The sequence below is a fragment of the Bos grunniens genome, chromosome 13, assembly GCF_055505025.1.
Source record: "Bos grunniens cultivar Pamir isolate PY7600 chromosome 13, Bosgru_T2T1.0, whole genome shotgun sequence".
NCBI classification, from domain to species: Eukaryota; Metazoa; Chordata; class Mammalia; order Artiodactyla; family Bovidae; genus Bos; species Bos grunniens.
The window spans coordinates 66,465,609-66,537,358 of record NC_141177.1 but is presented as its reverse complement, the minus strand read 5'-3'; the positions used below and the strand labels follow the sequence as shown (position 1 = coordinate 66,537,358).

The 71,750-nt window shown below is 46.6% G+C and overlaps 1 protein-coding gene and 1 long non-coding RNA gene across 2 annotated transcripts; one reads left to right on the top strand and one right to left on the bottom strand.

The window, feature by feature from the left end:
- Positions 1 to 13,311: 13,311 nt before the first annotated feature.
- LOC147361159 (uncharacterized) lies at positions 13,312 to 20,157 on the bottom strand. The gene is made up of 3 exons (XR_015139839.1): positions 19,998 to 20,157; positions 17,049 to 17,725; positions 13,312 to 14,102 (listed from the first exon to the last, which is right to left on the bottom strand). It is a non-coding gene; the product is annotated as an uncharacterized LOC147361159 (long non-coding RNA).
- Positions 20,158 to 22,235: 2,078 nt separating this feature from the next.
- On the top strand, positions 22,236 to 66,342 carry IL2RA (interleukin 2 receptor subunit alpha). The gene is made up of 8 exons (XM_086334794.1): positions 22,236 to 22,542; positions 51,447 to 51,629; positions 55,663 to 55,776; positions 57,907 to 58,128; positions 59,481 to 59,561; positions 59,909 to 59,980; positions 61,137 to 61,203; positions 64,769 to 66,342. Exons 1-8 carry the CDS (start codon positions 22,479 to 22,481, stop codon positions 64,791 to 64,793), a joined length of 828 nt encoding a protein of 275 aa, XP_086190920.1. The 5' UTR covers positions 22,236 to 22,478; the 3' UTR covers positions 64,794 to 66,342.
- Positions 66,343 to 71,750: the final 5,408 nt, after the last annotated feature.

Here is a 71,750-nt window from a genome sequence, read left to right as displayed (position 1 = left end):
ATCGGGAAATGAGTTTATCTGTGATCAGAGGGTTTCGAGGGATTAGTAACCCTTTCAAGTTACACTCTGTGCCTCTCTGGAGCAAAAGCATTGCAGAGAGGAGCAACGACAGTTCACCTCCAAGGTAAGATGTTCCTAGAACAGCAGAGGAGAATTAGTGCCCACTGTGTGCTGGGAATTTTAATGTAAATCAATCTCATTTCTCCCTAAACTCCCAATGAGACAGGCGTTATTATGAACAGGAACTGAGACTCAGAGAGATCAAATAATTTGCTAAACACAGTAAGTGGCTGAACCACGATGAGAACCCAGATCTGTCTGAGGTTAATGTGTTACTATAACAAAATACCAGAGACTGGGTGGGTCGTAAACAACAGAACCATACTTCTCACTGTTCTAGAAGTTAGTAAGTCCAAGATCCAGCTGTTGGCTGATTTAGGATCAGTGAGGACCCTCCTCGTGGTTCATGGACAGCCATGGTCTCGCTGTGTCCTCACGTTGAGGAAGGGGCAAGGATGCTCTCCAGGGTGTCTTGTAAGGGCACTAATCCCATTCATGGGGGCTCCACCTTCATGACCTCATCATCTTCCCAAAGCCCCACCTTCTGATGCCATCAGCTTTGGGGTTTTCACATACAAATTGAGGTGGGGGGCACAAACATTTAAACCATAGCAAATGGCTGTCTCTGGGTTCCATTACTGTTTTACACAAAGGAAATAAAAAGCTGTGGGCATTTAAAGAGCAACTGAAAGCCAGAGGAATTCCAGAAGCTTATACAGGGTCTCTTATCTCCTGAGCAGGCGGGAGGGTGGAAGACACTGTGAAAATCCCCAGCCAGCATCCCCTTTATTTCAAGAAGATGCAAAGACCTCTTCTGCACAAGAGAGAACCCCTCCCTACTGCCTCCTCCAGCCACTAGATTCTAGCTAGTGTTGAGGATCCACAGAACCCAGACAGGGCTTTTGCTCCTGAGGGACTCATATAAAAATGTCCTTTGTAATAAAAATTTCAAGAAAATCTCTCATTATTACTTTCTTTCTTTTTTTTTTTTTGCCATGAAGCTGTTGAGGTTTTTATTTAGGTTTATTACAGATGTAATTCACAGGCTAGACACAATCTTCTTTGGACTAAATGTAACAATTATTCAAGTTTACCTTTGGCTTTATGAAGTGAAAACTCACCAGTGTCTCTTATTTCTTGATTCAATGACAAATTCAGTGACAGATTGTTGATTTATTCAGTGGTCTATTTATGATCCTACTTGATTGCAGGTTGCATTTCAAACTCTTTTTTTTTCCCCTAGTTATGTAATTCCAAATAATGATTCTCCACAGCCCGCTCTCATATTCCAAAACACACATTCTTAAACCAGAGGGTTGTTTCTTAACAGGGAGTATGGGAATCAAAATGCAAGTGTTCAGTAGACATATAGGGCTAGAAAATGATGAAATGACCTTGGGGAAAATGAAAAAATTTTTTTTCTGTTTCCCTCCTCCTATCTTCTACCATATTTCAGGGTAAGATGACAGCTGTGACTAAACAGTACCAACTGTATCTCTTCCATCAAGTGGAAAAGACCACAAGCATTGAAGAGGATGTCTTTATCAAAATATCTGTAATTGTGACCTTCAAAGAAACAAAACGAGAAGTGCTAGTGAACTGTTTTTTCACAAGTAGCCTTCCTTCATTTCCTTTAAAGCTGAGACCTCCTCCTTTAGCAAAAACATAGTTTCTCTCTGCTGCAAGAAAGCTGAAAAACATAATTATTTTCATCTGTTCGTTTTCCTCTTCTTTGGTAGTTGGTTTTCCCTGCTCTAGGAAGAGACATTTTGTTTGTCTGGACCTGAACATCATCGCAGAAAAGAAGGCAATTTAAAAACACCTTCCTGAAATCTGATATGGGTCACCGTCTCATCCAAGGCCATAACGTGACTTGCCTGCACGCCTCTATCCTTTCTTGAGTAAGAGAAGGGGATGGAACTGAACAATCATCATGGGATCATATCACTATAGGGCTGACAGAGGCTTAACCTTATTCGATGTGTAAATCTTCTCTATTATACCCACAGTGCTGGATTTCAATGTGCTAATTAATTTCATCTCTCTCCCCTCTGAGTTCTGAACCTGTTGAGAAAGAAACCAGGGAGTGTGATATTGTGATTTTTGATGAGAAATACATATATTTGGTATTTGTCCCCATTTCTGGCAAGGAGTTCCTAAAACCCTTGGAATTTCCCGAGTTTTAAGGATGATAAAAGTGTCTTCTGTTATATTAATGAGAGCAATTTTAGGAAGCATCTAAGGATGGAGATTGGTGACCAGAGGAACCAACTATGTGACTTGAGGGCTGGAACTTCCAGTCCCGCTCTCACTGACCTCCAGGGAGGGGAGAGGGCTGAAGATGGAGTCCAATCTCCACTGGCCAATGATGTAATCAACTGTACCTAGGTAGTAAAGCCTCCCAGGAGAACAGACTGTCTGTATCTACAAAGATGCTATTAGAAGCTTTGTTCATTGGCAGTATTCAAGTGATTGGCAGTTGTGTAGTCAACATTCCAACATATACCAACAGACTTGAGTATGTCAACCAAAAAAGTTGTACAAGAATGTTCCCAGGGAAAAGACAGCCTTCAGAATGGGAGAAAATAATAGCAAACAAAGCAACTGACAGAGAATTAATCTCCAAAATATACAAGCAGCTCATGCAGCTCAATACCAAAAAATAAACAACCCAATAAAAAAAATGGGCTAAAGAACTAAACAGACATTTCTCCAAAGAAGACATATAGATGGCTAACAAACACACGAAAAGATGCTCAACATCACTCATTATCAGAGAAATGCAAATCAAAACCGCATAACGTACCATCTCATGACCTCTCATGTCAGAATGGCTGCTATCACAAAACCTACAAACAATAAATGTTGGAGAGGGTGCAGAGAAAAAGGAATCCTTACACTGTTGGTGGGAATGCAAACTAGTACAGCCACTATGGAGAACAGTGTGGAGATTCCTTAAAAAACTGGAAATAGAACTGCTGGGCATACACACCAAGGAAACTAGAATTGAAAGAGACACATGTATCCCAATATTCATCGCATCTCTGTTTATAATAGCCAGGACATGGAAGCAATCTAGATGTCCATTGGCAGATGAATGGATAAGAAAGCTATGGTACATATACACCATGGAATATTACTCAGCTATTAAAAAAACCACATTTGAATCAGTTCTAATGAGGTGGATGAAACTGGAGCCTATTATACAGAGTGAAGTAAGTCAGAAAGAAAAACACCAACACAGTATATTAACGCATATATATGGAATTTAGAAAGATGGTAATGATGACCCTGTATGTGAGACAGCAAAAGAGACACAGAGATAAAGAATAGACTTTTGGACTCTGTGGGAGAGGGAGAGGGTGGGATGATTCGAGAGAATAGCATTGAAACATGTATATTACCATATGTGAAATAGATGACCAGTCCAAGTTCAATACATGAGACAGGGCACTCAAAGCTGGTGCTCTGGGACGACCCTGAGGACGGAATGGGGAGGGAGGTGGAGGGGGGTTTGGCACGGGGTAGGGGGGACACATGTACACCCATGGCTGATTCATGTCAATGTACAGCAAAAACCACCACAATATTGTAAAGAAATTAGCCTCCAATTAAAATAAATAAATTAATTTTTTAAAAAAGAATGTTCACAGGGGAACCCTCCTACTTTTGGCGGTAGGACTGTAAGTTGGTGCAGTCACTATGGGAATCAGTGCGGAGGTCCCTCAGAAAACTGAAACTAGGGTCACCATCTGACCTGGCAATCCCACTGCTGGGCACATGTCCCGAGCACACTATATCCAGAAAGATACATGCACCCCTATGCTCACTGAAGCTCTGTGCTCAGTAGCCAAAACACGGAGACAACGCAAATGCCCAACAACAGACGGATGGGTGAAGAAGATGTGGTGTGTGTGTTCAGTGGAACACTACAGCCATAAAAAAGAATGAAATAACGCCATTTGCAGCAAACATGGATGGACCTAGAGATTTTCATACTAAATGAAATACGTCAGAAAGAAAGACAAATACCATATGATATCATTTACACGTGGAACCTAAAATACGGCACAAACGAAACCTATTTACAAAACAGAAGCAGACTCAAAGACATAGAGAACAGACTAGACTTGTGGTTGGGGGTGGGGGGGACGGTCTGGGAATCTGGGATTAGCAGATGTAAGCTGATATATATAGGATGGATAAACAATGAGGTCCTGACATATACCATAGGGACTCATACTCAATATCCTCTGATAAACCAAAATGGAAAAGAATATTAAAACAAAGAATATGTAAAAGTCAGTCTGTAGAGCACAGGTTGGCACAACATTGTAAATCAACTATACTTCAATTTAAAAAATTAAATTAAAAAAGAGAACACCCACAGGAGATTTATTTATAATAATCAAAAACTGCAAATATTCAAAATGCCCACTGGTAGAAGAATAAACAATTTTGGTCTGTTTATACAGTGGAATACTATACAGTAATAGAAAAAAAGAGAAAAACTTACTGATATGTGGAATGACATAAATAAATCTTAAAATGATTATGCTGAGTGAAAGAAGCAAGGCCTCTGGAAAAAAATACACACGTGATTACAGTTATATGAACTAAAAGAAAAAGAAAAACAAGTGCCTTGTGATAGAAATCAGAAAAGTGGTTATCTCTGGCAGGAAGGGAATACTGATTGGAAGAAGGATGGGGGAACTTCCTGGGGCGGGGAACGTTCTGTAACTTGGTTGGGATTGTGGTTACAAGGGTGGGTTCATCAGCCTGTACATTTAAGATGTGTGCATTTTAGTGTTACAGACACTAAGATCATACTTCAGCAAAAACCTTTTTAATGAATATTTTCAGAGCCTCTGTTATGTGCCATGATCTGTGCTAAGCATTTTTGGATTTAAATATGAATAAAATCTCAAGGAAATTTCCATCTAGGAGGGAGTTGTTGAAGTTTTAAACAATCTATAGAGAATTACCTTATAATAAACCTCCTCCTTGGTTTACAGTTAATACTAATAACTTAGAAAAATAAAAAGCAAAGGGACATACAAGGAATCAGAATGCCAGTATTATTACTGACATAAGGGTTGGAAAACATGGCTTTAGATTTATCACCCAAATCTAAACAGAACTTGGGCTCCGGAGAGTCCACCCACGGAGACCGGTCTGCAGAGCAGATCTACTTTCTAAGACTTCTGGCTTCTCTTCCTGATGCTGGTGACAACATGGATGAAACTTGAGGGCATTATGGTAAATGAAATAAGTCAGACAGAGAAAGACAAATACAGTGTGATCTCAGGGACATCTAAAAAAACTGAACTGCGAGAAACGGCAGAGTGGTGGTTCCCAGGGGCAGGGGGGTGGTGGGGAAAAATGGGAAGAAATTGGTCAGAGGGTACAAACTTCCAGTCAGAAGCTGAATAGGTTCTGGGAATCTGATGAGCAGGATGGTAATTATGGTTAAAAGCGCTTCATCATATTCTTGAAAGTTGCTAAGTGAGTAAATTTTAAAATGTTCTTCCCACAAAGAAAGAAATGACAACTATGAGACGTGATCGCAACTGTTGTGATGGTTTTGCGATATATTCGTGTTTCAAATAAGCACACCTTAAACCTACACAATGTATGTGCCAATTATATCTTTTTAAAAAATTATTTGTTTTTAATTTTTTGACTGCACTGGGGCTTCGTTGTGGCCCTCGGGCTTCTCTAGTGGTGGCCCACAGGCTTAGTTGCCTCACGGCAGGTGGGATCTTAAACTTGTCCAACTAGGAATCAAAACCGCGCTCCCTACGTCGGAAGCTTAGAGTTTTAACCAGCGTACCACCAGGGAATTCCCACCAATCCTATCCTGATGGAGGGTTTTCCTTTAATATAAGGAAAAGGATTTCTAGCTTAAGATTGTGGCAGATTAGACCCACTTCCTAAAATTTCTGGCTTGGGGAATGTTAACGGAAGAAAACAAGAGCGAATCTTGAGTGCTCTCGAAGTTTCAGTAGATAAGCTCTACCCAACTGAGGAACAGAGGTCAGGTGGATGTCAGTTCTCCATGGAGAGGAGGAAGTTGGGGTGGGAGGAGAAGCCAACTGCTCGCTCCAATTGGAGACCCTCCCCCCATGAAAACTTGAGGCAGGACCAGCCAACTACAAAAACGGGGAGACAGACAGACAGACAAGCAAGTCCAAAATGCTTTGTCAATGATCATATTCACACCTGGTGCAAAATAGAATGGTGTACTTGGGGATGAAGGTCATAAAAACTCACTTAAAAAAAAAAAAGGAGAAAGATGGGCTGATTTTGACAGATGAGGAGTGGAGGGACTTTTCTGGGCAGAGGAGCTTGAGAAAAGCTGAGGAGGTATGAAGTGTGGCCTGACACAGTTTGGGGAGTAGCTAGTTGGCATAGCTAGTTGTTCAGAGGAGTGTGGAAAGAAGAGGCTATTTACAAATGCAGTGCAGGCTCTGGCCAGGATTCTGGAATTGACTTCCACAAAATAGAGAACTTGATACAATCAGATGTGTATATCAGGTGATGGGGCAGGTGCTGGAGGGCAAGACAGAGTCAAGGAGAGGGATGCTGAGGACCTGAGATAAATCCTCTGAGTAGGGGAGATGAGTAATGTAGAAGAGTTAAAATCCAAAGGACTTGACCATCAACTGGAGGTGGAAGAAGCAGGGAGGACAGGGAAGAGTACAAGAGCCCCAGTTTCTAGGCTGGATGGCTGAATGGATGGAGCGACCCTGAAGGAGCCAGGGAGTCTGGGAGAACAACTGAGGGGAAAGATGGTAAGTTCAGTTTGGGAAGTGTTACCTTTGAGAGGTGACAGGCACCTGAGTATAAGTCTCTCCAAGGCAGTCTGATGAATGTATCACTCTGTAACCAACAGGGAAAATTTGGGCTGAATGTAGATTTACAAGATCAAAGTAACTAAAGCTATGGCTAGACATACTGAGAACAGAAACACGCCCCCCTTCTCAGAGCTTCTGCATCCCTGCTGGTGGTTTCTCTTGTGAGTTACAATGCCTCCCCACCCACTGGCATCTTTCTGAGCCATGCAACTTACTTTGGCCAGTGGTGAGATGTGTGGGCTCCCCAGGTGGCTCAGTGGTAAAGAATCTGCCTGCCAATGCAAGAGCCCCAGGAGACATGGGTTCTACCCCCGGGTTGGGAAGATGCCCTGGAGGAGGAAATGGAAACCCACTCCAGTATTCTTGCCTGGGAAATCCCATAGATGGAGGGGCCTGGTGGGCTACAGCCCATGGGGTCACACAGAGTCGGACACTATTGAAGTGAGTTAGCACACATGCAGCCTGGAGCAGAGCCACAGCCATGGCGGGGCTCAGACAGTCTTCAGTGGACATGCAGCCTTCCCTTGGCTTCTGGTCAAATCAGAATAAAATCGTTAACTCCTGACTTGTGTCTACAGACACTCAAACAAGCCATGCCTCTGAACGTTTCCAGATGCGTCTCGCCTGGGTCTTCTGGCTCAGCCGCCGCACAGTCCTGGAGATGTTCTCTGTTTTCTGTTCCTAGATGGTGAGCTCATCCCCGATTTCCCCCCAGATCGTTATGTCGACTAAAAAGATGTGCAATGTTAGAGTCGCAAGTTCAATTTTATTGGCGGCAAGATGAGGACTGCAGCTCGGGAGAGAGCACCTCAGATATATCTCTGAGAGACTGCTCCAAAGAAGCCGTTGGGGAAGGTCACTATAAAAGATTTTGGTGAAGGGGGAGTTTAGTGCCACGCAGTGCTTACTTTACCAGAGGTTTGCTGCTAGTCACGAGGAGCGTCTGTCACCATGAAAGGACTTCAGTGCTTTTCTAGAGATGAAGAGATGCGAGGATTGGGATCATGAAATCAGTTCCTGAAAACGTCTAACTCTAAAGACCTGTTCTATCGGATTCCCTAGAGCACAGAGTGCCTCAGCCCACCCTGAGCTCCCTCGCTGGGCGCTGGAGGTCCGCAGCACAGGACCCTGCAGAAGCACAGGGTTCCGTCTCCACAGAGGCAGATGGCAAGCACTGTGGTGGTTGTTCAGTGCTGGCAAATGCTCTTGGCAAGTGCCAATTTGTAGTTGACAGTTACGTGCTTTGTTCTCTTACTTCACCTAGGTCTCTGGCCAAGTGTCTACAACTTTGAGGAGCTTTATAAAAAGTTTTTTGAAGGTCTTTTGCCCATGCTTCAGGTATGGGGGATCTTAGTTCCCTGACCAGGGATCGACCAACCATCTGCAGTGGAAGCAGAGCCTTAACCCCTGGACCTCCAGGGAAGTCCCGCGGGGCTTTTGTGGACCCTGACCTTTAGAAGCATCCTCTGCCTCCCCTCCCCTGGCCCGCTTTACTCACCTGAATTGTTTTTCTTTGTAAAACAACGGAACGTTAACACTGTAAGTTTTCCTTTCTTTATTCGCTTATTGTCTGTCTGCCTCACTAGGACTTAAGCACCACAACAATGGCAAGGATTTTGTCTGTTTTGTTCTCGCTAAATATAATAGCTGGCTCAGTGTGCCTGGCAAACAGTATAAGTAAATAGTGTATAAAGTAAAATTGTGCAAATGTTAGCTGCTCAGTCATGCCCAACTCTTTGTGATCCCATGGACTACAGCCCACCAGCCTCCTCGGTCCATGGCATTTTCCAGGCAAGAATACTGGAGTGATTTGCTGTTTCCTTCTCCAGGGTATCTTCCCAACCAAGGGATTGAACCCAGGTCTCCTACACTGCAGGCAGATTCTTACTGACTGAGTCACCAGGGAAGCCCAAAGTCACTCAGTCATGTCTGACTATTTGCGACCCCATGGGCTATAGCCCGCCAGGCGCCTCCATCCACAGGAATTCTCCAGGCAAGAATACTGGAGTGTGTTGCTACGCTCTCCAGGGGATCTTCCCAACCCAGGGATCGAACCCAGGTCTCCCATATTGCAGGTGGATTCTTTACCATCTGAGCCACCGTAGAATTCTCCAGTCAAGAATACTGGAGTGGGCAAACAGTAGATACTCAATAAATAGCAGTGGTAACAGCAAACGAGGTCATAAATGAGCTCAGCAGAAAATGAAGAATTTCCTTCTTTGCATAAAACAGGCACGTCACCAAGGTGGGAAATATGCCATCAATATAAAGTTTTTTGTTTTTGTTTTTCAGAAAAAAAAAAAAAACCCAGATAGATGAGTAAACTAGAAATTAGTTCTGTCTCTACCCTGGATGAAATCAATCTAGTCTCAACAGATCTCAATCCCGTAATTTCTCAAACAAGAAACAGAATACATCACAGTAGTTTCAGGAGTATAAATATGAGGTTACTCAAAAAGTTTTGAAGTTCTAAGAAAGAAATAATTTCATCAATTCGAGGTATTGTTGATACTCCATCTGGCCATGACTGATGAAACAGATATTTGGATTCCATGAATCTAACCACTTGCTAATGTCACTTCTAGAGTCTTCAAATGAATCCTTTGTTCTATTTTCATCCTCCAGGTGTCATTAAAAATTTTTGCCTACTATGAAATACTATTCTGGCCTCATGACCCCCAAAAGTCCCTGCTTTGTTTTTGTTTTTTATTTTTGCTTTGTTTTACTTTGTTTTCTCAAGCTCTGAAACTAGAGGTTTCCAGAAAGAATGGTGGGGCAAAGTGGGAGCTTTTAACACAGGATCACAGCTGCCCAGAACCCAAAGCGAGGGGAATGTTATTTTCTTTCCTCACCCCCACCTCCCCGCCTCCTGGCCCCTTACTCAGAAGACAAGGCTCCTCGGCTCAGTTCCTGGAGGCTCACCTGCTCTTTTAAAAAGAGGCGAGTCCAGAGCCTGAGAGGACACTCTCAGCTCCTCACCCCAGCAGGCCGACTGCACCCAAGTCTCTGGATTCTTGGCTGAAAATCCTGACCATCCTGCCTCTTGACACTGCAGGTGTGAGTATAAACCAGACTCTTGGTGTATGTGTGGACTCAGACATGCCATCATCAAATGACTTCTCCTGAAACCCAATTCCATAAAGAAAGAGCCTGCTGAAAACCGGTGAAGACGGACAGCATATGACTCGCCTCTCAAAAGCAGAGCTCAGAATGGGTTCCCCATGTGATCACTCTTTCAGCAGACTCTTACTGAGTGTCTGTTCTGTGCCAGGTACCGCACGGGGAATAAAAGGGGATGTAGAAGCACTTCCTGCCTCTAAGACTCGTGGAGTCAAGTAGTAATGATCAGATGTGTCTCCAGAGACCCAGGACACAGTTAGAAGTTGGGAAGGGTCCTGAGAGTGAGGGGATGTGGCAGGTAGACCTGGGGACCCAGACAGGTCTCCACCCCCAGGTAACGGGGAGTGTGGGCGTTGCACAACCTCAAGGAGATTCAGTATCTTCATTTGTAAAATGGAAATTGTGATGGTTACACTGACCTCACCCACTTTTACAAGAGGTTGGGGAGATGATACATGTGGCACGCTTAGCACAGGACGTGCCCTGTTGCACACACTTCATCACTGTTAGTGGTTGTCATCGGTTTTACTGAGGCACAGGAAGGAGAGATTAGGTGAGATCCCTTTAGGAAGGAGCATCCGAACTGGATCTTAAAGAGTGACTTAGATTTGGCCTTGAAGATCTGGCAGAGAGAACCTAAGGGGATTAGTGAGAAGTTGATGACTTTTGTTTTCTCTTGTTTTTTTTTTTCTGTAGCAGAGCTGTCATGAAAGAGAGAGGTGGAGAATTCATGTTGGAAAGAGAGGCTAGGGCAGATTATAAAGGACCCTGAGTACCAGGCCAAGGAACCTGGGCTTAATTTCAGGAACATTAAGGACATTCCTAAGATTCTAAGTTTTGGATAAAAGAAGAGAAAAAATTACAAGGTTCTTTAGAAAGATTAAGCTGAATCTAATGAGTGAGAATTGTTGAGGAGTGAGAGACACATCTGAGTCAGGGAAGCCCATGTGGGAAGCTGGGTAAACGTCTAGACAAAAAAATGATACAGGTCTACGCACCCTCCGAATACCCCCAGCCCCTGAGCCCAGACGCCACCCAGAACCTGCTCCAGGCAACTATTGGTAATTGATCATCACTGGCTTGAGAGAGAAAACGCATTATTATCCATCCCCAAACTAGAGCCACAGTGGAAGAGGTGAGGGGGCTTTTACTGAACTCCATATAGCAAACACATCCTGCTCTCAAACAGAAAGGGAGAAAAGGAACCTCACTTTTGGACAACCTTGGTGGAATCCTGCTGGAAAAGTCCTCATAAGCTTCAAAATGACAACAAAATCCCTTTTTAACCATTCGAGATGGAGGACTTGGTTTTTGGTTCATGCCAACCAGCTGTTTACTCCCTGTATTTTATGGGTGGGGCAAGCCACAGCTTCTTGGATACCAGATGTGTGAATCGGGGAGAGGAATTTGATGCATAGTGGGTTTTGTTTTTTCCATGGTACCCTTTGACTAGTGTGATCTGGTGGAAATTACGAACTGCAGAAATTCAACTCAGCGTCTCAATAACAGGATGCACCTGTAGATTTCGTAGAATTTGCAGCAGAATTCTCTCGACACGAGTTTGAGAGAAATAAGACTGTTTTCATAGTAACAACTGGGGCGAAATCTGAGGTACTGTTATGTCCCTCTCAGTGACAGCAGGTATCAGCCATGGCAGATACCATCTACCGTCTAACAGGCGTGGTTTGAAGACCTCCACACTGCAGCCTCTCTTGCATTGATTGATCACTTTGGGGGATTATCAAGCTGACAGATGTGTCTGCAGTTAGCTGGGGCTTTTCTAATCTGCAACCCCCATGATTAGACTCTTTGAGAGCAGGAGCCCTTGTAAATTTCCTTTTGCCTCTCCCAGTCCTCACTGAATTGAATTATACTGAAGAATGCTCGCCAGAGTGCACAAACTACAGGAAAGAGTAAATTGTGGGACTTCTACTGGAGATTTCAAGTCCATAACTAAGAGGTCAAAGGCAGAAAGACCTGGGACACCACACCACAGACCTGGGAAAACCACCTGTTTCTTCAACTGGATAAGGCATGTGTGTGCTCAGTTGCTCAGTCCTGTCCGACTATGAGACTCCAGAGTCTGTAGAACTCCAGGCTTCTCTGTCCATGGGATTTCCCAGGGAAGAATACTGGAGTAGGTTGCCATTTCCTCCTCCAGGGGATCTTCCCGACCCAGGAATCGAACCCAAGTCTTTCGTGTCTCATTGTCATTGGCAGGCGGGTTCTTTACCACTAGCGCCACCTGGGGAACCTTTATGCGCTATGTAAACAACAGGGTCCCTGCACTACCTCTGGTCATCACACTGCCTCTGTCCGGGAGAGCCAAGTTTCTTTTCTCTTGGATTCTGACTCTGAGACCACAGCTCAGCACATTGCTCTGCTAGAGAAAGGAGGTACAAGATGAGAGAGCAAGGCTGCTTTTATGTGGTATGGCTGGGTGAGGCAGGGCAGCCCTGGTGGCTAAGACACCCTGCAACTCATGTCATTCCCCTTGTGGAGGGCGCATCTGTTTCACCTTTGAGGAGACCCTGAGCATCCCCTGAGCAGGGCTGTGCCCTCATTTCTCAGATCCCCCCAGGTCCTAGCACAGTGCATGTTTAACTGTAGGTGTTATCAACTTCTGTTGACGCAGGACTTGACAAAGGTGAAATCCTTTTTATCCAAGTCTCACCTCTTCTTCTTGAACTTCCCTTGAAGATGCTAGAAGAAAATAAAATGGTAAAAAAAAAAAAAAAAAAAAAAAAAGCAGAGGCAGGAAAGATCAGAGAGAAATCATGAAGTTCTGAGCTAAACAGCTGTCTCTCTTGTCCCAATCTGTTGAAGAAAGCTGTGCTCAGCATTTGCACCCATTCTCTAAGCGAAATTAACCCCAAAAGGCATAAGCAAGAAATGAGCACCAGAACCAAGATTTTCATTGAATTTTCATTGGGGGAAAGGGTTAACATTGCAAAGCAAATGGCAAAATCTTCCAATGATTTTAGATCCCCCTTAATTTTTCGCTCTATCCCAATCCCTTCTCTGCCACTTTCTCTCAACCCTACTTCCTCTTGGTCCAGCATTTCTTTTTTTTAATGGAGCACTTTTTCTGGGCCTTGACTGCTCTAACGCACATACTCATGCCCATTTTGCAAGCACACCTTAGAGAAGTGGCATTTTAATACCTGAAAACAGTAATCGGTGGACTCAATAAAGAGCTCACCTTAGCACCCTTTCATCTGCGGGAGGACAACAACTCCAGTGATCAGGGGTCAGCATCCCCAGGTGGGACTCAGGGTCTCGCTGCAGTCATTTCTTCCTTATCTCTCTCTTCCTTGTCCTACCCTTTCTCTTACCTCATCCTTTTATTTCTGCATTCAATCTTTCACGATCCACTTCTTTTATCGGCCTTTCATAGGAGAATCTGTGCAACTCGGGACTAGGGGCACTGTTGAAATGACCTTTGACAAAGCCATAACGGCAAGTGAAGGAAAAGTGAAAGAGGAGGATTGATTTCTCACCATCTCTTCTTCTTTTGCCTGCTGCTCCTTTACCCTCCCTCCCCAATCTAGATTCTGATAAATAGAAACAGTTTGTTGCAATTTGTTCATTATAAGGGGTGCAGGGAAAGATTGGAGAGCCAAGGCTTAGGATAGTCTGGATGATAAATGACAAAGTCCGTGTCTTCAAGGACGGAACAAGACAGCAAGAATGACAGACAACCACGAATGAGCGACTAACTCCTCCCTATTGATCCAGCAGTCCTCAACCTTTTTGGCACCGGGGCTGGTTTCAAGGAACGCAATTTTTCCACGGACTGGCCGGCAGGGAGATGGTTTGGGGATGATTCAAGTGCATTACATTTATCGTGCACTTTATTTCCTTGTTATTACATCAGCTCCACCTCTGACCATCAGGTACTAGATCCTGGAGGTTGGGGACCCCTGCATTAACCCACCTTTCTTCCACTCACCTAACCTCAGCCTCATGCACCCGGGTTTAAACATCCACAGTCTTCTTCCACGTCCTCCCTTGCTGCGCCACTTCCCACTGGTCTCTTCATCTCACACTTATTAGCATCTTTGCCTGGGAATGTTCAAGGGAAGGAAAAGGTGAAACTCCAATCAATGAATTTCACTTCTGCCAAAGTTCACAGTGTCCATCCCCGACCTCTTGCCTCCAAATACCAGGTATTACAAGCTGCATTTTTCTTTTGTCGTATATTCTGACAGTAACCCTTCTGCATCATCCCCTCATTCAGGTCCTGTTATTTCCTGCCTGAAGAGCATCTCGGGATCTCTGTCCCTGTGCCTTTACTTTCCGCTGCACCAGCTCAGGCTGACTATGATGTCATTGAATATGTCCCACTCTGTTTAGACTCCGTCAGCAGCTGAAGTCCACACATCTCATTCTGTCCTTTGAGGTCCACCTCCATCTAAATCCAACTGCCATTTCTGCTCTTGGCTCCCACCCCCTGGTCTGTGTTGTTGTATGTTAGTTGCTCAGTCGTGTCTGACTCTTTGCAACCCCACGGACTGTAGCCCGCCAGACTCCCCTGTCCATGGAATTCCTCAGGCAAGAATACTGGAGTGGGTACCATTCTGTTCTCTAGGGGATCTTTTCAACCCAGGGATCGAACCCAGGTCTCACACACTGCAGGCAGATTCTTTACCATCTGAGCCACCAGGGAAGCCCATCCTCTCTCTACCTACCTCTATCTATTCGACAATAGACCACGCCTTCTTACCCCCAGTATCCACCTCCCCACTCATCCTTCAAGGACAGTTCTGAGGCTGATCATATCAGTCTTCCTGAATTTTTCTCTTCCTGAACTTCTATGTCTCTTATCATTATCACTAGTATTTATCACCTTCTACTGCTACAAAATTGTGACAAACCTCAGAAAAGGCAGTCTGGGTCAGAAATGTGTTGTCTGATGCAATGAATGGTCTCTTCTGGGAAGTACCAAGTGTTTCTGATAACAGAATTGAGCAACTTCCTGAAAAATTGAGATTCAACTTGAACAGTTGACCGCCTCTCCTGGGAGGAACTTAGTTACCTTTAACCAAACTTTCCTTTCTTGAACATAATCTGTCTGTGTCATCTAGTCACCTTTTCTTCCAAAAAGAATCTCTACCAGGAAGATCTTTGACCTGGACTGATTGGAAATGATCTGGCAGTAGTAGGCTTGAAACAAACCTTCAATGTATGCTCATGAAGAATGTATCTGAAGTTGCTTTAATAGACGCCAGTTGTATTCTTATAGGCATGTATTTTAACAAATAGCCATTGGATACCCACGTGTCACACTCTGGGTTGGGTCGTGTGATTAAGCTGCCCAGAGGCTCGTAAATTGGCATGAAAATCTTTTCATCTAAGTCCTCAAAGTGAAGGAGACTCTTCTGAAATGGACTCCTAACTTCCTGGGGATGTGTTGATGTACATTTTTTTCCAAGGGAAGAAATTAGAGATTCTATCAAATTCTCAAAAGCGTAACCACATCCCCCCAAAACAAAGATTAACCACCAGACTAGAGGAAGAAAAGGCATATGAAGGTGGGGATGACACCATCTCCCAGAGTAATGGAAATAAAAACAAAAATGAATAAACAGGACCTACTTAAACTCAAAAGCTTTTTCACAGCAAACGAAACAACAAACAGAATGACAACAACTCACAGGTTGGGAGGAAATATCTGTAAATGATGTGACTAATAATAGACTAGTCTCCAAAATTTACAAATAGCTCATGACACTTAACAGTATCAAAACAAACAACCCACTCAAAAAATGGGCACAAGACCTAAAAAGACATTTCTCCAAAGAAGACATGCAGATGGCCAAGAGGCACACGAAAAGATGCTCAACATCACTCATTATTAGAGAAATGCACATCAAAACTACAATAAGATATCACCTCACAACAGCCAGAATGGCTGTCATCAAAAAAAAATTCACAAACAATAAATGCTAGAGAGGGTGTGGAGAGAAGGGAACCCTCCTACACTGTTGGCAGGAATGTAAGTTGGTACAGCCACTGTGGAGAACAGTGTGGAGGGTCCTTAAAAGCTAATAATAGAGGCACCATATGACCCTGCAATCCCACTCCTGGGCAGATGGAGAAAAACATGATTCAAAAGGATATATGCACCCCAATGTTCATTGCAACACTATTTACAATAGCTAAGACATGCAAGAAACCTAAATGTCCATCAACAGAGGAATGGATAAAGATGTGGTTCATATATACCACAGAATATCACTCAGCCATTGAAAGAATGAATTAATGGCATTTGCAGCACATGGATGGACCTAGAGAGTGTCTTCCTGAGTGAAGTAAGTCAGACAGAGAAGGAGAAATATCATATGACATCCTTTATATATGGAATCTAAAATGACATGATCCAAATGAACTTACAAAACAGAAACTCACAGACTTAGAGAAGAACTTATGGTGGCCGGGGGAAGGATGAGGGGAAAGGGATAGTTAGGGAGTTTGGGATGGACACTTATATTTAAAATGGGTAACCAACAAGGACCTGTTGTACAGCACATGTAACTCTGCTAAATGTGGCAGGCTGGATGGGAGGGGGGCTTGGAGGAGAATGGATACATGGATATGTATGGCTCAGTCCCTTTGCTGTTCACCTGAAACTCACAACATTGTTAAGCAGCTCCACCTCAATGCAAAATAGAACGATCGAAAGTTAAAAAAAAAAAGAGTGGATGATAATACAGCAAAGCAAGTGCTGTGATAGTGTTAGTCTGTTACTGAACCAGGTTCATCTTACTCGACATAGCAAGACAAAATGCTAGGACACTGCGGTTTGAAGCAGAGAGGGGTTATTCACAAGGCAGCCAGGTGAGGAGACGGAAAAGCAAATCTCAAGTTAGACTCCCCGATGGCAAGGGGCTGGAGTATTTCTGGGATGAAGACTGAAGAAGCAGGATGGTCTGAGGCATGGGAGAGTGGGGAAAGACGATTGGGAAAAGGTGCCATGATTATCTTTCTGTGCAGGAGTGACTAAATTACCTTCAAAAGGTCACCATGCAGACATTCACACCTGCCCAGTTGAAGGGTCTTTGGTTCCATCCAGTCTTAACCACATCAGCTTGAACTGGACACAGCAAACTCCAAATTCCTAGCCGACAACTTGGGCAAACATCTTATTGTTCAGGCTACGTGCTGCTTAGACAGCATGCAAGTCTTAAAATGACCTTGATGAATGAAGGCAGGTAAAATGAAATTCAACCCAGGGTTTGAGTCTGAGGATTAAAAAGTGATAGTCAAGTGTCTTTCCTTCTCAAACGTACACACGGTGGGGAGTAGCTTTGCTCTATGCAGCCTTGGTACAATATACACATAATTCACGGCAAAATGGGTCTGCTCTCTTCTCTCTCTGCCTCCACCCGGTGCTGTCAAGGTCAGGAGACGAAGACTGAAAGTTCAGCTCAGTGCAAACTGTAAAACTTGACCAAGTTATTTGTCTTATATGAGTCCATCTTAGCGCCAGGAGCTGGTCCCCTTATTTTGTCAGAAAAATTCTGTAGACTTTGTGACTGTTACTCGTATGCACGTAGATAACTTTATCATCACAATCCATTAAGTACTTCAAGATGATTTTTTTTCTGCTGCTTTACTAGTGGACTAGGTGCTGCTTAGCTACTTGAACTTCACCAACCTCTTGGTTCGAAGGTCAAGGTGTGTTTCTATGAAACAATATTAGGAAGAAACCTCAATTAAATAACATGCCAAATAATTGAACCATTTACCTAGATTTAATGTTTAGAGTCCCACATTTTGAAAAGGTAAGGGAAAACATTTTTGGTTAGAAGTTCACAAAATGCTGGGGTTTTTTTTCCATTTATGATGAGTCAGATTGAGACTATTATGACAATTCTTATGGGATTTGAGAATGGTTGAGTCCTCCCTAAGCAAACCTGCCACCCCAAGGGAAGTCACTGATCCAGGAGCACACGATGTTTGATCCGTCTGTGGGAACCAATGATATCAGTCAGGGTAAGCTAAGTTGCTGTAACAAAAACCCAACAAGAATGCAACCTAATATACCAGAAAATCTACTGGTTTCCTAAATGACAATTCATGGATAGGTGTGCTCCAGGCATTCAGGAACCCAGGGGGAGCACTCAACTTCCAGGATGACTCTGGTCACTGCATTCCAGCCATGGAATGAAGGGAAAGAAGGGAAACAGGCAGGGGTGTAAACACCACTTCTGCTAATGTTTCTTGGCAAGAACATCACCACAGAACCACACTTAGCTCCAGGGGGGCTAGGGAATGTGCTCTGATCATTCACCTGAGAAGAAGGGAAGGTCGCCTGGGGGCCCTGCTGGCTGTCTCCACCCTACCATGGCATGTTGTCTCCATGACAACAGTCATGATGCGGTTGTCAGCCAACTGGTCTCTGGTCCCTGTCCATAACTTCATCATGTATTTATGATATTATTCAGTTTAATGAACCCCCACATGTATATCATATTGACTAAGCTCTGTGACTTAAAAGAGTTTTACATGGTTGTCCCAAGAAGACTGACTTAAAAAGAATTTTTCATGGTTTTCCAACTTGGATTGACTTAAACAAACAACACATCCTAACATTTCAAAGTGAAAATGAAAAATTCCAACCTGAAACTTCTTACAAATGGAAAAATGAGCGTCCCAAGGTAAACCACCTGATGTTTTTGGGAGCAGTGTGCAATTTCTATGCCCTACCTTTTCCCTAACATTCCAGTGTGGAATAAAATGTCAAATGTGGCTTTCTTTCAAGGCTCTAATTCAGCAACACTACTCATAAAAAATACAGTTATTTGATTAAAAAGAACCCCCAACCAGGCAACTGTAGGAAGAAAACGTCTAGTTGAACTGAAAAAAAAAAACCCACCTGCTAATTGTGGGGTGAAATAAAGCTTTTACATTATTAAAAAAAAGCCCCATTTCACTATTTTTGTTTCCACAGTTTATACATTATTTTAAGTAATAAACAAGATAAAATTAAAGATGTTTAACTATTTTGCTATTATTTTCTTATTTTGTTGCTAGTAAGATAAAATGGATTTAACTTTTCTAATAATTATGAGAAGGGGTTGTGGGAAGTTCTGTTGTAAAGCAAAAAAAAAAAATTACAACTTGCTAAAATATGATACAAATGAACCTATCTATGAAACAGAAATAGATTCACAGACATAGAGAACAGACTTGCGGTTCTTACGGGGGAGGGCAGGGCTGGGAGCTTGGAATTAGCAGATGTAAACCAATATGTACAGGGTGGATAAACAGTAAGGTTCTACTGTACAGCACAGGGAACTATATTTCATATCCTGTGATGAACCACAATGGAAAAGAATATGAAAAAGAATAGATACATACATAACTGACTGACTTTGCCGCACAGTTGAAACTAAATACAACATTATAAATTAACTATGTGCGAATACAATTTTAAAAATTACAATTCAAATTTTGGTTATTTTATATAACAGTGAATTAATTTGTGAAATTAATGTTGTCTACTTACTTCAGTCCAAGTATATCTTTCAAATCCTGGTTAATATTTCCTTGGTCCTCAAAAATTTTGTAAATAAATGTCATTACATTTAATTTAATTTAATTTAATTTATTTATTTTTTTAATTTTATTTTATTTTTAAACTTTACAATATTGTATTAGTTTTCTCAAATATCAAAATGAATCCGCCACAGGTATACATGTGTTCCCCATCCTGAACCCTCCTCCCTCCTCCCTCCCCATACCATCCCTCTGGGTCGTCCCAGTGCACAGCCCCAAGCATCCAGTATCGTGCGTCGAACCTGGACTGGCAACTCGTTTCATACATTTAATTTTAAATTCACAGAAGAAAACTGATATAAAACTGAAGGTATTAGTAAACTTTAGGTAATTGTTACTTTCCAAGGAGAAATATTAATTCCAAAGACCCTCTAGAGTTAAAAAAATATGAAATACCTTCAAAGCTTGTATGTCGATACTTCCCTGGTGGTCCAGTGGCTAAGACTCCACACTCCCAATTCAGGGGATCCAGGCCCAATTCCTGATCCCGCATGCCGAACTAAAGATCCTATATGTTGCAATGAAGATGGAAGGTCCTGTGTGCCACAGCTAAGACCTGGCACAGCCAAATAAAGAAATTAATTTTAAAAAAGCGTGGAGGTCATTCTGCTTTGTTTGCTTCTCCATTACCAACGTGCTCACTGATCTTGGCTGGATTTCCCATTTTGGTCTCGTTTTCCTTTCATTGCTTTACTCTTGAATGTTGAGCACTAACCATTCTCTGCTCCTTCCCTTTCTGAATAATTCAGCCCTAAATATCACGTTGGCAACCACTCTTCAATGCTTTGGGGGAGGGGATGTTATTTGGATTATATTTCCAATTTTTCTGTGTTTGTTTCAAAATTATACTTTGATACCTGTGGCCGGGGAAAATCTCCAGCTTAATAACTGGGCCAGCCCTACAGACAACACGAACTGCTGCTCTCCTTCTGCGGGTTGAGAATGTTTCCAGCAGTGAGCGTAAGCCTGTCCTGGAATGCTATCGATGATCCTGTCACATTCTGACAAGTATTGCTCTCCCAGAAAGAGAGCAGTTCATGCTTTTCCCTGCAAACTCTGGTATTTAGTCTGAAAACCCCTTTTAGTTCATCTGCAGGTGGCTGTGGCTCAGTGGTAAAGAATCTGCCTGCCAAAGTAGGAAACGCAAAAGAAGCGGGTTTGATCCCTGCCTGGGTCGGGAGGATTCCCTGGAGTAGGAAATGGCAACCCACTCCAGTATTCTCCTCTGGAAAATTCCAGGGACAGAGGAGCCTGGTGGTCGACAGCCCATTGGTCACAGAGTTGGACAGGTCTGAGCACTCACACACTCATGCACAAGGCTCTTTTCAGAGATGGTAATTGCTTTTCTTCCTTCCCTCCCTCCCTCCTTCTTTCCTTCCTTTCTTTTTCTTTCTTTCTTCTTCTTCCCTGGGGCTCAGACGGTAAAGAATCTGCCTGCAACGAGGGAGATCTGGCTTTGATCTCTGGATTCAGAAGATCCCCTGGAGAAAGGAATGGCAACCCACTCCAGCATTTTTTTCCATGAATTCCACAGAAGGAGGAGCCTGGAGAGTACAGTCCATGGGGTTGCAAAGGGTCAGACAGGACTTAGCTACTAAGACACACACATCTTTTTTTAAAGTCTTTATTGAACTTGTTACAATGTTGCTTCTGTTTCATGTTGTGGGTGTTTGGTCCTGGGACATGTGATTGAACCTCCTCCTCTGCATTGGAAGGTGAAGTCTTAGCCAGGGAAGTCCCAGTAATTGTCTTTCTTACAGAATGTCAGAATATTCTTAGAGCTTATCAATAACACATATTGGAACTATGAACTGCTTTGTCATGCCTGGATAGTCTTCCTTTTGTCAATGTTTTTGCTTACTTGCTAATATTTTTTAAATTTTATTTTAATATAAATACACCATGACATGAATTTCTAGAGGGCAAAACATAGTCAACTATTCTGTGAAAATCAGAAGATAGCTCTGATCATTAAACAGGAAAGCAAGATTCAACTCTCTGGAAAAAAAGAAAAAGTCCAACGTTGAAAACCAAAATCCACTTTTAGTAATGATCTTTCAAGAAAAAAACACAGCTGGTGGCAAAATATCTTATAAAATGACAACTCATATTCAGGACCCAGGGCATCATGGTGAGAGAATTACGGCTAGTACTGATTGTAAGTCTTGGGAGAATATTCAGGAGATCTGAGCGTGGGGCAGTCTGTGCTTCCTCTTCAATTATCTGAATATTGGAGACCCCACCCGAAGACCAAGTGGACTTCTTCAAGGGCTCCATGGTCAGACAGCTTTAGGAAATTCCCATCTAGGGCCAAGACTGCTTGGCATGACCTGGCGCCCCTCCATCTTGAGTGGCACCTGCGACTCCCCGGGGAGCTGCGAGTCCGGGACCTCAGTTTCACGGTGACATCAGATTATGAAACTCTAGTTGAGACCACTGCCAAGAAGGGCTTGCTCACCCTGCTTTAACGGCAGTGGGAATCTCCCTGTCTTTTTCAGGGGTAAGCCAAAGAACGGATTCATAAACGAACCCCAATCCTTCTCACCAACCCCAGCCCACACCTCCCAGCAACTGAACTTGAGAAAGAAAAAAAAAAAAAAAACCTGGTTAAAACCACTTCCTATATTTGAGACTAGAGAAGAGAGTGGTACGCACAATTTCCTGGCTGAAGAACCCAGGCTAATACTTATACAGAGTAAGCACTTACTGCCCTAGAGGTTGACGGACCGGCAGGGATGACAACCTGAGCGGACTCACCCTTCATTCCCGTCTCCCGGTGCGATGCCAATAAGAGGCTGAAAGGAAACCCGGCGTTCTGCAGAGCAGCACTTTCTCTTCCCAGCCCCGACATCGGCAGTGGTCTCAGGGGCCAGGAGGATGGAGCCAAGCTTGCTGATGTGGAGGTTCTTCGTATTCATCGTGGTACCTGGCTGCGTGACAGGTAAGAGGTCACTGGTGCCTTTGGAGTCCTGGGAAGGCTAAGGATGTAGACTCTTCCCAATCACACAATACGAGGGGCATCTAAGTAGAAAGTACAGGGAGGGGATGGGACCCTGGGTTCTGCCTCTGTGTCCATGGCCCACCGGGGCCCCATTCTTTGCCTCAGTCATCACCGACTTATAAAGAGAACTCGGAATGGGGAGTTCTTGTCACTCAAGGTCTTTGACAGTTGATTCTGGGAAGAACATAGTGGTGTGATATTTGACTGTTAACCGGATACTAATGAGCAGATTCCACAAGAGATTTTATTTTCCCGTGAATTTAGTTTTCCACTGCATCCACTGGCTGTAAGGGTAATACTAGAAGTCTGGTAGAAATCTCTCTAATACCAGGTGAATGTGCCTCAGATGTCAGTAACTCATATGAAGCACTGGGATCATTTAGGATCTCAGAAAAGTTAAGCTTCAAGGAAATGATACCTAGGAAGCTCCTTGTATGTGCAACTTTATAGAAGTTTTTTAAAAAATATAAGCATATCACTTTGAGAACATTAATTCTTATCTTCTTATGTGTCTACATGCATGTATATATATATGTGTGTATGTGTACATATGTGAAAGTTTTGCATTTCATTCATCCTTTCAGAAGGATATTGTCCGTTTCTGTTTTTTTTTTTTTTTAAAGAAATAAGAAGCCACCAATTTCAGCCTCAAACCTCCTTCCTAATGGCATGTGAATTTTCTAAAAATGTCCTCCCTTGCTTATGCAGGAAAACGTATCAGCATCTATAATTTCATATCCTTCATTTCTAGACATATAATAATGCCAAGTGGCCACAGAAAGATGTGTTAAGAAGTGAAACACAGTGATGCATAAGGGGTCTTTTGGGCCTGTTGAGGGGAAGTGACCAGTCATTGGGCTATGATCTGACCCAGGGGTAGGATCTTCTTTACTTTAAAGTGAAAAGTGGACATGATTTTAGGAAGACTTATGTGACTTCTGCCTCCGCCGGGTCTTTGCAAAGTGAGAGGCAGGCCAAGGGAACAGAAAAGTCTTTACGGTTGACTGTGCCTCATCTCTAGGGAGCACATTTCGAGTAAGTGCGGGTTACTGATAGGTGTTGGTGACTTATCTGAGGATGTGAATGGTCTGATCGCAGTGCTCTGCCATACACTCACATCTTCAAAAATCTATCCAATGCCTCTTGTTCCCCTTTTCAACAGTACAGGAAATACAAAAGTGAACAAAACTTAGCCTCACCTTAAAAAGGATATAACCTGGTGAGGGGAAGAGAGTTATGACAGCAGTGTGGTTGGGGTGGGATAAGATCTATGGGAGCAGGGGGCCATCTGGGAAGGCTTCACAAAAGCAGCAGCACAAAGAGCCCCGAGGGGCCAGTGAATTTCCCTCCATGGGAATTCCAGAGAGAGAGGACCACACGCGCAGAGATGCGGCAGGGCGCCAGGAAAAGCCCTCAGCCTCAGGTGGAGGTACAGGGCTACTGGGGATTAAGACTGGATGACCCCAAGTTGAGGATTTTAAATTTCATTTGGGAGTCAATCAAAGACAATGAGAAAGTAAAATTTACCATGTATAGTGTACCTTACGGGGCTTCCCAGGTGGAGTAGTGGTAAAGAATCAATCAGCCAATGCAGGAGACACAAGAGACATGCATTTGATCCCTGGGTTGGAAAGATCCACAGAGGAGAAAATGGCAACCCACTCCAGTATTCTTGCCTGGAGAATCCCGTGGACAGAGGAGCCTGGCGGGCTATAGTCCATGGGGTCCTAAAGAATCGGACACAGCTGAGTGAGTGAGCACAGAGTACCTTGTATAGGCCAGACACATGTCTTCCTTCCACCTTCACAGTCCCTTTGCAAAGTGGATGTCACCAACCCATGAGATGAAGAAGACCCCAAGACTCAGAGGCCACAGAGGCAGTGGCACGGCCGGGACTCAAACCCGGTTCTTTCTGCTGAGTGCTCTTTCTGTTCACTGTGGACAGGGCCCAAGCTCTGTGGAAGTGACTTCACAGACAAAGGCGGGCAGACAAGGTCTCTTCCAGAGACCAGTAAGGACTTGGCAGCCAAAGAGAATGACATGGGCTGAATTTCTGGGATCCACACATGGCTTAGGAATCTCTCCAGGGTCAGAAATAATCTCTCAGACTTTTTCCTCCCAGAGGAGCCCAGTCTTAAAATAAACAAATCTTATTCCTAGGAAGGGAGAGGTCACTAACAAAATCAATCAGACTGTCAACAGATGCAATTTCTAGCTGATTCATAAGGCTGATTTTCATTCTGAAAATTTCCAAAGCCACCATTTAAAACTTGAGGGCTGACAGGGAGTGTATTGGTCAACGTAGGTGTTTTTAGTCTCTGTATTACTGGGTCCTGGGATGTGGTTGAAAAGAGAATTCTCCTGATGTTGCCAACAGGCACATTATTGATGGTGCCTTTCTCAGCATTGTGGAAATTCTGAGAGTTTATCTGTGCCTTCATCATCTTTCTTTCATTCTAGGAATTCTGTGATCAAATCTGCATGCCCTAGACTCAAAAACACACACCCAGTGCGGAAACCCATGAAGATGATATTTTTGTCTAATTATCCCTTCTTGTAAAGATGACTGCCCACACTGGAATTTCCGTCTTCACGTTTGTCATTAAAACACAAACGCTTAACCCTTCACATTCAATCATTCAGTTTCTCTAGATCCCAAAGTGTGATTACCACATGTTCCTTGCTTATCTTTAAGATATGCCTTGGAGAAGGTAGTGTATATAGATAGATGGATAGCTCATAACTGTGTGTGTGTGTATATATATATATATATGGATTTGGTAAACTTAGGGAGTATCTCATAAAACAGTTGCTACTTTCTTTAAAAACAGCCTTTCTTAAGTAGGTGGTGCTGTTTATCACCTGTACATCTGGTCCTTTTGAGATCTGAGAGCATCGAGGTGCCAGAAAGAGCTGGCTTCGCTGACAGTCAGCTGCTGAAAAGAATGGCTGATGTGCAAGAGAAGAGTTCTTAGCTTCTCTGAGCAAAGCCTTGACTGGTCTGGAGGCGCCTGTGTCACATCTTGCTGAGATCATTCTCATCAGAGCTACAGTCACTCTCAAGTCGGGCTAGCCCTCCCCCAGCCCCCACACATTCCCTGCCCTCCTCATCGCCTCATGACCAGCAGAGACCTGAAAGAGAAACAGGGGTTCCTTTGGGAAGTGGGGCCGGGTCCCCCGAGGCGAGGGCAGAGAAATGTTAGGAGGAAGCTGAATTTTGCAGGGGGGTGAAGGGCGTGATTTGGGGGCAAACTGCTGGATCTCTGTGGGCCTCAGTTTCTCTGTAAAATGAGGAGGTTGATGGGGCTGATCCTGAGACTGCCTTCTGGTTCTCTTGCTCTATGTCAAGAATTCTGAACAGGAAATAAAATAAGCTCTGTCAAAAGGCCTTTGCAAGTTGGGGCACTTTCAGATGAAAAAGTTTCCAAACCGAAGACATATAGAGCAGGGTCCGGGTTGAGAGGCCTTCGGAGGCGCAAGCACCAAGGCTGACGTGTCATCACGGTTATTTCCAGCCTCTGGGAGGTAGGTTCCGCCCTGCGCTCAGGCCAGGAGCGCGGCTTCAGGGAGGGTGAGGGCTGTAATACTGCTCCCTGCTGGGGAGGCTTCTGCTATTTGCTCTTGGGGCCTTTTTGCCCTCAGTCGATGTCCTTGCTTCTCGTAGGGGAGGGCTTACATGAGCGGGAACCTATTTCTCTTCTCTTCATCCCAGGCCATTCCCTGGGAGGAGAGGAAAGAGGATCTTCATTCAGTCAATTGCTTCAAAAAGCTATAAGCCCTTGTATTCTTGAAAGCGGTTAAATTGAGGCTTTCTAACGACTTCGGGGGAGCCTCAGAGGGGCACGTGTGCTGGGCAGGAAGACAGTCAGGGAAGAATTTTGGTTCTTCTCTGCTCCCCTCCAGTCTCTGTTTCTTTTAATACTGACTTTTGTTCACGGATTTGGCTGCACGGGTCTTAGTCGCGGCACGTGGGCTCTTTGATCTGTGCTGAGGCCTGTGGCGTCTTCAGTTGTGGCCTGTGAAGTCTCCGCTGGAGCATGTGAGATGGTTACCTGCAGCACGTGGGAGCTTAGTCCCTGACCCAGGAGGGAACCTGGGCCCCCGGCATGGGGAGCACGCAGTCGTAGCTACTGGGCCACGAGGGAAGTCCCTCCAATCCCTGTTTTCTAACTTCCCCTCTGAAAAAATGAATGTATGCATATGTGATGACATTCGTACTTTTCGTACGTCAGAGCACCCAAGCGCGTACCCGTGGGTCCTCGGTCTTACGCGCGATTCTCGGCTTTCGTTCCTCGTCTGCTCCCTGCCCCAGTCTTTCGGTGGCAGCGAGAAACAGAGAAGGAAAGAGACTTGAGCAGGAAGGAGGGTGAGGCTGGGTGGGGGAGGTTGGCACTGAAGAGGTAAGTGCCCTGGAGCTCAACGTTCAGAGGAAAGGGCGCCTCCACCTTTTCCTCCCCAGACAGTCCTGGGCGCCCTTTCTCCGGAAGTACCTGAGCAGAGCATAGAAGAACGTTGGTCACAAGTGGTATGAAGAGCTGGGCAGCGGGGCTCAAGGGATGGCTTCTGAGCCCTTTGGACTCAGGATCTAGGATTCCTGTCTCCAGGCTAACAGAGTGCGTCACCACAGCCCAGCGGGGCCCTCTGAAGTCACAGTATTGTGAGCTGCTCCATTGTGTCTGACTCTGTGTGACCCCATGGACTGCAGTCCACCAGGCTCCTCTGTCCGTGGGATTCTCCAGGCAAAAACACTGGAGTGGGTTGCCATGCCCTCCTCCAGGGGATCTTCCTGACTCAGGTATCAAACCCACATCTCTTGCATTGCAGGTAGATTCTTTCACCATCTGAGCCACCAGAGAAGCCCCTGAAGCCATAGGTGGGGGGGGGGGGGGTCCCTAAACTTCCTGTGACCCTTCTGTCTGTTGCTCTTCATCCAGGGATGTATCAGGGGAGGAGAGATTGGAGGCCACTAATGAGGACCCTCATCTGCCTCTTTTGCTACCTTTTCTAGTAATTTCTTCAGGAAGTTCTGCTTAGGTGGAGTCAGCTGCTGTCCCAAGTATTATCTGGGGTGGGGCGGGGGTGGTGGGGGGGAGGTGGTGGTGGAAACAGCCCAGAGATGACCTTACCACATAAAGATGGACCTCATTTGTTACTCCTATATACATCCTGAAACTCCCAACAGGAAGAACAGTGTGATAGACACACTCTATCTAGCTCCATCTTTCTTGAGTAGTGAGTCTTTGAGCAAATTTGGGGAGTGCTGCTACTTGTTTCCTTAGAAAACTTTCTTATGCACAAAATTTTGAGAGCAATATTTGGGATAATAACCTCCCTGTCAACCAGGGTCTCCAGGTAAGACCTCTGATCAGGTTCTTTAATATCTGAACAGCCATACTCTGAGCACAGAGAATGAGACACAGGATGTTACCCTCACTACTAAGGGAGATGTAGCTGGCTTGGCAAAAGTAACCTAAAAGGCCTGGGTGCCTAGACAAGATTGGAAGCAAAGGTTTCCAAGGAAAAACCAAAGACACCAGGGAAGCAAGAGGAGTGGAGATCTAGGACTAGAAGTCAGGCCTCTCAAATTACAGTACAATATTCCCCATATGTCTTCACATCAACTCTCAGTGACATTCATCCATCTACTTTCCATCCATCCACCCATCCTTCCTTCAATCCAACCATACATCCATCCATCCTTCCCTCCTTCCTTCCTTCCATCCATCCATCCATCCATCCTTCCCTCCTTCCATCCACCCATCCATCCTTCCCTCCTTCCTTCCTTCCATCCATCCATCTCTCCATTCATTCATCCTTCCTTTCTTTCATCTATCCATCATCCATCCATCCATCCATCAATCTATCCATGCATTAGGATTACTGAGATTGAAAAGGTCTTTGCTGTCAAACTGCTCCTGGCCTAAGACTGGAGGTAAAACATCTGCTGAGCAACTCCCACCTTGAGGACTTGCCAAGGGAGGCAGCAGTATTTGCCAATGACTCAACAGCCATCACTGAATCCCCCCTTTCCCCAGGCTTTCAAATAAGTCACCCATTTCGGGGAAAACAATACTAGAATCATCTCTGGGTCTTTTAGATATTTTCCACTCTAAGATTACTCAGGAATTTTCCGGCTTTTGACTTGTTTGGAGCTTACTCTGGGATTTGCTTCCATCAGTGAGAAAACACAAGTCTAACTGGGAAATGTATTTAGAGCAGCAGTTGCTGGCACAAAGTGCACATTAAATGTGCATCTGGGAAACTTTCACAAATGATGTCCAAGTCCCACCCAAGACCAGTTAGGTCAGACTCTCTGGGGATTAGAACTGGACATAAGGCTAGCGTTATTTTTAAGCCGCTCAAATGATTCAAGATGCAGTTAGGATTGAAATCCACAGAAGAGTGATTCCATGGTTGGTCCGAGTCCATTGTTTTATTCCTATTCACTGGGAATAGATGCCCTAGCATAGTACTTCCCAAAGTTCAGTGTATTACAGACCACCTATAATACAGGTGAGGCAGGGGGCTTGTTGTGAGAAAGATTCTGATTCACAATATCTGGGGTGAGGGAGGAGATTCTGATTCAAACAGGCTCCTCCATGAGATCTGAGTGCCTGGTGCCTGAACCCCGTTTTGAGTAGCAAAGCTGTCATGGGAGAGAAGAAGCAGGTGCTGTGTCCACCCCACAGAACTTGCAACTAAAATGGGAAAACCAGTCCGGGAAAGACACAAGATTGAACGTAGCAGCGTGGTAGGTGGCAGAGTTGATGACACCCTGGCATCCAGAGGTGCTTCCTGGGGCATTCAGAAAACCTTCTTGGAGAAGGTGGCTCTGAGCTTGCGCTTGTGAATCTCAGGAGCTGGCTGAAGGGTGGTGTTTCCTAATGAAGTGGCTAAAGTTGTATATGTGAGTCATGCTCCTTGAGCAACAAACTGAAGACTGAGGTGTTCATGAGGGCAAAGAAACAAATGCCCCACGTCTCAAATATTTCCTACTCCATTGTTGGTCGCTTGCTGAACAAAAATGAAGCTCAAATGCCTAGTGATCCTATAAAAACTAATACTTCTGTTCTGACAAGAGGCACCTGGGTTCTTGCCCTCACGCTTTGATCCTCTAGTAACATACATTGTTGGGGTCTGGAGTCTGCACTCCCACAATGGGCCACCGAGTCAGCATCACTCGGACCTCATGACACCTCTGGGTAACAGTCAAGAAGTCCGGAGTCTTATTTCCCCACATTCAAATTTTGCCCCGACCTCTGTCGAGCACCAGGGCTTCCATCCTGACTGCCCACGTGACCGTCTGCCCCTAACCCATCCTGTATACAGCTTTCCATCAGCCATGGTGCCTGCAGCGCTCAGCCCAGGGCCAGGGACCCACAAGGATTTCAGGCAGCAGAAACTCTAAGGCACCAAAGTGTGGCTGCCCCAGGCGGGGTGGCCGGACCAGGCCAGTGGAGTTGGGCTTCCGGGTGCCCCCTTCCCCACCCACCCCTCCAGACACAACGAAAGGGCCAGGTGGATCAGGAGACTAGGAAGAGTGAAGTGCTTCTTTCTGAAAAGAAGAAAGAGAAGCAGGTTTTTAAAGAACACAAAGTGCGTGCTAAGGAGGTGATGGGTCCCTTTACTCTAAAGAGCATGGAAGTGATGGGTCCCTTTACTCTAAACAGCATGGAAAGCCCACTGGGCTCCAGGAGGTTCTCGGGAGAGAGGGAGATGAGGAAGGTGGGCAGAGCTGTGAACTGCACAACGGCTGGCTGGTTGGGGCAGGCCCCGCACAAACCCTGATCCCAGCACCCACTTTTCCCTTTGAGGCTTATTTTGCCTTCAGCCTTGTGCCAGGAAACAAACACTTTTGGAGGGTGCTGCACTACAAAGGCTTGTGGACTCTTAGTTCCCCAAACAGGGACTCAACCTGGGTCCGGGCAGTAAAAGCACCAAGTTCTAACCCCTGACCCCCAGGAACGTCCCCAAGAAACATTTGAAACAGGAGCGATAACGACAAGAGCTCATATTTACAGCTCTCTCACAGGCACTACGTGAAAACGTTGTGTTGGCTGTGTTAATCCTCAAAATTGGGTCCACCTTGTTCTCACCCCCTTCTCGTACCCAGTAAACTGAGGCTCACGGAGGTGAATCAGTTATCTCATGTAATACAACCCTGGGTGTGGGGGTGCCGGATGGGAGCCAAGCTGGCTCCATGCAGGGCCTGCTTTGTTGATGATTCTCGTAAACTGCTGTTAATAAAGAAGTTTAGTTTCTCCTTTTGAAAGTCTGCTCTGAGTAGGCCCCACTGCCCCTGTGGTTGTTGATAAATGAAAAGCCTGTTCCGACCGCATCCAGCCCCAAACGCCCAGAGGCCGCCTGCCGTCTTCTCGAGGGGCTGGCTTTTCAGGCCCGCAGAATCCCTGAAGTTTAAATTCTCTAAATCCTGTTCTCCCCCCTCCTACCCGCCAAACAGCAGCTCGGGGTGTCTTTCCTGCATTTGACTGGGCTTCAAAGAAAGCACTCGTCAAGCCACGTCTGCCCTAGCCGCCCACAAAGCAAGGAAATTCTGAGCACCTTCAGGCATGAGTCAACACCACCATGTTCAGGAATCTCTGCCCACAGAATCACCCACTCTTCTGTTTGGGCCCAAAATAGATACCTCCTTCAGAAGCCTCCCTGCTTTCTGTAGCCTCAGCAATAAGAAAACAAAGGCGAGGGTAGGTGTGCATCCAAGGCATGATGGAGGGAGTTCGCTCTGCTGTGAAGTTCTCTGCAGTGAAAACACTGCCGCTGAGCTGGGCACGCAGGACAGGTGTGGCAGGGGGAAGGGGTACGCAGGAGGGCGGCTGGGGACGGTCGTTCCTTTGTTCATTCATTCCCTTGGCGAACATTTATTAAGCAAATACTATGTGTCAGATACAGGGTCGGGAGATGGGTGCAACCCAACCCTGGGTCTCCAGGAACCCACCATCCAGCAGGAGAAAAATATATCGCACAGACAATGCCAACCGAGCTGAGACTCAGAATGCAAATACAAAGAAAGAGTGGATGGCCACACAGACAGGCATTGGTTCCTATGCAAGTCCCTGGACATTGTCACTCAAGAACTGCCTCACTGTCCTAATACCTGGGACAGAAACAAGGGCTGAAGGCATTGCTCTGTCATTACTAAAGTTATTGAAATCATACACCGTGGATTTTGAATTTAGAACAGCATAGTCAGAAAATGTGCGGAAGTTGTCCTTTGCTCAAGAAACTCTCTGACCAAGAAAATAGGAATATTTTTGGTGGGAGCAGTTACTTTCCTTAAAGGAGAAACGGATGGCTCTCACAGCCCACGGGTGTTATAAAACACCGTTAACACGCGGAGCTGACAGATGGCACCTCCTCACCAGTGTGTGAGCCACTCTCCAATTTCAAACACCCAGGAAGGAACTGCCTCTCCAAGAAAGGGATGAGGGGAACCCAGTCAGTCTGGTTATGCTAGGTACTTAAAAGGAACAGTGTTTTTTTAAACTATATATGTGTGTATATATACATATAAATATATATACACATATACACACATATATATATTGGATTCATAAAAAAAATTTGTGTTTTTCTGTAACATCTTTCAGAAAAACCTGAATGACTTTTTTGGCCAACTTGATGTATACAGGTTGTATACACATGCTATATATAGTGTATATATGTATACACATACATATATGTACTATGGATATATACGTGTATGTGTGTGTTTATGTATATATATGTGTCTCTATATATATATGTTTGTTTAGTCGCTAAGTTGTGACTGACTCTTTGCAACCCCATGGACTGTAACCCCCCAGGCTCCTCTGTCTATGGAATTCTCCAGGCAAGAGTCCTGGAGTGGGTTGCTATTTTCTTCTCCAAGGGATCTTCCTGACCCAGGAATTAAGTCCGTATCTCCTGCATTGGCAGGCAGAGTCTTTACCACTGAGCCACTGGGGAAGGCCATGTGTATACATACATGTACACAAATATACATATATACACTATGTGTATACACATATATGTATATGCACATGGTATATACACGTACATATATGTATGGATGGATATATATATAAACGTATACAATGTTTATATATGTGTCTGTATAACTATACACATGTATAGAATGTGTACATATGTATGTGTATAACTATATACACATAGTTTCATGAAATGAGGCCCTTGGAGTGAATCAGTCTATCTCCTCAGAGAAAGACTGTGACACAGTTAAAGGGCAGCGAGCCGTTTCTACAAGTTTTGCTTGAAATCCCCGCGGCCCGGGCTGACGTCAGCCACTTCCTGCCCCGGGCCCTGTGAGTTTCCCGGGAGTTTCGGGGCGGCTGTGCTGCGGCTCCGGTCCTGGCTGTGGCAGGCTGGCGGCTTCCCCAGCGGGCGAAACCAGTAGCGCCTGCAGACCCAGCTGAGTGTGGTATCTGTTTCCGGCCCCTGCGGTAGTGACACCTCTGCTCAGCGTCTGATTTAGAATAAAAGGATCTTCGCGAAGAGAAAACTCCTTATTTCAAGTGGAAGGCAAAACAAACAACTACCAGAAAAAGTCACAAACCCCAACACCTTTTAACCATACCAGGGCAGTTTCCGCTGACATCCTGCTGACACCCGGGAGAGTGCGGGGACCGCAAAGGTTGAGCGCTTTCGGCTCAGATGTGCGAACAGGCCCTTTATTTCACTTTTGACTTTCAACGCCTTTCACTCGCCAGGCCATCAAGTTTCACTTTCCCTCTCCCAGGGTTTCCTGTCTCGCTCCTCTAGCCTGAGTTTGCAGTGGGCTCCCGCGGAGGGACTCCCACTCTCCTGCTCCTCCTATTCCTCCTGGGAGAGGAACTGTGGGCCAGCCAGGCACCCGGCTGTGCCTTCTGCACCTGTGATCTTACCGAAGTCTCACAACAGCCCTGTAAGTCAGGGACCACTGGAATCATTGCCATTTTACAGACAAGGAAACTGAAGTTGTTAGGCTTTCATTCACACACCCCAGATAGTGACGGAGCCAGGCTACCTGCTCCATTCTTGTACAGAGGAAGAAGGCAGTTAACCGGTCTCATCAATTCCCCTGGGCTTCCTAGGCAAGTTTTCTGTCTCTTATTTTGAGTCACTCTTTGATCCACTCCCAAATTAATTCTCTTGAAAGCAACTTTCACAATGCCTCTTCCCTGATCAAAGATCTCATGTTGTTCGCCCACCGCCTGTGGGGCATGCTTCCTCTGCCTGGCGTCTGGTGTTTTTTCTGACCTGGTCCGTCTGAATGTCCTCTGCATGTTGGACCCCCTGCAGCTCCAGCCACTCCAGCAGGCAGGGCTCCTGTTCTGCAAACATAGCTTCCTCACCTACAGTTTCAAAGCCTGGCACCTAGGGACACCTCCCCTTTTATAATCCACCACATCTCATCTGCCTACTTGGAATTCTTCCCAACTGGGAAGCATCTGGGGAGAGTAGAAAGGGCTCAGGAACTTGGGATTCCACAGGGCTTGGATTCAGAACCTGGTTTGCACTTGTGTAATCCTGTTTTCCTGTAAAACCATCACTGGGTACCATTCTCTGCCAGCACTACCAGGGTGGGGACAGCTGATGGACGGGTGAGAGCAGGTGGTCCAGGAAGGCAGAGGCATGCCCAACCCCAGAAAAAAGGGGCAAGGATGCTTCCCAGAGCAAAGTGACAAGGAAGGGTCCTGCAGGACAGGCAGAAGGCAGGAAGGGGGAAGCAAAGTCTCGAGCGAGTTAATGACAGAGGACACAGCACAGTCCTTCAGGTCGGGGAGCACCCGTGGGGTGGAGCTGTGAGCTGGCCATGGAGCCGGGCCAAGTGCAGGGGCATGGACTGTACCTGGGGAGGAGGCAACGCCACAGAGCAGCTGCAGGGATGGGGGCCATCTGGGCTTGAGGACATCAGCCCTGTTATCTGTGTGTATGACTGATGGCAGGTGGCACAGGGGAAGGGGTGCAGCCCCTGAGGGTGCTGAGTGACCTGGGGGAGAGTCGGGAGTGGACTGGTCCTTCAAGCCTCCAGGGGGCCTCAGCTGCTGTGGGACGAGGCAGCCTGCCTAAGGTAATCAGGATACAGTAGGAGCTCAGTCAGCACGGCTTGCTGGGCCTGCAATCTGCACGGCCGAGAGCCAGAGTACCTCTCCACAGGCTTCCCAAGTTCAGTACAGCCAGTGCTGGGCGCCCCGCCCCCAACCCCGCCGGCTTGCTTGTCCTCCTTTATCTCCAGTTTTAATGAAAGATGCTACCACCACCACCACCTCCAGCTGCCCAGGGAACATGCCCGGAATCCCGCTCCTTTCGCCTTGCTGGCCCCGCACTCCTTACAAAGGCCCAGTCCCTGGGGAGTCCAGTCTGAACTGGATATTTCTGCATATTAGTACCCACTCTCCACTCTCCAAGCTCCAGCCCCCCAAACCCCAGCCCGAGGTGCCTGAGACGGCCTTCCTGCCTCACAGGACACACGGGGGATGGGGCGGAAGGAGGTCAGAGGCTACTGTGGCCACAGGGACAGGAAGTAGCTGCGACATGGGAGGAAAGGTGGGCGCACGCAGTCATGGGCGCCTCCCCCCGAGAGGCTGCGGATCCTGACATCGTGGAACCGGCTGTGTGACTCTGGGCAGGGCACTGACGCTGCGGGCTCACTGCATTGTGTATAACACGGAGCCAGTAGGGATGGCCATCCCGTCATTAATCACACTGAAGTGATTCTTATTTACAGCTGTATCAATAACACTGTAGCATTCTGTATATCTCAGTTTATTGTATATTCAATGTCTTGCTTATAATAATGGACTATAAAATAGTCATCACATTAATTGTCATGAATGTTCATAACAGCCTCCTACAGAGGTGGCTGGGAGGACCAGGGAAGCCAATTGTGTGCCTGGATCAGTGGCCAGCATGCAGTGACTGCCACATCTTGGACAGAGCGGGCACTCTCTGTGCATCCAAGGAGATGACAGAGAGGCTCTCTAAGTCCCTTTCAGTTCTGACATTCTGTGGTTAATAAACACCCCAGAGCAGGGTGAAACCCCATCCCTTCCATGCTGTGCTGATCAAGCCGTTCAGGGTCCCCACCAGCCAGCCCGCTCCCCTACTGCGTCCCGTCCATTCACCAGCAGGACTGAAGGCATCACTCACACCATGGGAGGAACTATATGCAGTTCATGCTGCAACAACTACATCCTTGATGGCTCCCATCTGTTTTTTTCAGCACAAAGCAATTCCCCTTGAATCATGGTAAACAGGTCTTAGTTCCCATGTCCTTGGAAAATGCTGCCACCTTGGATTTAAATTCAATAAGAGGAAGCCCAACACGAAAACCCCTTACAAATTCATCGCCTGTGGTCAAACCTTCTAAGTTGGGTGTCCCTTGAAAGGAACAGTGCTCGCCTATGGCTTTGATCAGAGACTACATTGCGGGTGCTGCCTATGAATTTAGAGAAGCCAGGAATGGTGTGGATTTTTAAATATTTTTATTTATTTGGCTGTACTGGGTCTTAGTTGCAGCATGCAAACTCTTAGTTGTGACCTGTTGGGTCCACTTCCCTGCCCAGGGATTGAACCTGGACCCCCTGCACTGGCAGTTCGGAGTCTTAGCCACTGAAACAGAAAGTCCCTAGAGCTGATTCTTTAAAAGGTGCTCTGGGGAACTTGGCTCAGACAGTAAAGAACCTGCCTCCCAGTGCAGGAGATGCGGGTTCGATCCCTGGGATGGGAGGATCCCCTGGAGAAGGGAATGGGCAACCCATGCCAGTATTCGTGCCTGGAAAATTCCATGGACAGAGGAATTTTGTGGGCTACAGTCCATGGCGTCACAGAGTCAGAGCGACTAACAGTTTCAGTTCACTTTCTGGGGATCTTGGAGTCTGTTTCCTTCAGTAGTCCATAGACTACTCTGTGGACTACTGAGTCCACATTAAAAGCTCATTAAAAGCCTTTCAGTTGAGGCTGCCTTTCTGAGGCCAGTTCCTGGAGTACCGGAGAGGGCTCCGGGCCTTGTCTACGTGACAATCTTAAACACCCTCCTCCTGACTGTGTGGCCACCCCCATCATCAGTTCACTCTGACACAGCTTCATCCCCCCGTTCTCTGTGGGGCCTCGCCTACTGATGTGTGGATTTCCGGCTGCTGTTGGTCTACACTGAACCCATCTTAGGCCAGTCACAGTAGACAAGGAGATCAGGGCTGCCTCCAAAGCACCAAGAACCTCAGAACCTAAATCAGCACCTTCCCTCCAGCTGGCCTGTGGCCTCCGTTTCCATAGCAGCATTGACCTTCTCCATGGAAAGGCTGGTCACCATCCAAGACAAACAATGATGTCTTTGTCTGAGCAGGCTGTCCTAGCAGACTGTCCTAGCAGAAGACCACGGCCTGGGGGCCTTAGGACAACACAGCTTACCCTTCACTTTATTCCTGGGGGCTGAGATCTGAGCCGGGGGTGGGGGCAGGTGGCGTGATGGGGTTTGAGCGAGGGCTATGGTTTCCCCCCAGAGGATTTCTCGTGACTCTCCTAAGGGACCCAGACCCACCTATGAGGGTCCAACCTCACAGCCTCAAGTCACCCAATGCCCCACCTCCTGACACCATTGCTCCAGGCAGGAAGGTTTCTTCATATGAATGTGAATCCAAACACTTGTTTGAAACGGAGTGTATTGTTGAGAGCAGGCAGGAAGAAGCGTGCCCAGAGTGAGGGGTATGGGGGGCACCCCGGGAGGTGGGGGTGGCTACTGGCAAACCTGACCCTTGTCTTCCCAGGACACACGGATTTGGGGCGCCTGACACACTCGGGGCCCACTCTGGCACGGCCAGCCCCTGCACGACACCTGAACGGGATGTCAGTTCTGACGAGTGACTCTTCCTTCTGGATGTCTCCACGTTCTCCTGTGACTTTTTTCTTTTTTCTTCTCTCCTATGTTTCCCCTTGGGTCTTGAGTTTCTACCCGGCATTGCACCTATGCGCCTGGCGTTCTTTAAAACAGTGGAAACTCTGTGGCTATGGAGTTGAAAATCTCACGACTCCATGGTCTAAATTCTCTGAAGGCTCCTCTTGGGGCAGATGGTGGGTGGGATTCACCAACGTAGCACATTTCTGCTGAAACCATTATTTCGTCCCAAGAAACAGCTTTCAAAGGTTTGAAGGAAAACTGATTTTCGATTTCAGAGAAAGAACATGGTTATATTTCTACACCCCTTGTTTTTCTTATCTGACAATGTTTTAATTTTCATCGGGTTGACATTCTGCGGTAAATGTGTGGTTAACTTTTTCACATACAGAAATTTGTTATCAGCTAAGCCTCCCAGGGACAAAACCACCACCCTCAACATTTCATTCGCAGGAGCATTTGAGACCCCCAAATGCGACAGCTTTGACTTAGGGACAGGAATACTACTGGTTCTCACTCTCCTTTCTTCCCTTCTAACGTAAAGAGAAAAGAACTCTTTTCCCACCCAGCCCCCCATTTTTCTTGGTAACAAGTGTTGATTAAGGCAGAAGGTGTTCTCATTCTTGAGTTGTGGAAACTCTGACTCTTTGGTCTGAGAGGCCCAGCCAGGTCTCAGAAACTGTGGGTCAGATACAGAACTCATGAGCGAAGGATGCTCAGTACCAGAGAACCAGCCCAGCTGCACTGAGTACCCCCCTCACCCCAGAGCACACAGCGCCCCCACTTATTCCCACCTGGGGAGTTGGGCGACCTTTTCTTTGATGCCGTTAACCTGCCTTAACCCCATCCCCCCACCCAGCCCACAGCATGGTGACCCTGAACTTGGTTTTGCCACATTTCCCTCAGCATGTGGGGGATTCCCAGGTGGTGCAGTGGTAAAGCATTGTCTACCTGCAACGCAGGAGACGATAAGAGACGCAGGTTCAATCCCTGGGTCAGGAAGATTCCCTGGAGAAGGAAATGGCAACCCGCTCCAGTAATTCTTGCCTGGAGAATCTCCTGGATAGAGGAGCCTGATGGGCTACAGTCCACGGGGTTGAAAGAGCTGGACATGACTGAGTGACTGAGCATGCACGCCTCAGCACTTACACTGAGTGAAGATGGATCTGTGTTGACTGAATGAATTAATGGACCATATTATCGATGTGATTGCTAATACACTCAAGCATTCATTCAGGGCTTATGGCTGCCCACATTGAGGAAATAGTTTAAACAAACAGTAGATGACATGGACGGCCAACAACAACCAGAAATGACCAGAAGTTTTGAAACTCAACGGTGGTGAGCCAGTGGGTAGTGATCAGGAAGTTCACCGTACTTTATTACATGTGCAGGCCATTGTGAACGCAGGTGAGAGGAAGGAAACAGATCCAGGATTCTCACAAATAGTTTTTAGAAGATAAAGATCAAAAGACTCTCCATTTCCTTGTTCTGACACAATCAAGCTTTATTAACACTTTAGGTATTTTCTTCCAGCTCACAAAGCTTACCAATCTTATCATTTGGTCCTAAAAACAACCCTGCTCCAGAGATAATAATAGCAACATCAAGACCTGGGGGCCAGATATTGAAAGCTTTCGCTTACATTATTTCCATGGATGCATCTCTTGTCATTCACACCCTTGCCATTCACACTCCAGAAAATATTCCCCTTAAAGTCCCCAGGTGGCACTGGTGGTAAAGAACACACCTGCCAAGGCAGGAGACATAAGAGAAGTGGGTTTGATCCCTGGGTTGGGAAGATCCCCTGGAGAAGGCCATAGCAACACACTCCAGTATTCTTACCTGGAGAACCCCAAGGACAGAGGAGCCTGGCTACAGTTCACAGGGTCGCAAAGAGTCAAACACGACTGAAGAAACTTGGCACACACGCACAGTCCCCTGAATCTGACATTCTCTCTGCCAGGCGAACCACTGTTTATCCTGCAAACCCGGTAAAGCCGAGAACAGCCTTCCTCCTGACCTGACTCACAGGCTGGGAAGGCTTCCCCATCAGGGACATCATGCCAGGAAGCCCAGATCAGCTTGGCAAAGGCAGTGACCTGGAGGACCTGGAGTGTCTAAGAAGCCCCTAAGGTCATACGCTCCTTAATGGCGCTGAGGGATCTGCCATCTGTGGTTTGACTGGCAGACTTGATTCCCGAAGTAAAGAAAAGAAATGTTGTCAATCCCTCCTGTCAAAAACCGAGTCTGGTGATTGAGAAACCCACTTCCTGAATCAAAGGTGAAAGAGGGAGAGTGGTTGTGATACCCAGAGGTCGATCACAGAGGTGGAGAGCTCCTCACCTGCAGCCATTGACTACGGCACCAGTTCAGTCACTCTGTGCTCTGGGATGCTAGGATGCTTGACTTCTCAATGTTCTTTCATTTGTAAAAGGTATTTATTTGTTTGACCATGTTGGGTCTTAGTTGCACCATGCAGGATTTTCCGTTGCAGCACACAGACTCTCTAGCTGTGGCGCACAGGCTTGGATGCTCCTCGAGGCCCCAGTTGTCCCACAGTATGTGGGATCTTAGTTCTCTGATCGGGGATCTAACTCTGGCATTGTAAGGAGGATTCTTAACTACTGGACAGCCAGTCAAGTCCCTGACTTGATGGTCTTTTTTCCTTTTCAGCTAGCTCGGATAAGCCTCATTGGCCACAATACTGCCACTGCACAAAACTGGTGACATTTGAAAACACATATCGGAAGCAGGGAAAGTTGGGAGGTGGAAGGAAACGATAAGATGCTCTGGCAGGTCTGCAGTCCGGAGGGCTGGAGGCGAGGGTGGGTGGTACAGGAGATGGAGGGGGCTACATATGCCAGGGTCCTGGACAGGTCCAAGCAACAACTCCTGGGAAGGGATTGCACCCGATGGCAAAGGCGAGGGGAACTGAAGGGACTGAAGAGTTGCCTCATGGGCATGACAGGGCCCTTAAAAGAAACAAGGACAAGAAGACCTGAGGGTTGTTTGAGTGCATGTTTGTTTTTAACTTTTTATTTTGGGAGAATTATAGATTTTCATGCAGTTGTAAATAACAATATCAAGAGATCCAGTACAGCCTTCATTCAGTCCTCCCCACAATTATAGCATGGTATCACAACCAGGAAGTTGATCAATCTATCAGTCTTGCTGATCTAACAATCTTACATGCTCTCATTGATGCACGTGTGTCTTTATTTCCATGCGACTTTCCCACGTGTGTAGATTTCTGTGACCATGAGCAGAGTCAATGTACACAAAAGTTCCTATCCCAAGATCCCTCCCACTGCCTTACTGTGACCATGGCCACAGGCCACCATCCTCCCTGACCCTTGGCAGACACTGAGCCACTCTCCATCTCTATGATTTTTGTCATTTTAAGACTACGAGATAAATGGAATTACATGATATATAACCTTTGAAACTGGCTTTTTTTCACTCAACCTAATTCCTTTGCGATCTACCTTTCTGCACATAAATTCCCTTTTCAATCCATCTTTCTGCATTCCTTAGCTGGCATTATCCAGACATTATCCAAAAAAGTGCTTCTCTCCTCCTCACTCCATGCCATGCTTTTTCAGTATCACTATCGATAGCAACCCACTCCAGTATTCTTGTCTGGAGAACCCCATAGACAGAGGAACCTGGCAGGCTACAGTCCATGGGGTCACAAAGAGTTGGACACGACTGAGCAGCTGGGACACACACACAGATCGTTTGCTAGCTTTTCAAACCATTTCATTATTTTATCACTACCACCATTGCTTCTTTGGGGTTTACCAGACACGCTGTCATAAAATTTGCAAGTAGAGATAGTTCTACTTCTTTTCTTTCTAGTATTTAGGCGGCTACGTGTTCTTTCATCTGATTGCATTGACTAAAACCCCAGTGGCGAGTTAAGTAGAAGAGGAAATAGTAGGTTTTGAGCAGAGCTGGAGCACCAGAGGATGGCCAGATGGGGAGGTGAAGGCACTGTGTCTCGACGTGAGCTCAGGGCTTGAGGTAGGCGTCTGCGCGGGGCAGCACAGCATCCTTGCCAAGACCTCAGCTCAGAAGCCCAGACAAGCCTCTAGTCCCATCACTGAGGGTCCTCTAGCCCCATCACTGAGGGTCCTCTAGCCACACGACCTTGCTGGGCAAGCTCAGGCAATTCTCCAAACCTCGCTGTGCCTCAGTGTCTCATTTGTAAAATGGTAGGAATCATGATAATATCTTCTTCATGGTGTGGTTGTCAGGATCAAATCAGGGCATATTTGTGAGGGCTTGTCACTGTTACTTTAAGACGAATTATTAACATGTACTCTTAAACTCTCCCAGTGTTAATTCCTAATGTGGCAAACAGTGATGGATATAATCTACAAAAACAAAAGCTTTGAGGTGGGACCCTCAGTAATTTTTGAAAGTGTAAAGAGGTCTAACACCAAAAGGTTTGAGAATCACTGCCTTTGTCATATTAGTTGTTTAAAGAATTGAAATATGTCCAAGTTTGTTTGTCAATATCTGCTCTTTGAACTTCTCAAATGATCCATATGCACTCGTTCCCCTGGCTCCTCCCACACATCAGCAACTGAAGGGTCACTCTGTGGCAGACGGGGGCTGTGGGACGCTGGCTTCACCCTTACATTGGCATCCCTCACACTGGTTCCCGACCCCCTCTATCCTGCTTGTTCAACACTTTGAATCTCATGCCTACAGAGAAACCAACTGCATCACCCTCTGTGTTTTTGTGGTGACCTGGGGTCCATGAAAACCTTTTCTCCTGCTGTCTTCTTCATCCCTGCTTCTTCTGACTCATTTAAGTTTGCTATTTGAAATTATTTCCTGAAAGTAAAAGTGAGATCTTTTTTTAAAGGTAGGCATGAGGGGGCTTCTTTGGTGGCTTGGTGATAAAGAATCCTCCAGCCAAGGCAGGAGACAAGGGTTCAATCCCTGGTCCAGGAAGATCCCACAGGTCGCGGAGCAACTAAGCCCATACTCCACAACTATCGAGCCTGGAATCTAGAGCTGGGAAACCGCAAACTGCTGAAGTCTATGTCCTGGAGCCCGTGCTCTGCAATGAGAGAATCCAGTGCAATGAGAAGCCTGCGCATTGCTAGAGAGCAGCCCCCACCCACCACAACTAGAGAAAGCCTAAGCAGCAGTGAAGACCCGGCACAGCCAAAAATAAATAGATATTCTTTAAAAAAAGAAATAGTGTGAGTCACTCAGTTATGTAAGACTCTTTGCGACCCCATGGATTGTAGCCCGCCAGGCTCCTCTGTCCATGAGATTCTCCAGGCGAGGAGTGGGTTGCCATTTCCTTCTCCAGGGGAATCTTCCCAACCCAGGAATTGAACTCAGGTCTCCTGCATTGTAAGCAGATCATCTGCCATACAAAAAAAAAAAAAAAAAAAGGCGTTCCTTTAAAAAAAAAAAAAAAAAAGGTAGGCATGAAGGCAGCAATAGTGGGATTTCCTGTGATTCTGGTCCCATCGCCTTGAGCTGTGTGACTTCAGGCAACTGACTGAACCTCAGTTCCCTGACGTGTAAGGTGTGATGACAATCTCTCCCTTTGAGGGTTGCAGTGAGCATGGAAGGTAATCTCTACAAGGGAGCAGCCACAGGCAGGGCTCAGGTGTCACAACTACTGTTATATAAATAGCCCCAAATGGAGGACGTGAGCTCTGAATTCTTCAAAGATAATGATCTGAATTCAACCACAACACTTCACAAACACTTCCCAGTGACCCAGATAGTGTAGACAGAGCCTGCCTCCAGCTAGAGGAGCTTCCACCGCTGGTGGCAAGCACGCTCCTTCCTGACGCTAGCTATGGGGGGAAGCACTGAACCGGAAGTCGGGGCTCTGTCGTGTCCCACGTTTGCAGCTATTCGTCGAATGGAACAAGGTCTGTTTCCTTAATCTACAAAAGGGCAGGTTAACCTTAATTATCTCTGGAGTTTCTCCCAGCTCTCAGATCCTGGGATCCTATTAGATTAATGGTAAACGTGTCCTGTAATATTTTAGTTTGCACCTGAAATACCTGGTTTTTCTGAGGCTCAGACTGCTGGGTGGGCCCCCCAAGGAATTTGGAGACTGTCTCTTACATTTAGATAAATCTCTGAATATTCACTGGAAGGACTGAGGCTGAAGCTGAAGCTCTAATGCTTTGGCCACCATCAGGTGCCCTGATGAGGTACTCTCATCAGGGAAAGACAGAGGGCAGGAGGAGAAGGGGGTAACAGAGGATGAAATGGTTGGATGGCATCACTGACTCGATGGACATGAGTTTGAGCAAGCTCTGAGAGATAGTGAAGGACAGGGGAGCCTGGCGTGCTGCAGTCCACAGCGTCACAAAGAGTTGGAGACGACTTAGCAATTGAACAACAACAGCAAATCTCGGGGTTCTTAGATTTGACACAGATGGGTGTTTTGAGGTCAAGAACCACACCATTTCTTTATCCAGTGGTCCAAACTTTCATGGCTCCCACATCCCTTGTGTAAAGCTCAGTGAACCATCACCCAGAAGCTCCTGTGCTGAGTGAGCTCCTCTGATGCCTGCCCCCAGCCTCGAGCATATGGACGGCCAGGCAGATGCGCCCAAAGATGAAGCCAGGCACTCAGAGCTGGCCTGGCTGTTCGGGCAAACACAACTTGACCTTGATTCACGCACAGAGCGAAGAATCTTATCTCAGACCTTGTCCACATCCTTTTGAAGCCCCTTCCCTTTCCCTGTCTTTCATGTTACTCACACAGGCCGCAGGGGCCATATGAGTGCTCTTCTGTTTTCAGCAACATCAGAAAAGAATATTAAAAAAAAAAAATCACCTAGTCCACAACTGTTTTCACCCATCTACCTTTCCTCCAGCCAAGGGAGTTCTCAGTGCACCCTCTCAGATGCTTTTCCTGGGAACAAAGTGTTCCAGAAGCAGGTTTAGCGGCGCTTAAGGACCCCACTGGTCGGCCCCTGGGGGAGGCGGGCCCCTGGGGAGGGGGCAGCCACTGCTAGATGCTGAACGTGGCTGCAGCCCCCAGCAGCTTCAAGGCACTTGTGAGAAATCGTCTCAGCATCCACACTCACCCTATCATTTCAACAAGCCCCCCGCAGGCCACATGTCTGTATGTCAAAGTGTGAGAGGCTCTGCTGTGCACAAGTGAAGCAGAGTCCTGCCGGCTGTAATCAGACTTCCCGCTCAAAGGACCGACTTCCCTCCAGGTGCTGGTATTCCTGGTTAACTCGAGGAACACGAAAACACCTCAGCCCAAAACTCATCTTAGTTCTTTGCGGTTGCCATTGTTTAGTCGCTAAATCGTGTCCGACTCTTGGTGACCCCAAGGACTATAGCGCCCCCAGGCTCCTCTGTCCATGGGATTCCCCAGGCAAGAATACTGGAGTGGGTTGCCATTTCCTTCTCCAGGGGATCTTCCCAACCCAGGGATCGAACCCATGTCTCCTGCATTGGCACTTTACTACTGAGCCACCGGGGAAGCCCGCATCTTAGTTCTATTCTCTTCTAAAAACAAAATGGCAAAACACAAAGGGTAGCTTTATGTTGGGGGGAGTGGCATTGAAAGCACATGCGGGGCGAGAGAAGGGGTATCAGGATCCCACCTCCAATTAGGAAGCCCCGGTCTGCATCTCTTGTCACTCCTACCGGGTGGCCGGTCACTTAGAGGAAGGGAAGTGACTGCTCTGAGTCACCAAGTTTCTCATCTGTTATTGGAAACCCAAGCAGCAGGAGCTGTCCTTCTGGAAACAGCAGCAAATGGTTGGTGGTTTGGTCTAATGTTCAAAAGGAGAGAGCAGGACCTCCCTGGTGGCCCAGTGGGAAAGAATCTGCCTGCCAACACAAGGGATGCAGGTTCAGCCCCTGTTCTGGAAAGACCCCACCTGCTGCAGGGCAACCAGGCCTGTTCACCACAACTGCTGAGCGCCTGCTCTAGAGCTGCTGAGCCTCAGCTACCGAAGCCTATGTGCCGAGAGCCCGTGCTCTGCATTAAGCAACGCCCCCGTGAGAAGCCTGGGCATCCCAGCTTGCCACATCTAGAGAAAAGTCCATGCAAAGCAATGAAGACCCAGCACGGCCAAAAATAAATCAATAAATCTTTAAAAAATGAAAAGAAGAAGAAGAAGAGGCCAGAAAGGAGAGAGCAGACGCCTAGGAGACAGAACAGCTGGTCTGTTGCAGCGTTGCAGTGGCTGCCTCAGCTCTCTTTCCCCCTGCATGGGTGTGGTGAGATGGAGGAGGTGAAGCTCCAGCGACCCACTGGAGGGAAAACAAAACAACGGAGATCAAAAGAAGTGAGTGTCCCAGGGGCCCCCGTCCTCGTCCACCTTCCTCCCAGACCTGCGTGGTGACACAGCCCAGAGCAAGGCAGCTCTCAGTGACTGTCACCAGTGTCAGCTGGAGACGTCAAAAGTGCACAGATTCCTGCACTTCAGTTGAATAGGGAATTCCCGGAGGCAACAAACCTACAAATATCCCAAGAGGAGCTGCACCTGGGCCAGTGTGGATGGAGGTGGGGTGGGTGCAGGGCAGAGGGACACATGTGTGGGGTCCCGCCTGTGTCTTTCCAATTACCTGTCTTAGCTAAAATCTGAAATGAGACAGGAAACACTTTCGACGTCAGAAGAGCTCAATTTGAACTCTCTAAGTGAGAGTGGAAGCTCTTGGGGTTTGCAGGATTAATGATAATCACTGGCTCTCTTTCTACCTCTGATCACACGAAAGGCAGGAGGTGGCAAGACCATATCAGTGTTCCTCTGAGCCCCTGGTAGGACCCCGCCTGGACCCCCAGTCCAAGCTCTGAGCATTCACCCCAAGTCCCAGCACCAGACTAGGAATGTACACAGTTCTCCTTCACTCCAGAAGCAGCACACGCTTTCAATCCTCTCCGAAGAGAAGATAACATCCAATTTAGAAATGTATCGATGCTTTAAAACGACAGAGAGAAAAACAGTTCACTTCCCACTTGCAAAAACTTTTTCTGTGTTTGCCTCCTGAGTTGGGGAAATGGGCAGAGTGGAGAGCAGAGAAAGACTTCTGTTAGAAAGGCAGAGCCTCCGGTGGAAACAGGAAATAGATTTGGAAATGTGGGTGCAAGAGTAAAGGCGGAAAAAGCCCCTTTGCTGAACTCTGAGAATTTTAGAGTAAAAGTAGGAAATGAGGGCAGCTGCCATGCTGTGTGAGAAGAAAATTTGTAAGGATAATATGAGGAAAGGGGATGTAAAGACATTTTGCTGAGTCACATAAACAGAATTGTCCTTCAACACTCCTCTGCTTCCCTGGTGGCTCAGATGATAAAGAATCCGCCTGCAATCCAAGAGACCTGGGTTTGATCCCTGGGTCAGGAAGATCTCCTGGAGAAGAAAATGGCTACCCACTCCAGTACACTTGCCTGGAGAATTCCATGGACAGAGGAGCCTGGCAGGTTACAGTCCATGGGGTCACAAAGAACCAAAGACGACTCAGCAACTTTCACTCACTCATTCCTCTGCAAGATTTCAGGAGAGAAGAGGCATTTTCAGTTTTTTTTTTTTTTAAAGATGTTGTACTGCTGTTTCTTTTATGACCAGTCTGAGAAGGACTTTTAAAAAAATCTCAGATTTAATCCTATTAAAAAGAACACCCCACCCTCTGTCTGCCTTTGCTGAACACCTTTCCACTCCACCTTCTTCAGATGACATCTGGCTCAGTCTTTGCATGGTTCCAGGGCAAAGGGTTATAGTCAAGTTCTTTACTACTTCTAAGCTATAGATCAGGGAAGTTCCATTGCTTCTAGATTCCAGGAAAGATGCTTTGATAAAAAGCAAGTCTGTGGGAGTAAGAAGCTCTGAAACTTTCCCTTGTCCTCACATGACCTCCTCGACGCTCAGGCTAATTTATGATGATCCCGGAAAATTTTCCATGGCCTAATTAAAAAAAGCATATCACCATGTAAATAGTTTTTAAGGACACCAAGTTGTCCCAAGGGCAATTTTCCTGGTTCTTTTCCAATTTCTGTGTTTGGAAACTTCCTTGGTTTGTGATTGAGTTGTCAGATTCCGAATGCATCTGAGGTCAATCCTTGATTCTTTGTGCTAGTGAATAATCGTGAGAGTTGCTCGGTATACTTCTTACTGATTTTTTGGAAGTAAAATTACTTGCAGTGAAATGCGCAGATCTGAAGTGTACGATTTTGATGAGTTTTGGCCATTAACCAAAAATTTCAGAAATGGAGACCTGATTGAAATAAAAAAGGTGTTTCTTTGGGGTTTGTTAGGAATACCCCAGAGAAGCCCTTGACCAAGGGCGAAAGGGCAAGGGTGGTGAGAATTGGGAGATTGGGACTGACACTATTGATACTCTGTATAAAATAGATAACTAATGAGAACCTACTGTATAACACAGGGAGCTCTACTCCATCCTCTGTGGTGACTTAAGTGGGAAGGAAGTCCAAAAACTAGGGGCTCTATGTATATCTACGCCTCATTCATTATGTTGTACAATAGAAACTAACACAATATTGTCATGCAACTAGACTCCAATAAAAATTAAGAAAAGGAGCCTGTGAATTGTCTCCCCACTCCATCCCCAACAATAAAACAAGGGAGGCTTATAAACGGAAAACCCACAAGGTTACAGTTAGTGACATGACTTGTTTACCAAGAATTATAGTTGGAGCTGGCAAGCATAAGGATGCTTGTTAAGTACCAATCGGCTGACATCTGAAAAGGCTGCATGCACAGTTTCAAGGAGGGACCTTGAGACCATCAGTTTGCAGCTGCTGGCAGATACTGCTTTGAAAACGGTTGGTGGTGTCCTTAAGTTCTGTGCAATTCAGAGAAAATTCAAGTTCTTGGTGCAGGGAGGTGTCTGAGAGCAGGTCTTCCATGGCCCCTGACTCTACTTTTGTCTGCCTGAACTGTGATGAGTCCATTATAATTTCAATTTGTCATCAGGATGAAGATGTACACCCAAGGACCCCCCATTTCCATCACCCCACCAACTCCTTGCAGTCAATCCCGCCCACCACGAGCAAACCCTGGTTTAATTTCTTTCTGTATACTAGTTTGTCTTTTCTGAAGCTTTATATAAGTGGAATCAACGTGTGTGTGTGTTGTTTTATCTTCTTTTGTTCAACATAATGTTTTTGAGATTACTTAAGGCTACTATAAATGTTTAAGTGTTTTCATAGAAACAAGATTTCACTCTTCCTGGATAAATACCCAGGAGTGGGATGGTTGGATCGTAGGGCAGGTATATATCTAACTTCATTTTTAAAAACTTGGAATTTTCAAAAGTTAACAGTGTTATTTTCACTCCCACCAGTAATGTCAGCAAGTTGCAGTTGCTCCCTGCCAACATTTGGTATTATCAGTCTTGTATCTGTTCTACCCATTCTAATGGACTCTTTGAACAGTGGCTTCTGATTTGCTTTTCCATGATGTCTAATGTTGTCTTGAGCACCTTTTCAAGTGATTACTGATAATCAGATATTTTCTTTGGAGAAGTGACTTGAACAATCTTCGCCCACTTATTTATTGTATCCATCATTATGGTATCATACAGAGTAATTTCACCCCCTAAAAATCCTCTGTGCTCTACATATTCATCTCTCCAGCCTCCCTGCTGCTGCTGCCGCTAAGTCGCTTCAGTCGTGTCCGACTCTGTGTGATCCCATAGACAGCAGCCCACCAGGCTCCCCCATCCCTGGGATTCTCCAGGCAAGAACACTGGAGTGGGTTGCCATTTCCTTTTCCAAGGCAGGAAAGTGAAAAGTTAAAGTGAAGTCTCTCAGTCATGTCTGACTCTTAGCGACCCCATGGACTGCAGCCTACCAGGCTCCTCCGTCCATGGGATTTTCCAGGCAAGAGTACTGGAGTGGGGTGCCACTGCCTTCTCCGTAACCCTTGGCAACCATTGATTTTTTTTTTTTACTGCCTTCATAGTTTTTCCTTTTCTAGAATGTCTTATAGTTAGAATCATACAATGTGTGGTCTTTTAAGATTGTCTTCTTTCACTTAATAATATGCATTAATGTTTCCTCTATGTCTTCTTCTGGCTTGAGAGCTCATTTCTTTTTAGCTCTGAATAACATTCCATTGTCTGAATTTACCACAGTTTACTTGTCCACTCATTTACTGAAGGACATCTAAGATTGCTTTTTCTGGACAGAGAAAAAAAGGAGCTGAACTAGCATCTATTCTATGACTATTACGTGTTGGGTGCTCTGCAAGTTACCTTGATATGTTATTTCACATAATCTTTAAAACAAATCAGTAAAATGATAATTATTATATGAATTTTACAGAAAAGGAAGCTGCGTCTTAGATAAGTAACTACAATAAAACTGTGTGGCTAGTAAGCTGGTGGAGCTACAATTTAGAGACCCAGCTTCCTTCCCTTTCCACTACACTATGTTTCTTGCCTTACTATGAGTATTACAATTACCAGAATTTAATTATGTGATGGGCTTCCCAGGTGGCGCTAATGGTAAAGAACCCGCCTGCCAAAGCAGGAGACGATAAGAGACTCGGGTGCGATCCCTGGGTCGGGAAGATCCCCTGGAGGAGGGCATGGCAACCCAGTCCAGTGTTCTTGCCTGGAGAATCCCATGGACAGAAGAGCCTGGTGGGCTAAAGTCCATGGGGTCGCAAAGAGTCAGAGATGTCGGAAGTGACTCAGCATGCACGTTATGTTACAGGTTCCTCTGCAACTGCTGGCCCACTCGGCCATTCAAATTGCTGTTGTTTAGTCCCTTCTGGGTTAGAGGTGGGGCAAGCTGTTCACATTCTCCTCATCCTCTGGGGGGTGTCAGGAGGGTCCTGCATCCTGGATGGGGATAAGGGGTGGTCTCCAGGACGGTGAGTGGCTGGGCAGAGCATGAGGGCTCCGAGAAGCTCCGCTCCACACGGAGTGACTGACTCACAACTGCAGACGGTCCTCTGTCGGCCCCGGGTTCGGCCACCTGCCCAGAGCCGATGCCCTTCTGCTGGGTGGCGAGGCCAGCTGCGGGCAGCCCTGGCCGCCTCACTTTCTCCCGTTTCCTGTTCCGTCCTGTCCACCTCCTCCACACAGCCTATGACTTTTTCCTGAAAAATCTCATCTCTTGAAGCAGGGCAACGTGTCTAGAGACACACAGTGGAATCCCTGTTCTGATGAGACCAGCACACTTCCCTCCCCATACTAGTTGGGTGTTCGGCCACTTCTTCAAGTGTCTTTAGTGGGAAACCAGTGATGGTTTTTTGGGCCAAGCAAGGGTCAGGTTTTGTGGTGTGAGAAGAAATGTGGTAAACTCAGAGGTGGGTGGATGGGTGAGAAACACATCTCCTACTCACCACACGCTGAGTGAACACTTAACAAATATTTCTCCTCCAAGAAACGATTTCTCAACAGATACATTTCATCCCTCAGTTAAATCCGTGTGGCTTCCCCCGCTGCCCACCTTTCCTCATGTTAGTGAAGTGAAAGTCGCTCAGTCGTGTCCGACTCTTTGTGACCCCATGGACTATACCCTGGAATTCTCCAGGCCAGAATACTGGAATGGGTAGCCTTCCCCTTCTCCAGGGGATCTTCCGAACCCTGGGATCGAACCCCGGTCTCTCTCATTGCAGGCGGATTCTTTACCAGCTGGGCCGCCAGGGAAGCCCTTCCTCTTGTTCCTTGTTTAGAAACTATGCTTGCTCGGCAGGAGTCATCAGAATAAAACCCCAGCTGTTTCTATTAATTTAGTTTGACAGACACTGTAGCTTGGTGAAGAAGTTGGCCGAAGTTAAATTCTGAACCATCTCTGATCTGAAGGTTTCTAAAGAACCTTCAACAGCCTGAGTTTCTTTCCAGGAAAAAGTGGGGTACATGCCAACCCCTTAAATCAAGGGAAGAAAGGTGGGGTTCAAACCTTTTGATGGTTGACTGCACCCGTGTTTGGAAGCTCCTGGATCACTAAGGTGCCTTTTTGTCTTGGCAGAGGCTTGTCATGATGACCCTCCGAGTCTCAGAAACGCCATGTTCAAGGTCTTCAGGTACGAGGTGGGCACCATGATAAACTGCGACTGCAAGACAGGCTTCCGCAGAGTGTCAGCCGTCATGCGCTGCGTGGGGGACTCCAGCCACTCTGCCTGGGAAAACAGATGCTTCTGCAACAGCACCTGTAAGAGTTTCCACTGGTAACCCCTAGGGAAGGAGAAAAACTGGAGCAAAGAAGGAGGCGGGGCTGCAACTTTCCTTGGGGGCTGGTGGGGGGGGTGGAATTCCTTTACAATGTTGTTAGTTTCTGCTGGTAAGGAAGTGAATCAGCTACAAGTATTCACATATCCCCTAGCTCCTGAGCCTCCCTCCCACCCCTCATCCTACCCTTCTAGGTCACCACAGGGCACCGAGCTGAGCTCCCTGTGCTGTACAGCAGCTCCCCAGTAGCTGGTCCACACACACTAGTGTATATATGTAAATGCTACTCTCTCAGTTCTTCCCATTTTCCCCTTCCCCTGCTGTGTCCACACGCCCATTCTCTGCATCTGCGTCTCTATTCCTGCCCTGCAAATAGGTTCATCTGTACTACTTTTCCATGATTCAGAAAGACACATGCACCTCAGTGTTAATTGCAGCACTATTTACAATAGCCAGGACATGGAAGCAACCTAAAAGTCCATTGACAGAGGAATGAATATAGAAGATGTGCTACGTATATACAATGCAACATTACTCAGCCATAAAAAGGCATGAAATTGGCTCATTTGTAGAGATTTGGGTGGACCTAGACTCTGCCACACCAAGCCAAGGAAACCACACTTTAAGAGGGCGTGGCGGAGGGGGGAAGACATTACACTAATAATTACTAAACAACTGAAAATAACTATAGTTCATAACAATGTGAATGTAGCACATGCAACTGAGCTGTTCTCCATAGCAGCTGCACCACTGCCATTCTTCAGTTCAGTTCAGTCGCTCAGTTGTGTCCAATGCTTTGCAACCCCATGGTCTGCAGCATGCCAGGCTTCCCTGTCCTTTCCCAACTCCCAGAGCCTACTCAAATTCATGTCCATCAAGTTAGTGATGCCAGCCAGCCACTTCATCCTCTGTCGTCCCCTTCTCATCCTGCCTTCAATCTTTCCCAGCATCAGGGTCTTTTTTAAAAGAGTCAACTCTTTACATCAGGTGGCCAAAGTATTGGAGTTTCAGCTTTAGCAGCAGTCTTTCCAATGAACACCCAGGACTGATTTCCTTAAAGATTGACTGGTTGGATCTCCTTGCAGTCCAAGGGACTCTCAAGGTCTTCTCCAACACCACAGTTCAAAAGCATCAATTCTTTGGCACTCAGCTTTCTTCACAGTCCAACTCTCACATCCATACATGACTACTGGAAAAACCATAGCTTTGATTAGACAGACCTTTGTTAGTAAAGTAATGTCTCTGCTTTTTAATATGCGTCTAGGTTGGTCATAGCTTTTCTTCCAAGGAGCAAGAGTCTTTTAATTTCATGGCTGCAATCACCATCTGCAGTGATTTTGGAGCCCAAAAGAATAAAGTCTGCCAGTGTTTCCCTTGTTTCCCCATCTATTTGCCATGCAGTGATGGGACTGGATGCCATGATCTAAGTTTTCTGAATATTGAGTTTTAAACCATTTTTTTCACTCTCTTCTTTCATTTTCATCATAAGGCTCTTTAGTTCTTCTTCACTTTCTTCCATAAGAGTGGTGTCATATGCATATCTGAGGTTATTGATATTTCTCCCAGCAATCTTGATTCCAGCTTGTGATTCATCCAGCCCAGCATTTCACATGATGTACTCTGCATATAAGTTAAATAAGCAGTGTGACATTATACAGTCTTGACATATTCCTTTCCCAATTTGGAACCAGTGTATTGTTCCATGTCTGGTTCTAACTGTTGCTTCTTGACCTGCATACAGATTTCTCAGGAGGCAGGTAAGGTGGTCTGGTATTCCCATCTCTTTAAGAATTGTCCAGTTTGTTGTGATCCACACAGTCAAAGGTTTTAGTGTAGTCAATAAAGCAGAAGTAGATGTTTGTCTGGAATTCTCCTGCTTTTTCTATGATCCAACAATCATAGGATGTTGGTAATTTGATCTCTGGTTCCTCTGCCTTTTCTAAATCCAGCTTGAACATCTGGAAGTTCTTGGTTCATGTACTGTTGAAGCCTAGCTTGGAGAATTTTGAGCATTACTTTGCTAATGTGTGAAATGAACGCAATTGTGTGGTAGTTTGAATATTCTTTGGCATTGCTTTTCTTTGGGATTGGAATGAAAACTGACCTTTTCCAGTTCTGTGGCCACTGCTGAGTTTTCCAAATTTGCTAGCATATTGAGTGCAGCACTTTAGCAGCAGCATCTTTTAGGATTTGAAGTAGTTCAGCTGTAATTCCATCACCTCCACTAGCTTTGTTAGTAGTGATGCTGCCTAAGGCCCACTTGACTTCACATTCCAGGATGTCTGTTCCAGTTGAGTGATCACATTATCGTGGTTGTCTGGGTCATGAAGATCTTTTCTGTATAGTTCTTCTGTGTATTCTTGCCACCTCTTCTTAATATCTTCTGCTTTTTTTAGGTCCATACTGTTTCTGTCCTTTATTGTGCTCATCTTTGCATGAAAAGTTCCCTTGGTTTCTCTAATTTTCTTGAAGAGATCTCTAAACATGTCCATTCTATGGTTTTCCTCTATTTTTTTTTGCATTAATCACTTAGGCAGGCTTTCTTATCTCTCCCTGCTATTCTTTGGAACTATGCATTCAAATGGGTATATCTTTCCTTTCTTCCCTTCCTTTCACTTCTCTTCTCAGCTATTTGTAAAGCCTCCTCAGACAACCATTTTGCCTTTTTGCATTTCTTCTTCTTGGGGATGGTTTTGATGACTGCCTCCTGTACCGTGTCACAAACCTCCGTCCATAGTTCTTCAGGCACTCTGCCTATCAGATTTAATCCCTTGAATCTATTTCTCACTTATACTGTATAATCATAGAAAGTGGAAAAGAAAGTGAAGTCTCTCAGTCCTGTCTGACTCTTTGCAACCCCATGGACTGTAGCCTACCACAGTCCTGTGTCCATGAGATTTTCCAGGCAAGAGTACTGGAGTGGGTTGCTATTTCCTTCTCCAGAGGATCTTCCCGACCCAGGGATTGAACCTGGGTTTCCCACATTGTAGGCAGACGCTTTACCATCTTAGCCACCAGGGAAGTGGGATTTGATTTAGATCATATTTGAATGGTCTAGTGGCTTCCCTAGTTTCTTCGATTTAAGTCTCAATTTTGCAATAAGGAGTTCATGATCTGAGCCACAATCAGCAACTGGTCTTGTTTTTGCTGTCAGAATAGAGCTTCTGCATCATTACCTGCAAAGAATAAAATCAATTGATTTTGGTATTGACCATCTGGTGATGTCCACGTGTAGAGTCGTCTCTTGTGTTGTTGGAAGAGGGTGTTCACTATGACCAGTGTGTTCTCTTGGCAAAACTCTGTTCACCTTTGCCCTGCTTCATTTTGTACTCCAAGGCCAAACTTGCCAAACTGTTACTCCAGGTATCTCTTGACTTCCTACTTTTGCATTCCAGTCCCCTATGATGAAAAGGACACCTTTTTTTGGTGTTAGTTCTAGAAGGTCTTGTAGATCATCATAGAACCGTTCAATTTCAGCTTCTTCAGCATTAGTGGTTAGGGCATAGACTTGGATTACTGTGATATTGAATGGTTTGCCTTGGAAGCAGAGACCATTCTGTCTTTTCTGAGACTGCACACATTGCCATTCTTTAGGATGCCCTCTGACTCTTAAACAACCTGCCTTCGGGAGACAGGAGTGGCTGAGATTGCTCTTCTGGCCACCACACTCACCTCCATGCACGGCGTTGACAGGCTGATGGCCAGAACGGGGTCCCTTTTGGGGAGACACACAGGCACAAACCATTCAGCCAGAAAAGCTTGGGTCCTTCAGAAACACACTATAGACTACTATCATCACGTACAGGAAGCCTGCCTGGCAGGCTGGTGCTCTGCTGCCCGTGAACAGGCCCTCTGAGAGCCCCCTGAGGACAGGGTGTGTGGGGCTCATTTTTATAACCTCAGCATCTCCCAATATTGCCTGGCATGTTACAGGCCCTAGAAAGATGTTCTTTCTGAGGGTATTCTCTTTTAAACACCTGTGAAGTTATATTCTTCATTCCCTCCATACTCTCTAGCCCCTGCTAAGAACCCAGTAAAACAAGTCACTCCTGCACCCGAAGAACAGAGGGAGAAAAAACCCACAGATGCGCAGAACCAAACGCAGCCTCCGGAGGAAGCTGACCTTCCAGGTAGGAACGGACCTGCTCTCTCACAGACACACGCAGTGCACCCCCGAGGAGGAAAGTCCGGCCTGTGGTCCTCTCTCCCGAGGACGCCCTGGGGACCAGCGCCGTGGCGCGGTGGTAGCAGGCTCTCTGCTCAGCATCTCGAGCCCCTCTTACAGCAGCCAGCCTGGGCTCTGTGCATCCTCCAGGCTTGGGAACTGGCCCAAGAGGGCTCAATTCAGTTCAACTCAACTCACTTCCATTCAAATAGCATTTTGGGGGCTAACTGCCCCAAGCACAGTGGCCAGAGAATAGCAATCTGAGTCGCCAGTACTCCTTGGCCTCAAAAGATGCTCTGTGTTTCCCTTAAGGAAGAGACACTGAACTGTGAGCCAAGTAATTGACTTCCAGACGTCTCTATTTCTAACAGGACAGGGTTCTGAGTTGGGTGGGGCCACACTGGCTTCTGGAAGCTGCGGACAGAGCTTGAGCTAACGGGCTGTGGACGAGCCAGTGCTGTGTCACCCAGCTGCTGCCTCGACTTTCCAAAATTAATACGGTGGAAGTCAGCCTTGACATCGGGAAGAAAGGAGCCCGTTAGGGAAACCTGAGCGTTGGGGGGCCAGCTGACCTTTCAATACCCCGTGCCCCTATGCTGATTGTACAACCTTACAGAGAACTTTACGACTTGGTGTATAATCTCGTTCCAACCTCAGAACCCAGTATGTCAGGGAGCAGGAAATATTCCTTCAATTTACTGATGGAATTGAGATGCAGAGACAATTAAAGACACGGCGCGACTCATAAAATGGGACCGAAATAAGGCCTCGGGTCTCCTGAATTAGACCAGGGCTCTTGGTACGATTATTTAAGCTACTTTGAATTTATTTTCAGCTTTTATTAATTAACAAAAAATAAAAAGACAACAACTAATCTGGGGAACCTGCTGCAATACGCTGTCTCCTCTCCTTGTCACTGTGACTTTTTTCTGGAGTGAGGATTCAGAACACATTCGTTGTTTTCCTCTCCTTCTCGCCTCCCATATCCCACAATTACTGAAAGTTTTCTCAAGAGATCAGTGTTTACTCTCCTTACTCAAGAGATAACCAGCTGCCTCTGGCTAAGGGATGCTGCACAGACTGTCTTAATTTGGAAGTTTTCACTCGAAAGAAGCAAAACTAATTCCAACGGGTCTGGACGGTTATGAATTTTACTGACTGGAAAGGCAATTTGATTCTGAGACTTAAACACACGTTCAAGGATGGACTGCAAGATGCTGTACTGAGCAGACCCCTCAGAATGGGACCACTAGGCTTCCTGCTGCAAAGGGTCATGGAGGGCAGTGGGAGGGGTTATGTTGGATCCTTGGGGTTGTGGAAGGTCAGAGCATATACACAGCTTCACAGTTCTGGGCTTAGAAGGATCTGTGGTTCCATGTGTCCAGATTTGGGGGGCAAGGGATTAAATCAAGACAGGACATGATCTGTGGGGTTAAAGGGCAGCCAGGCTTTGGTTTTAGTTGGATGAGGGGAAAGTTACTGGATATGGGAATTTTCAGAGGCCTTAAAAGGGCAAGCTTCAGGCATGGCTTGATCAGGGACCAGGCTCCATTTCTCTAAGATTGTCTTGGTGCTTCCCTCCTCCCAGCTTTGGATTTGTCCCAAGTACTTCTCCGTGGCTCCAAGACGACCACTTGAGAATGTGCTTCCTCACTTAGCAGTCGAGATCTAGGTGGTCTCCACATCTCCTCGGCCCAGACTGGCTGGAGCCTGCCCTTAACCCTAAGCTGAAACCACTGTTCGCACGCCTGTCCACTGAGCAGATCTCTCCCTGTCAGCAGAAGCTCGTTTCTCTGCGTTCCCAGAGCGAGCACCTGTGTCATGCTCCCCACGTTCTCCCTGCAGAGGCTCCTTCCCTGACCCACTGTCTGCTCACTGCAGGGAAGGGGGACTGGGTCTTCATGCCTTTCACAAAGTGCCTAGCAAAGGCCCTAACAAATAGATGTTACCAATACTTATTGGAAGAAAGCGGGGGGAGGGGTGGAGGAGGGGCCAAAGAAGAGAAGAAGGACTGTGGTCTGGTCTCTAGGAAGAGGCAGCCTGGACTCACAGCATCTCCTCAACTTGCCTCTGGAATTCCCTTCCCCTCGTCCAGGTCACTGTGAGGAACCGCCACCATGGGAACACGAACGTGAACCTTTAAAGAGAGTCTACCATTTCACGCTGGGGCAGACGGTTCATTACCAGTGCGCCCAGGGATTCAGGGCCCTACAGACCGGTCCTGCTGAAAGCACCTGCATGATGATCAACGGGGAGCTGAGGTGGACCAGGCCCAGGCTCAAGTGCATACGTGAAGGGGAGCACGGTCAGGCTTCAGGTAGAGGTGCTCGGGCCCAGGGCCCGCCGCCTGGCTGCTCCCCTGAGGCGGGCCCGGCGGGGCTCCCTGACCCACCCGCCATGTGGTCCTGGGCGAGCCGCTCCCTCTCCTGGGGCCTCGGTTTGTTCTTACTCTAGAAAACGGATGAGATGAACTGTAAGGTCTCCATGCCCTGGGGTCCCCCATTTCCTGATGGGGATAAAGAGCAGGATCTGAAAGAGGAAGACAGGCATCTTCCAGAGGGCCCCCCCACCCCCACACGGCGTTTCTAGCTGATCCTGAAATTCCCCCTCTGCTTCTAAGCTACCAAGACTTCCTCATTCAAAAGGGAAAGTCCACCTGCCCTGCATATGTTTCCAACTTGCTGATACGTGATGTAAATCCAGCCTCCTTCTATACCAGGAGAAAGCCACCCCCCTTCTTATGTGAGTCCCACCTGAGCTTTGCCAAAGTGCAGACGTGCAGGGCAGGGACTTTTCAAGCACAGACACACAGGCACATGCTTGTGTGCTCGTTCACACACACGGACACGCCACCTACGTTGAGTTCTTCTGCTACTTTTGTCCTCAAATCGTATTACCATATCTACAATCAAAAGGCCCCCCATTGGGCCCTAACTGTCGGTGGTTTCTTTGCTCGCCCCCATTGCCCAGGCCCCACACCTCCCTCTTGGATCTTCTTGTTGGGGTGCTGTGTTTCTTTCCCATAGCCCGCCACCCCCCCATGAGTCACACTGCCCACCAGGCGTGTCCACGAGCAATGGGGAATCTGTCACAAAGAAAAGCTCTCCTTTTGGGCATTTCTACTTTAATAGGCTTCCCAGGTGGCCCTAGTGGTAAAGAACTCTCACCTGCCAATGCAGGAGACATAAGAGGTTCGATCCCTGTGTTGGGAAGATCCCCGGAGAAGGAAATGGCAACACACTCCAGGATTCTGGCCTGGAGAATCCCATGGACAGAGGAGCCTGATGGGCTACAATCCAGAGGGTCGCAAAGAGTCAGACAAGACTGAAGCGACTTAGCACGCACACACTTTGCTTAATGGTTTGATGGAATTTGTATTAGGATGACCCAATTCCAAGCTGCAGACAGCAACCAGAGCTGAGTAGGAAGTTTGGGGAGAAAGCTGCTCAGAGCTCCAAGGAGAGCCAGAGTCAGGGTCACAGGTCCCTCCCTCCCGCTCTGCTGGGGTCACTGAGCCACTTCACTGTGACCCTGATGGGGACCGCAAAGCCGAGACACACCTCAGCTACCATGTCTGGGGTCAGCTGAGGAGGCGGAGGGGGTGGGTGGGAGACCCCAGAATCCCACTCCTCACCTCTGCCCCACAAGCATCCTTCTTCTCTCCTCCAGATGACGCAGAGCCTCAGGAGAGCACGGAAGCTCCCCCTGGGAGTGGAACTTTCTTACCAACCAGGATGGCAGGGACCACAGGTACGGCTGGCATTCTTGGAAGACAAAAGCCTGGCTATTAAACTGCGAGGCAGGAGAGGGAAGAGCTGTCCTGGGAGTTGCCCCCTGGTGCTAGAGACGGTCCCACATCTGCACACGACCTCCCAGGCCTCAAACACGGTCAGTGTTGCCAGTGTCAGAAGATAAGCAAGTTGGAGGGCAGCAGCTCGAGGCAGAAGAACGAGATGTTCAGAAGTTGGGCCAGGGCTCCCCTGGCCTCTCGCAGGTCTCCAGCGGCCTCCGAGTCCCCTGCCTCCAGAAGCCTGGACTCTCACAGCCCCAGGCAGCCCCACAGCCAGCATCCACAAGCTCCTCCCCCTCTCTTGCAGATTTCCAGAAGCCCACAGATGAGATTGCAACGCTGGATACGTTCATATTTACCACTGAGTACCAGATTGCAGGTGGGTAGTGACCCAACAGAAACCTACACATTTGCTTGGTGGGTGGTGAGCTGCTTGGTGAGTTAGTCTAAATGAACTCTTTACACTATATGATATATAAACTCAAAGACGAATCCAGCGCACAACGTGACTCAGAGTCACAGGCACGGCTGTGGTGAGTCAGCAGTGAGGTCTCCAACCAGCCTCAACCAGAGCCTCCTGACCAGCTCCCAGAGGACAAACACCCAGCACCTGCATGTGAGTGGAGGGAGGTGGCGTGCCCAGCGCAGGAGAGAAAAAAACACACCAAGACCACTCCCGCTGCCTTCTGGTGGGAGCCAGAAACAGGCTTTGAGGGAAACAAAAAAAACCCCAAAACACCAAAACGGAGCTCTTCGAGTAGAATGCTGGTGACCAGGGCCTGGGGGTGAGGCAAAGAGAAACGGGTGACAAAGGGCACGGACTTCATCAGCAGAGGAGTCGGTCTGGGACAGTCAGGGTGTGGGGATCACAGCAACGATGCTGTGTCGAGGACTTGAAAGCTGCTAACAGTAAATCTTCAATGTTCTTGGCACAGAAGAGAAATAGTAATTACAATATATTTTGCAATAAAAGTGCACACCTTAAAATTACAGCCTGTTACAGGTCAATTATATCTTACGGGGCGGATGAAGGGAGAAAAACAGGCTTTGAGGCACGTCTGAGACCGATAGATGGATGGCTGGATGGATGACCGCCAGCTCCAGGGCAAAGGAAAGAGTATGGGAAACAGAGATGCTTTCAGGAGGTGCCAAGTGTTTATCACTTACCTTTATACTCATCTTGATGTTTCAACATTTCTTTCACCCCTTGCGGGCCTCACTCAAGTTCTCTTTAACTGAGGCTGGGCCTCTGACCCTCTCTGAAGAGGGTGCCTGTCAGCTGCTCCCTGAGAAGGAGGGGAGCCCCCTTGGGAAAGGTTGGGGCCCTTCTGATCCATACCCCCAGGTCCTGGTCCTGCAGCCTCCAGGGAAGCCTGGCCAGGAGGGAGCTGCGTTCTGAAAAGGGGCTGCGGAGACCGCGGCGCTCACCTCCCCAGAAGCACTGAGCTGGGTGTGGAGGGCTGGGGGCACCGACACGCGGGAAGGGGCTCTCTCAGCCCCGGGGCCGCCTCCCTGACCTGCTTCTCTGTCCACAGTGGCCGGCTGCACCCTCCTGCTCGCCAGCATCCTCCTCCTGAGCTGCCTCACCTGGCAGCGGAAATGGTGAGTAGTTGTGAAACAGAGAACTGCCTGACACTGTGTGAGTCCCCCAGACGCCCAGAACTGCAGTCTTCTGGGAGACGGGAACAGACACCTCAGACTGACCCAGAGAGCTGTTCCAAGTGTTAGTCACTCAGTCGCGTTCCACTCTTTGCGACCCCATGGACTGTAGCCTGCCAGGCTCCTCTGTCCATGGGATTCTCCAGGCAAGAATACTGGGTTGCCTGTATTGTGGCAATACAGGGTTGGTTGCCATTCCCTACTTCAGGGGATCTTTCTGACCCAGGGATCAGACCCAGGTCTCCTGCATTTCAGTCAGATTCTTTACCGACTAAGCCAACAAAAGCCTTCTTAGAATCCAATGTCATCTGAGAGCGCCCTCTTGTGGCCAAATGAAATACTACTTTCTTTTCTTTTTTTTTTAAGCAATTGGTAGCATTCAGAAGGCAATGGCACCCCACTCCAGTACTCTTGCCTGGAAAATCCCATGGACGGAGGAGCCTGGTAGGCTGCAGTCCATGGGGTCGCTAAGAGTCGGACACAACTAAGCGACTTCACTTTCACTTTTCACTTTCATGCATTGGAGAAGGAAATGGCAACCCACTCCAGTATTCTTGCCTGGAGAATCCTGGGCTGCCGTCTATGGAGTCACACAGAATCGGACAGGACTGAAGCGACTTAGCAGCAGCAGCAGCAGCATTCAGAAAAATAAGATCGTGGCAGCCGGTCCCATCACTTCATGGCAAATAGATAGGGAAACAATGCAAACAGTGATAGACTTTAATTTGGGGGGCTCCAAAATCACTGAAGATGGTGACTGCAGCCATGAAATTAAAAGACGCTTGCTCCTTGGAAGGAAAGCTATGACCAAACTAGACAGCACATTAAAAAGCAGAGACATTACTTTGCCAACAAAGGTCTGTCTAGTCAAGGCTGTGGTTTTTCCAGTAGTAATGTATGGATGTGAGAGTTGGACTATAAAGAAAGCTGAGCACGGAAGGATTGATGCTTTTGAACTGTGGTGTTAGACTCTTGAGAGTCCCTTGGACTGCAAGGAGATCCAACCAGTCAATCTAAAGGAAATCAGTCCTGAATATTCATTGAAAGGACTGATGCTGAAACTCAAATACCTTGGCCACCTGATGCAAAGAACTGACTCATTTGAAAAGACACTGATGCTGGGAAAGATTGAAGGTGGGAGGAGAAGGGGACAACAGAGGATGAGATGGTTGGATGGTGTCACAGAGGCAATAGACATGGGTTTGAGTGGGCTCTGGGAGTTGGTGATGGACAGGGAAGCCTGGTGTGGTGCAGTCCATGCGAAGAATCGGACACAACTGAGCTACTGAACTGAACTAGGAGTTGGTGATGAGATGGAGCTGGCTTACAAAGGCTCCTGAAAGCCAAAAGTTAGGTGTTCTGGAGTTTTGCAATCTGCTTTTAAGTTTAGCCATTATTAAAAACTAAAATATTAAGCTTACAATTAAATAAGTTTAGTACAAAGTCAATAAATATTCAAAATTAATCACTTTCTAATTATTTTATTGCCTTTGACTACTTTATTCTCAGGGTTGTTTGCATCTGTGTACCTGTGTTGAGGAAACACTGCCTAGATAATGACTTTACATTGTGCCTCTCTCCCCAGCTCTGTATGCAGCACATATTGATACTGGGTGTGGTGGGGGTTTTTACACCACGGAGGTGAGCAGACGGTTTCCGAGAGCTGGTTGTTAAGCATTTGCCTGCATGCCAGTTCCTGCAGCCTCACCCCATGGGAGCTCTTAGCCAGGTAGGAGGTAACCAGATGCTGCTGAGAGCTGTCTGACAGGGTTGCCACTAGCCTCGTGCGGATACTTCAGCTTAAACTTAAATAAGTTAAATATGATTAAAAGTTCGGTTTACACGTGGCAGTAGCCACATTTCAGGTGTTTGATAGCCACATGTGGCCACCTCGTTGGACAACACAGATATGAAACACTCCCATCTTCACAGAAAGTTCTTACAGCACAGTCCTGGCTAGAAACTAGCAGTTTTCAATTCAGGAAATCCCCTTGGCACAGCTAGCTGTGCTATGATTTTTCCTTTTCTGCAGCTATTGTCTTCTACTCCCAAAAAGTTTTATAGAACAGCTCCTGTGTAGATGTGGGTCAGAGGGCACACACTTGCAGTTAGGAAATGGCCAAGTTCTGGGGAATCTGACGCAGCAGCTTAGGTGACTACAAGCAACAGCAGTGTATCTATATACTTTAGAGCTGCTAAGAGACTAGCTCTTGAATAGTCTCACCACCAAAAAAGAAATGACAACCACGTGATGTGATGGAAGTGTTAGCTTAACAGCAACGTGGCTATTATGTCACAACACATAAATGTATCAAATCAACACACTACACCTTAAACGTCCACAGTGTTCATTGCCAATTATCTTTCGATTTTAAAAGGACTCAGAGACTATCTCCTGTGTACAAGGCACTTGGTAGGGGCCTCAGGATGATTAAGAAGGGCCTCTGCTCTCAGGAGCTTATAGACCAGTCAAAGAGAAGAGAAAATAAAAGAGAGAGACTTGAAATGCAATTTGTGAAAGCCTAAGACTGAGGCGTTACAGAGAATGAAGAGAGAAATGACACAGACCATCCTGTTGGGGGGCGCCCAACAGGCTTTCAGAGCTGACACGGGCAGACAGGTGAAGAACAGCAGGAGCAGCTGCAAGGCAGAGGCACAGGAGGAGAAGGGAAGCGTCCTAAAGGGCAGGAGGCCATCTGCGAGGGTCTGGCAGTTCTCCGCACTGAGGGGTAAAGTGCACGGGGCAGTGGTCACAGTGCCCCGACGTGTGATGGCCAGAGACCACGTCCTGGAAGATCAGGCCAGACTGGGGAACTCAGGCCCATCCTGAGGGCAACAGCAGCCACAGAAGCTGGCTGATGTGGTAAATGGTAGCCTCGGCATTTGAATGGTCCGGCCACCAGAAAGGCTGGATTGAGGGTGGTAATAGTGGTGGCAGTTTGATATTTATGCCGGAATAAATCCACCCAGGGGACGAGGAGAGGCTGGACCAGGTTGGGGGCATCAGCTAAACCAGAGGAAAAGAATGGAGAGACACATAAAGGAGTCAGGTTAGCAGAGTCTGGTGGCTGATTGGAAGTGAGTGTGAAGGAGGAGGGTCGACTTGAGATGCGGCAGGTACCCACTCCCCAGGGACTGTCATCACCACCTACTGGGACAAAATGCAGAGTGAGGATGTGCACCCCGTGAGGAGCAGCCCCCGAGCACAGCCCACCTTTCAGCCCCTCCCCAAGACCCAGCAGCTCCCCCACCTGTAATCCGCCAGACCTCGGGCTCATCTTCAGCCCCACAGGCTGCACGATGACTGGGTCACGTCCCCGTGAGGACCACGGGGCTGCCGGTCTTGACTTCTAGAGGGATGATCAGTGGGATGGTCAGGGTATCCTGAGGTGGGACTTGAAGTTAGCGGGTCAGTGGGGCTTGGGATGCTCAACCCACATCAGTTCAGTGAGATCATATTGGTGTTGGTGCAGCATTCCACCCATGACTACGACTTGTATCACCACAGGAAGAAGAACAGAAGGACAATCTAGAAAACCAAGGGCCAGAAGAAGTCAAGAACAGCCCACAGATGTCATGGACCGCAATCAAAATCAAAGAAGCTAAACACTCATCCAAGAGGCCTTTCCTGATCCGGTGGGCTCTGGAAAGCTCTGAAGTCACAGAACAGAACACCGGGCAGCTGCAACCCCATCGTGAAGCCAGCCCTGTGGTATCAGCCCTTGAGGTGGATCTGCGTCTAGGCAGCAAGTCCAAGGTCGCTGGAGGAACGGGGAGAGACAACCAGAACTCTTGCTCCTGTTTCCATGTATATGCGTTCACTAGACCACAAGTAGCATGGAGCTCTCTCCACACCATGTAGAGTATAAAGAAGAGTAGTTTCATGCTAAGAGCATCCCGACTTCCCAGGTTAGAAATCCCAAGGAAAGCCCTAACACTGATGTAAATAGACACACGTGCTCTCTGCCCAGGTGAGTGGACTTTGTCCCTGGATCCACATAAGTCCTTTCCAAGCCTCTGGTTGACCAGCCCACTCTCCTGCTCATATGCCCCCAAAGGAATCCTTTTGACCTTAGCCCAGTCCTCCAAGCTAGCCCCCTTTACTGAACCTTACAGTTTGAATTTCTAAAGAACAGATTCCCTGGGGGAGCAGTCTTTGGGTGACCGCAGAAGACAGCAAGCAAACCCATGGAACTGTTGAGCTTCAGAGTTTGAAAGGATTTCACTGGAGTTAATGCCAGGAGAAGGGGGAGAAGCTGGGTCCACGTAGTGGGTTATCCTTAACATTTAGCTTCAGCTGTTTGTGACTGGCTGTTCTAAGAGCTTTTCCTCTGGGATTGCTATAAATGATGCTCCACATTCGGCTACCACAAATCTGATGTTTACAGACAGACACACAGTGTGCAAATGTGTACATTTGCAAAGAGGTGTCATAAAAACACTGATAAGGGAGCAGTACATCTAATGTTTATGGGAGGAAAGAAAGAAAGAAGGATGGGGGCAGGGGAGCGCATGTAATTACGGACGAGGTCACATAAGTGACCCTCACACTGTGAGCAAATTAAAATTGCCTGGAGAACTTGGTGAGATCTAGAAGCCTGGGCCCATCTCCAAAGTTTCTGAGTCAGCAGGTCTGGGGTGGGGCTTGAGAATCCATATGTCTAATAGGTTACATGGGATGCCAACCCGGGACCACATTTTGAGAATCATCGTGTTTATACCTCTCCATACCTGCTGACCCTCAACCCCCAATGGAAAAGCCAACCTTGGGGGTTGAGATTTCAGTGCAAGTTCAAACTCTTGCCCAAGATATCAATTCTCAATCAGTTGACAGATGTCCTGGCTGAACAAAATCACATGATGAAGGAGATTAATGAAAAATTTAAATCAGCAGCCAGTTTTCATTTCTGAGAGGGCAGGAAAGTGTTACCAAAAAATGCACAGGTATTAGCAGGTCTATATCCAGGTTAAAAAGAGCTTTTCTGTTCTTTCTGTGACCAACCAAGTACAATCAGAGTCCATCATCAGCGTTCCCTGACATGTATGTTTTCTGGGAAAGTGAGTAAAATGTTTTTAACCTTATTTATCTGACTTGAGTAAAACTGGATTATCATTATTCATTTTGTGGGGGGGAGTCTGTGAGATCAAAATTTTTTCATAATACAGGTGACCCTTGAAGAGCATGGGTTTGAACCGCGTGGGTCCGCTTACATGTGGATTTTCGTCAACAGTAAATCCTGCGTGCTATTCAATCCGAGGTTGGTTGAATCTGTAGATGCAGAACCAGGGATATGTAGAAACCGTGGGTATGAGGAACCAACTATAACGTGGATTTTTTTACTGCACAGAGAGGGTCATTGCTCCCAACTCCTGGGCTGTTCAAGGGTCAACTGTGAGTAAGATGTGATTTGCCTTCTCGTTCTTACTCCCTTACGAGTGCGTGGTGGGGTTTTCCAGAAACTACATGATACATGATGATGTCATCGCTCTGGTGTTAACATAAAATGAGTTTATCACTATTGTTGATGGAAGAATTAATGAATAATATTTTAAAAATTTCTTGGTGTTTTAGCATCTAAGTATGCTAAGTATCACTAGATGTAACTATATAAACAAAAAGTTTTGGGAGCCCTCAATACTTGTAATAACATACAGAGGTCCTGACAGTTAACAAGCACACCCTCACTGGTCATTTCAGCAAGGCAAATCAGGTACGTATGTGTACACACACACATGGGCATGCACACACCTGTGTGCAATGGAATATTACTCAGCCGTAAAAATAATGAAATGATGCCATTTTGAGCAACATGGATAGATCTAGAGATGATCATACTAAGCAAAGTAAGTCCGACTGAGAGAGACAAATATTGTATGATATCACTCATACGTGGAGTCTAAAAAGATACGAGTGATCTTATTAATAAAACAATATGTTTTGACATACTGTTTTATATGACAGACATAGAAAACAAACTTATGGTTACCAAAGGGGAAGTGGGGAGGGATAAATTAGGAGTTTGGGATTAACATATAAATACTACTATATAGAAAAATAATTAACAAGGACCTACTGTATGGCACAGAGGACTCTACTCAAAAATCTTATAATAACCTATAATGGAAGAGAATGTAAAAGAAGAACATTTATATATATATATATATACTTGAAACTAACAGAACATTGTAAATCAACTATATTTCAATAAAAATTTTTTAAAAAAGAAATGCAAATCAAAACCACAGTGAGATGGTTCTACCCAGTAAGACGACTTTAAGGAGAAAAGAAAAGAAATAACAAATGTTGACAAGAATATGGAGAAATAGGAACCCTCATACATTGCTGGTGGGAATGCCAAATCGTGCCGCCATGGTGGTAGTAGTTTCTGAAAAAGTTAAACATGGAATGACCACATGGCTCAGCAGTTTCACTCCTGGGTATATTACCCAGGGGTGAAGAAAACCCATGTGCACACAGAAACTGGTATAAGACTATTTATAACAGCATCTCAGCCAAACACTCAAGAGATGGAAACAACCCAAACGCCCCCCAGTGGATGAGTGGGTAAGCAAACCGTGGTCTCTCCGCACACTGCAATACGGCTCAGGCACAGAAAGGAATGAGGCCTTCAAGAAAGGCTGCCATGTAGATGAGCCTAAAGAACATGACGCTAAGTGGAGAAGGCCAGACATAAAATGTCACGTGCTGTGTGATTCCCTTTGTACAAAATGTCCAGAAGAGGCAGCTCCAAGGAGACTGAAGCAAACTACTGCTCACCAGGGCTGGCATGAGTGGTTGCTTAACGGGTACAGGGTAGTAAATCTTCTCAGGTGATGCAGTGCTAAAGACCCCGCCTGCCAATGCAGGACTGTAAGAGACTGTAGGGAAGATCTGCTGGAGAAGGGAATGGCTACCCACCCCAGCATTCTTGCCTGGAGAATCTCCATGGACAGAGGAGCCTGGTGGGCTACATAGAGCACGCGGACATGACTGAGTGACTAAACAATCACAAAACAGCCCAAAGACGGGCATGTCTCAGACCCCATTTAAGAAAAAATCTGAAGGGAAACCTAGAGAAAACCCAGGGAAAATCAGGGGGAAAAAACAACTACACCACAGGCAGTTTCACCCTCTGACATCCCAGGCATTGTAAGCATTAAACACAGCCTAATTCCTACATCAACATACAAAGCCTCCCACCAAAGGCCTACTCACCTCAGCTCCTGCTACCTGGGACATCATATCCAGCTCTCAACAGAAAAGTGCAAGCATGCTAGGGAATTCCCTGGTGGTTCAGTAGTGAAGACTCAATGCTTTCCCTGCTAAGGGCCCTGGTTCGATCCCTGGTCAGAGAACTAAGATCCCACAAGACAAGCAGTGGAGAAAAAAAATAAATTACAAGGCAAGCTAAAAGGCAGAAAGTACAGTTTGAATAGACAGAGCCAGCGTCAGAACCAAACACAGACATGGCAGAGATGCTGGGATTACCAGGTTGGGAATTTAAAACAACCGTGGAAGATAAGTCATTCTAACAGAGATTGCTGTGTGACTCCCTAAATCCATCTTTCCCTTAGCCCCAGGTTTTAGGGGGACACGGTCCTCTCCCAGCTGAGGATTACATTTGCCAGCCTCCCTTGGGCTTCAGTGCGTCCTGTGACTAAGCTCTGCCCCAGGAGACGTGAGTGTGGTAAAGCAAGCAGTCTCTAGGATGCGCCCTTGAAGAGAACTGGTATGTCCCGCCCCTCCTTCACCTCCTCCGCTGGCCGGCAGATGGCCTTGGTGGTGGGAGTCAGACCAGGAGTGGGATCAAAACGGAAACAACACCAAAGGAGCCAGGATGTCTGGCATGGCCGGGCCATGCCGGGACTGCTTATACTTGTACTGGATGTGAGACAGAAATAACCTCCCCTGGGGGCAGATTGGGAGTTTGGAATGGACATGTTCACACTACTGTATATAAGATCGATCAACAAGGACCTACTACATAGCATAGGGGACTCTACACAATACTCTGTAACAATCTAAATGGGAAAAGAGTTTGAAAAAGAATAGATACATGTATATGTATAACTGAATTACTTTCTGTACATCTGAAACGTATGCAACACTGTTAATCAATTATGCTCAAATATAAAATAAAATTTTTGAAAAATAAAATGCAGATGTAACATTTATAACAGTTTCTCTTGCATCTCCTGCATTGGTAGGCAGATTCTTTACCACTGAGCCACATGGGAAGCCCTTTTAACAGTCATAACTGCCAAAAAGAAAGAAAGGAATACTCTCCTTTTTAGGCCATTGTGATGCCTGCCCTTGTTAGAACAGCTATATCAACACCCCACAACATCCACCCCTACCAATATCAGAGACAGACATGCCACGCCCCTAAATTTGGCTGATATGGTCTTATCAGTATCCAAATATTTTCAGTGGGAAATGAGACAAGAATGATCGTGCAACATTTAAACAGACTTTCAAGTAAGTACATGTTTGCTGTTCATAAATATTATCTAAAAAATTTCTCCCTCCAGGAGGTAAACAAGTACATCCAAGGAAACAGCATTGACACTCCGTACTCATTTGACTACTTCCTTACTAATCTTCAGAGAATGACTGTAGTTAGTCTGCAGTGTCCCTGAAGGCTTTCCAAAAATGTGGGCTCACATGGGGATGTTCCAGGCAGACAGTCCTTTCTGGCTAAGCTAGGAATCAGAAAGAGGGAGGGCTGAGATTTGCAGAGCCAATCCCCTTGTTACTCCATTCCTCCTGTGAAAGAGTGCAGTGCAAAATGTACATCTTTTTCTTTCTACAGTTTCTTTCTACAGTAGTAAATTATCCTACTTACATAAGTTATCCTAATGCTACGAGGGTAGGATAACAGAGTATACCATCTGGAAAAAAATAGGCTAAGAACTACCTTCAAGCAGTCAGGCAAGACGGACGGCTACTAATTTCCATTAGTAGAGTCGGAAGAGAGAATCTGGCTTAAGTCCTTTAGATTACCTTGAAAGAATAGACCCCAATATGAGAAGTTATAAACTATCTGAAATCTTCAGTGGAGTGCTTCACAGCCACGTGATTAACTGAGAAAGTAAACACCGCTCATCAGCAAGGGAGTAGAAGATGCAGCCGCAGATAGGTGATGACTTCTGTCCTTGCACGCCCGGGTCTCTGCTGTGAGGGGCTGTGTCTTTGCAGCTTCCCACTTGCTCCTGCCCTGGCTGTGGGCTAGGTGGCCTTCGGGAAGTCCAAGGAAGAGTTTGGAAGGCCGATGAAGAAAGAGAAGCCATAATCCTTCCTTTCAGCTTCTTGTGGCCTCTCCGTCAGCGAGAGGTGGCTGTGGGCTCCAACAGCCTTTGGCGGCCCCGGTACAGTCAGCAGTGGTTGACTGCCATTACAGGCTCCAAAACAGTTCTGCAATTACAGCAGCACTTATTTCAACCGCAGCAACAGTTTCCGTCAGAATCAGCCGAAAGTCTGCTTATGTAATCCCACCTCTTCCCTGTGTTCCTGATGGCTTCCCTGGAGTGGCTCAGACCTTGAATCTGCCTGCAATGTGGGAGACCTGGGTTCAATACCTGGGTCAGGAAGATCCCCTGGAGAAGGGAATGGCAACCCACCCCAGTATTCTTGCCTGGAGAATTCCATGAAAGAGGAGCCTGGTGGGCTACAGTCCATGGGGTTGCAAAGAGTCGGACGTGACGGACTAAGTGACTAACATTTTGCTTCCTGAAATAAAAACCTTTCCTACTTTGCTCCTTTAGTTTATTTAATGCAACCAGATCCTTGTATTAAATAAGCTCTGCTTAGGTTTCCATTTCAGGCTAAGATGGGGAAATAGGAACTGAATTTACCCTCATGCCTGAAACAACCAAAAATGGGAGACAACAAAATGAGATAACAAGATTTTTTTAAAGACTTTTTTAAAAAAATGTGGACCATTTAAAAGTGTTTATTGAATTTGTTATCATACCGCATCTCTTGTTTATCTTTTTTGTCCCTGAGGCATGTGGGATCTTAGCTTCCCGACCAGGGACCGAACCTACACCCACTGCTCTGGAAGGCAAAGTCTTAACCACTGGACCACCAGGGAAGCCCAACAATGGTTTTCAAGACGTCGGATGTGCTGCAGTGAAGGATACCGATCCCTGAGGGGTGAGAAACAGACAGGAGAGCCTACGCTGGCCCAGCTTACGAGTTACATTTCAGGCCAGGCATGGGGAGGAGATGCAGCTGAGTGTCCAGAGAGAGCCCAGGCCTCATGGTTCACAGGGAAGAGGACCCAGGAGACAGCAGCACTGAGAGGACTCGGAGACCAGCAGGTTCTGGAGAGACTGCGCCACGGCCCTTCCTCTCACGGGAGTGCCGGCCATCGGCTGTGTGTGAGGGACTGCTCAGGCCAGGAAAAGGGCCCCCTGAGGAAGTGGGGCGGCAACACTCAGCACACGAGAGGTCACGGACAGTGCCCGCTCCCACCAGCCTGAGACCC

Excerpts from the sequence above, each read along its gene's own strand:
- IL2RA (XM_086334794.1), top strand. The coding sequence starts at position 22,479 with ATGGAGCCAAGCTTGCTGATGTGGAGGTTCTTCGTATTCATCGTGGTA. Across the intron at positions 58,129-59,480 it reads GGAGCACGGTCAGGCTTCAG|ATGACGCAGAGCCTCAGGAG; the intron begins GTAGAGGTGCTC and ends TCTCTCCTCCAG. Across the intron at positions 59,981-61,136 it reads CACTGAGTACCAGATTGCAG|TGGCCGGCTGCACCCTCCTG; the intron begins GTGGGTAGTGAC and ends CTCTGTCCACAG.